Here is a 72089-nt window from a genome sequence, read left to right as displayed (position 1 = left end):
AGACCTCCAGTGAGGAGGAGGACGAGGAGGCGGCTTTAGCCTCAGACCTCCAGTGAGGACGAGGAGGAGGTGGAGGCGGCTTTAGCGTCAGACCACCAGTGAGGAGGAGGACGAGGAGGCGACTTTAGCCTCAGACCTCCAGTGAGGATGAGGAGGACGAGGAGGCGGCTTTAGCCTCCGACCTCCAGTGAGGAGGAGGAGGACGAGGAGGCGGCTTTAGCCTCCTACAAATGTTGTTGACTCAAAACAAGTCTGCTACAAACAATCAGCTGCAGGCTGTCTGCTTTCATCTCGGCGCGAGTTTCACATTACATTTAATAAATGTAACTTAATTAGCTAAATGACATTTGTCGTGTCACACAAGAAAATAAGGTCATGCAATGTAAATGGAACTGCTTTGCGTCTTTGTGACTGTGGAGCTGTTGTTTCCTCTCCTCCTCCTCCTCCACTTCACATTTTTTCTGCCTTCAAAAAAAAACTTAGACGTCGACATTGTACACCAATTGCGACGTGAGCGGTCAAAGTGTAAACTGACCGACTGAGTGAATAATGTTTATTCATGTGAGCAGTAAGAGATAATCGCTGAGGCGCCGAGCTCCCTGAGACCTCCAATCACAACGCATCTCAGGACCCTCAAACCAGAGGAGCTGCACAGCAGAAGGTCAGCCGGCGAGTTCATAAATCTCATTAGCATGTTGAATGTCTCCTGATGTAGAAACACTTTAACAGCCTGTGGAATACAGTGGAACAATGCAAGCAGGCACGTCGCTGTCGACGGCGTCTGACTATGTTCCCCAGGTAAATTATGCTAATGTATGCGCCATCGTGTCCGTGTTGCTACGTCAGGACGTGCCGGCAACCACTTCGTCACTGTTCTGATAATGAGGCGTTTAAGAAGCTGACAACAGCAACAGGCAACAAATCACCCGCCTTAGAACCCTGTAAAACCCCAGAGTATAACCCATATAAGTTAAAAATGCCACAGCGCAAACATTTGTTGTCTTCATCGAGGTAAAGTGACAAATTACCACCGCAAACACAAACCCAAGCGCCCGCGGACGGTGGAGCCTCACAAAATACGACTTAAAAATGAGAAAATGTAAGTGACTAAAAAAAGGAACAGTAAGATCCATGTGTAGGAGCGAGGGGTGTGAACGAGTCTACTGGGGAGGTCAGAGCGTTTGAGTGTGTGTGTGTGAGTGTGTTTCAAAAGCAGCTCTGACAAAACAGTAATAATCAAGTATTTCCTGCTTTTATTTTGAAGGCATGATCGCTGCACTGGACAATAAGGGTTCATTTATAATGATTCGCTCATGTTCCCTTATTCGTTTGCTGTTTTAATTGAACCTCCCTCAACGCTGTAGCGCTCTGTCATTCAGGGTGGTAACTGATCCAGGATCTGACCAGGCAGAAATATTTCCCCTTTCAGTCTCCTAGTTTTTCCTTCCACCAGTATACTGAGGTACCACCGGAGTCTCAGTACACTGACCAGTTAGTACACGCGTGTACTGCACATCCCATTTTCCCACGCTCCAGCCACACGGTACATGCATGTGTCTGCTCTTTATTTTCAAGGCGATTGTGATTGCGTCTGTTCATTTCATTGTCTGGGCGGATTCTCCGTGGAAAAGCAGGCCATTGACCTTGGCGGGTTTGGAAGAAGGCAGTGTGAAGTTCAGACATGAAATCCTGGGGGCTTGCTCGTAAAATATTTATGACAAACATGTCAAAATGCTGTTGGAGATTTTTGTGAGACAGACAAATGAGCAGATTTGCTTGACGTTGCATCATAGATATGACAGTTTGATATTATCAAATCTGTAAAAAAGAAAAAAAAAAAAAGAACTGATGTCGAGGGAGTCGGATGACGTGACCAGGGAGTCAAAAACCTCTCGGAGAGAAAGGCTGTTTGAGGTTCGGTTAATAAAGAAGAGATCAGTTGGAAATACTAAGAAGTACATTTGCTATTCTATTGATGATCCAGAGGCAGGGCTGCAGCGCCAAGGAGACCTGACATGTTTAGTCCCTGTTGATTAAGGTGTCTTGGTATTAACGAGCACCTCCACACACGTGGGACCGTGCATGGGCCTCAGTCTGTACTCCACCTGTACTCGGACACCAAACGACACGATAATAGAAAATCTAGAAACAGAGCAGCAAGTACAGCTTGCTGCGCACCAGCTGGGTGCTCCGGTGGTTCAAGGAGAGCAGCACTGCACGCTGATATTAAACTCAGTGAATTGTAGGAACACACGTTGATCCCGAGGTCGAGTCCCGTCACGATAAACTCCGGTTAAAAACCAGTATGAGGGTCTGGATTGTTGCTACGGTATCAGGTTTACCAGCCTTGTGGTGTATTTTGGTGTTAACCCAGGACAGAACAGTTAACGGAACCTCCCGGGGGGGGTGTGTTGTGTCGTATGTCATCACTTGCGCCAAAGCGCGGACGCTCCGTGACTGATGACGAGTCACTCCAGACTGCTGCAGTCGCCTCCATCCCCGGGCGGGGACTTGGCCCGTCTCCTCGCCTGCGTACTCTGACCCGACACGGCAGCGCCGGCCACTTCACTGCTGAGCCTGACAATAAAATGATGGTTAATATTGGCCGACATCAGCATCCAATTACAATCTCCTTTTGACTTTGATGGTATGGACAGAATGAAATAGATATGTTTGGGTTCTTGATGTTAACTATGACAACAGTCCGGTGTGGATGAAGTGAGATAATTTGTTCATTTATCAATCTGTCACATCGGCTGCTTGGAGAACGTCATGCTCTAATGGCTCTTGAGGGTTTTCTTGTATCTCAGCAAATTTCCCTGATAGCTGCGACACGAGCGCTTGTCCCATGAATACTGATTGGCATTAATGTGGCCTCCCAGTCCAGCACGGACCAGAGGCCATCCTCGGAACTGAATGGACCCAAAATATTTGACCATAGAGGCAAAGAACCGTCATCTTTTTCTGTTGGGTTCTGCTCCTGGGTTCTGGTGGAACCCACAGCCACGACGGTCATGTGGCTTCCATTCCGATGAAGGTTTGACACCTATCAGAGACGCTGATCAACGTGCCGGTGCAGCCCGGCGCCGTCTCGTCTGCAGTATTCAAACCAACAGGCGACGCCCTCAACCACTCAGTGACACAGGGCCCCAGCGGTGAATTAGTCCCCCCCCCCCCCACTGGAACTCCAGTGCGTTCAGGGGGAGACGCGACCAGAGGCCAGTGGCTTCATACTTGGCAGCGACGCGCTTCGGTGTGGACTGATCAAAACCAGAGGGAAAATCTTTGTTTTTTTTAATGGCACAAACTCAGCCAGGCTCATTTGTCATCGTTTTTTTGTTTTGTTTTGTTGGCTAATATTTTATCAGCTGCCAAAAAAAAGCAGGGAAAAATGCTTTAAAATCCTAACATAAAAAAATAAACAGATGTGAATAATGCATACGCAGCATCAGAGGGAGGCTGTTTCTCCTCCTCCTCCACCCGTCCGTCGTTTCTCCAGACTGGAACCAGAGCAGCCATGCTGACGCGTCTTCGGCCAGGACAAGACCTCTTCAGAGCTCGCCGTCATTGTGCATGAAATAAAGAACCAACACTTAACCAGTGCAAACTTGGAGGTACACTCAGTGTTTGCAGCAGATCCACGACTGAAGCTCATCAGACTGATGATGTCACGGCTCCACTTCCTGCATGACGCCCACTGCTCCACCGCTGAGCCCCCGCTGAGCCCCTGGTGACATCAACCCCCCTCCTGCGGTTCAGGCGGCTTTGTCATGGAAATTCTTCATTTTGTGTTTAAAAAAAAACAAAAACCAAACTATCAGTGTTTGCTGAGAATATGAAGCCCCCCCCCCCCCCCCCCCGCCAGCATTTTTTAAAGAACATTTTCACTGTTTATTTTTTGGGAAACCCAAAATATTCTGTGCTACGACAACAAAAACAACTGAATGTATGAGAATAAGCAAAACCTCTTATTCCTGTTTTCATTTTTAAAAAGTTTACTCAAGTTTTTTTTTTATCAACACTTGAATGAAGGTTGGTTTTAAAAAAACATCATTTTCAGACAGGCGGGGGGCAGTGGGGGGTCTCCTATTTTGATAGTAACCTCTAAAGATGGAACAACAGTCTTTATTCATCTGCTTATTTGGATTCACTTCAGCCACTGCGGCGGTAGAAGCTTCTCTTCCTGGGCTCCACACCATAAAAGGGCGTCAATCCTCCCGCTCTGCCTGACTGAAGAGCCCCTGCATGGGCCTGGTGCAGCACCTCGGGCCCTCTGGAGAGCCACAACAGCCGCGCATCTGCTTCAGGAGGGACGCCGCGTGAGGGGAGGTGTCCTGTGTTGCATGACCCTCCTAAAAGAGTGTGATGATGTCATGCCTTCCAGCACCTGCCTGGGCGCCACAGAAACTAAAAGGCGTCAGTTTAATTTGTTTTAGTGCGAAGAGTGAGTGGGAACATTGCCATCTTGTCAGCTGAGTTCCAGAAACCATTGGGAGGCCCCCAGTCGCTCCCTACTGAGGTATTATCAGGGCCCTTTGCTAGTTTTAGATATGAGATGTATTTCAGCAGTCGATCGATGTGGTACGGCCCATCGGGGACGGCGGGCCTGCACTCGGCTTGTCTTCTACGCCTGCCTCCTCCTCTTTCTTGCTCATTTCCAGGGAATAGCCATGATGAGAGCAGCGAAAGGGGGGATTTGTCAATGTATCAAACATGTTGAGAGGCATCTGAGAGTGAAGTGCAATTACCCAGACAGCGAGAGGGGGAATGTCTCCGAAGTTGCAGTGGGAAAACAAGAGCAGAGAAAACTTCTCCCCCAGATTTTTATTCTTTCTGACAGAGCAGGAAAAAGCACAGTAGCGTTATTTCTTTGTCAGTGAATTCCTCATGCGCTTGTCTTCACTCCATATTGGTTGTGTTGCTTAAACCGAGGCGTATGCAGGCCGACACGGGTTATTCAAGCCACGTGTGCTAATTGGAGCTGCTAGTCCAGTCAGTTCTCGTCCACCATTTGTAGTTGTGTCTTAATGGTCCACGGTAGCGTCTGCAGTGTTCAGGTGCAGCGTCCTCAGCACTTGGAGGCGCGTTTACGTCCCGGCCCTCAAACACACACAGACGCGCTTTTTTTAGTTTGTCAAAGTCACCGAGTCAAAAAGGGGTCGGCCACATAAAAGCATCTCCTACCAGCATGTGACTCTTTTGAAACATGCATCGTCGTTACAAGGAGCGTCCAATGGGAAGTGACACTTGCCTGCAGCGCTCTCCGGGCTCCCGACATGGTCCGCATCAATCCAACAACCCGGCCCATCTCCAGAGACTCCTGGCAGGAGCAGCGAGCCAGGCAAACAAATAAACCAAAGAGATTCTGTCCTTGAATGGAGTCACGTCTCCTTTGATCATCACTGCTGTGCAGACACGCCGGTGTGGAGCCGCATCCTCCAAGATTTATCCTCTAATTGTTTCATTGCAGAGCGTCAGCTGTGATTGGGCCGCAATTTGTCTGCGTTCAAGAACGTCGCGGCGAGTTCAGCGCTGCAGCCGAGACCAGCACCTGCCAGTAGACCGAAGAGAAGCAGACAAGAACACAGCATAACGGAACATAATAAGATGTAATATAATATAATATAATTTAATATAATAATATAATATAATAGCCTGTTCCGCACCAATGTGACGACGCGTGTTTCGACGCTCGAGAGCTTCAACTTTTAACTGAATTATCAACTGAAGGACTTTAGCTGCTTTTGATAATTAACAGTCCACATAATACTTACACACATATATATATATATATATATATATATATGGAGAGAGAGAGAGAGAGATAAATATCTCTCTCTCTCTATATATATAGAGAGAGAGAGAGATATATATTTCTCTCTCTCTCTCTATATATATATGGAGAGAGAGAGAGAGAGAGATAAATCTCTCTCTCTATATATATATATCTATATATATACGTAAGTATTATGTGGACAGTTTTGCTGTTGTTAGCCATCAGTCACCGTTAGCTTCAAGCTAAATATATGTGGCTGGCTCTTTCTGCATTGTTTTGTTGTTTTTAGCTTAAGCTTCCTGTTTGTCAGTACTTGTGAAGCGTCACCTTCATCTTACGTGCCCTGCTATACTTGCTCCAGCCACTAGATGGCCACTGTCACCTCGATGCCGACCAGCTTCTCCTGAGGAGCGGAACGTCAAGGCCGGCTCCTCTTTGCGTGAACAGATACTGCAGGATCCACCGGCTCGTAACTAAACATCTCAGAACCACTGATGTCATTTTTGGTTGTTCCTTTTTGTGTGTGTGTCCTACTTTCACTTCAAAAAAACTGACTTCCTTCATCCAAATCCTTTATCTCATCAATCTGTGATAACAGGCAGTGTAATAGCTCAGAAATCAGCCTGTAATTCACTTGGTTCAGTGTTAATCAGTCTGTGCGGCTAATATACAACACGCTGACAATTATCTTATCAATTCTAGATGTCTTGTTGTCGGAGTCGGAGAGGCTGTGACGCCGCGTCTCCACATCGTGCTCATTATATTGCGTATTGTCCCAGCTCATCTGAAAGTATGATTATCCTCTTTGCCCTTGTGTTGTTGGAACCATACAAATTATCTTGATCAGCTTCATCTGATTATCATTGACAGCGGCTTGTGACGTAACCTGCACACCCCGAACATGAATTATTCATGTACATTTATCTGTTTTTAGGTATATAAACCTCCGCTCTGAGTAACGCATGCATATTCACAGACCGTCCGTCTGGGAGTCTGAGGACTCGTATTGATCCCGTGTGCCTGGAGGTGACCGGCCCAGACTGCACAGCACCAAATGCAGAGTACATGTGATCTTTGGTCAACACAGGTTACCTTGGATTTAATTCAATAGGGGGGTAATAAGTGTACGAGTGAAGGGTGCTTGTGCGCACACCACTTGCTCTGTATAATTACAGAGCCTACCCGCTGCAGAGCCCTCAGCTGTGTTGATACTTGACTGCGGTGGAGGCTTGACCGACCACTCTATATGTTGATGAATACCTTGGAACGCCGGGGCCGGTAGAACACTAAGCTTCCATCTCACTCCAGGCCTGCTTTTGAAATATTTTCCAGCTTGCCGTCCTCCCCCTCGTGCCCCCCCCCCCCGCCCCCGCCACAAACGCTCACCTGCTGCACGCGTCCGCCTTCCGAAAAACTGTGGGTATTCTCCTACCTAACGAGTGAGGAGCAGGAGCGAGGGAGGGGGAGGCTGGGGGGGCTTTATGACTTTCAACGCCATTTGCATAATTGTATGCATCTCATGCAGCGAGAGTACACAGTGTCAGCATGGATGAACAGCACTTATCTCCAAACTGCACCATAAAGATAAGAGAAATACACGCCAATATAGCGTAATCGTACTTCCTACTGCCCATGTCAAATTATTCAGGAGGCCTGCAGAGGCTGCAGCTACATGAACGGGCAGATCATTGCATCATGATATCTGGGGGCCAAGTATTTAATTCTTATTGAAGTGGGGGGGGGTTATTGTGGCAAGTTCATCTTTGCGTGTGCAACACTTCTCATTTTTACCGACCTGCTCATTTGCGCCAATAAAGGTTATACATCAGCAACGACTCCACACAATAAAAGATGTGTTCATGCGTAAAAGACTTGATATTCCGACGAGGTGCAGGCTGTGGTGTCTTTATGCTCACACGCAAACTCCAGCTAAAAGCTACGGTGATGTCGGGGGAGCTGAGGATGAACATTTCCACTTGAATCCAATCAAACGGCTCCATTATGGCGTTCAGATGGAGCCGTTTGGCTTCAGAAGCGAGGAACTACAGGAGGAGATGAGGGGCGACACAAACCTGACGGATCAACCACATCACGCCCCAAATTAGCTGTTTGTGACAAAGTCAATTAGTACTGTGCGATGATAGGAGTGGACGGGTTATAAATTCATGCATTTTACTTTGTAGTCAATCGATAAGAAGTGTTTGGCAGAAAGTTGATGCCACCCAAAGTTCACGAGTGATCGGCTGATACTTTCACTGCACGAGTCCTCGAGGTTCCTGGGCAGACCTCTGCACGTTTGCAGACAACCAGCGTTCATGTCCTCAGGACGTTACAGGCTCAACATAAAATGTGTTGTATGTCTGCATGTTAATTTTGCTCCAATTATTCGTGACAACGAATCTAAACAAGCTACACGGCGACTGCATATCCTCCTCCAACTAGCAGCGTCCCCTGGCTTCACCCCCTGTCAGGTCTCGCCAGCCTCCTGCCAGTCTTCTGCCACTCTGACGCTGCCCTCTTGCCTCTCTTCAATCTCTGCCTTTCCACTTTGCTGCTCCAGGCAGAGCCACAGCGGCGTGCTAAGTGCTGCTCGCCATCATCACGACACTGATGACTGTCAGCAGCCTCTGCTTGCTGAACTGCCGGGCCGGTTGTGGTGAGAAGCCTCAAACGCTGAGATACCAGTTTCTCTTCAATAAAACCACAAATAAGCAGACAGTGTTGGACACATCAGAATTCAGAGAGACTCGGGCGCTGTCCCTCATGTCACGCTGTCACATGTCTGTGCGCAGCACCGCCCACTCTTGGAGGACAAAATTAATATTTATTCTATTTTTTTTTCATGAAAAGCTGAAGCCAGTTGTTGCATTAGAAAGTGTTTTACTCTGAAGTGATTCATCACTCAACGATTCCTCCTCTCAAAGACCTGAAGTCTCAAGCTCCCTCCTGTGTTGCTGCTTAGTGCCTCCAGAGTGCAGGAAGAACCAGCCACGTGTGTTTAGCTTGAAGCTAACGGAGACTGACATCATGGCGTTCAGATTTGTCAACTAAATATTAGCGCTGTCCATCAAAGAAGGAGGCCCGGCGAACCTTCACACTAACTTAGCAAACCGCCAGCGGCTGAAACGTCAACGAAGGTGAGAATCGGCTGCCAAAACAGTTTCTCCTTTCACTGGTCAATGTTGGGATTTGGGGCTTTTTTGCTTCCATAAAACGTATTTTTCGTTTCCATACCAACCAGCAAAACACACATCATGTTGTTTATTTCCACCTCCGTCCCTCAGTGGGCTCCGCCGATGCGCTTGTGTGCTGCTGCGTCCGGGCGACAGCTGTTTGCGTAGTCAGATTCATGACTTGTTGTCTCTGGCTGGGAGTCGAGACTTATGATTCTCGAGTCAGCATTTTTAGCTTGATCACATCAACATGTGGTCGTGGAAACGACGTCAGCGTCTCTCTGCCTGCTTGGTCCCTGGTCCTCCGGGCCTGACGATGACGACAACTAAAAACCTGCTTTCTTCCTTCTTCTTCAAGTTTCTATAGACAAAATTGTTAAATCAATAAAAAAAACTACACAATTCCTCCTTGACTCCTGGTCCTTGACCCCAGGTGCAGGTTCAGCGTGTAGGTGGGGAGCAGGAGCAGCCAGTGGGGGGCAGCAACATGCCTTGATGGCATCAAGTCTGCTGGAAATTAGAAGACGAGGCAGAAGCCCCAGGGTCCCAGGCGTCCGTCTGAAAGGAACTTCCTGGTCCAGCAGAGGTTAAATAAGCGGGACAAATGAATTCAACGCACTCTTGAGGTACACTTGGCTTCGTTCCTACACCCAAAATGGACATTTGTGAAAACACATTTTCCAGGTTCGTTTAAATCAGCGTTTTTAAGTTGCTTCTTATCACATCACAATTTGTTTTTTGGGGGAGGTCATTCAGTCAATACAAACATGGTGAAAGTGATTTTTATTATCACTCAAAGTATTTTCATATTGACGGAGGGATAAAAACAAATTGACTGTGACTCCGGTTTGTTAGAAAAATGAAACATTTTGAGCTTTTTTTTGTTCCGTTCTGGAAAAGTCAGGAAGTTTCACCTGTTTACTTTGAAACATGCAAATCAGAATCCATCCTTCAGTAGAAAACCTCGCAAACAGGAAGTCATCAGATGAACTGCAGACCCGCCGTAAATGTTTAGCAGTTGTTTTTTAATATTTTAGCTTTGAAAATAACATTTCATCACATTAAATGACAGGAAGTCGTATCATTACTTTCTTAATTCTTTTCTTTAAAAAAAAAGGGCATCATTTGTGCCGAACTGGTCGGACCGATTGGGTTTCTTCGCTGCTACATAATTAGAGTCTGACATCCTGAGCCCACCAGTCTGGAAGCACGTTCGGGGTTTCGGGGGGGGGGGGGGGGTTCTCATTTCACCGAATCAAATGAGACGCTTGGGTTTCCCAATCATTTCCAGGAAGCCACTCGCAGGTGAACGATCTCTTTGACATTTAATTGGTTTACGCCTCTTTCTAATTCAGCGAGGGCACGCCTCGCCTGCTGCGAGATCGTCCCAGTGCTGCTCCTCAGTGGTTTGTTCTGTGTCTTCACCCCCTGAAGGACCTGAGAGGTGCCTCTGGTGGACCGGGTTGACCGGAGCTGCGTCACAGGCAAAAACCACTTCACCAAAGGTTCCTGGCCTTTTATTGGGCAGGATTTATTAAAACAGCCAGCTTCTGACAATTCAATTCAAAAGCCACTGCTGGGTGTGTTTTCTCTCCAACTGCAGTGACCCTTTCAGAGCGAGATGTGCCGGGGGGGGGGGGGGGCTTTTTAGAGGGCTGGCGGTGACTGGCAGGTAGAACCGGCTGGCTGATAAAAAGAAAGCAGAACAGAAGAGAGTGCTGAGAAATGCCTGCAGTTCAGAGCAACAGTGTCGCATGTTCAGCGAGCGCATCCTCAGACGGTCCAGCAGCTCCGTAAAGCCGCCCGCTCCCCGGTGCGAACCTCCGCCCGTCAGATTTTGCCCTTTCACCGCGTCTGTCGCTGGACCTCGGAGGGTATTTGTGTTCTGGGCCAGTTCTGATTGGCCTCTGCTGCCTCGCTGGCACACTTGGTGCCAAACTCAGCAGCATGTGACATTCATGGAGACGCGCCTGCATTTGAGCACGAAAACCCCTCATTATTCACAGAGTTGAAACCACCGGAAACTAGCAGGTCAGCAAACGTTCCGATCCGCTGGTGTTATGATGGTGATTTCACTGTTCCTCTAAAATCAACATTGCAGACCGAAGGGCAGGGCGGTGCTCGGTGAGCCAGTGAAACGACACCGCCGTCCATGCTGAAGGACTTCGTGGCACCGTATCAATGCTCCAACCTCCAGCAGTCATAGTACATGACCGTGTCTCATGAGCCTGCATGGCAGCTTCGTTTTCTTAGGAGCAGATGTTGTTCTGATAAATTATTTTTGTTACTTTGTTGGTTGAGTCGCCGACGCCGGACCGGCCCAGCGCCACGCAACAAGCTATTGTTTTCAGCTCTGCTCTAAACCTGATTTTGATTGTCAGATATAATTTTAGAGAGTAAAAGCTGCATTCCAAGAGAAAGCAGGTCAGCGCAGAGCGACGATCAGCGCAGTTAGAGGGAGAACAAGTGAGTGAACGTGTCAGTAGGACACCGTGAACGTCACGTGGGCAGAAGCAGCCGCACACGGCAGTGGCGAGGTGACTTTTCGACTGACACGTGTGATCAAATGAACTATTGCAACACTCAGCAACATCATCGGGGACGGATTGTCACAGGCGGTAATTTTGTCATCAGCGAATTCCTGCGTGAATGTTGAGTCTTCATCTCAGCCCTCACGTCTCGGTGAGGATCCTTCGTGGCTCCGGCCGGGGTTGAGTGGCGTCAGACCCGCAAATTAAATCAGTGAGTGAAGGTCAGCTGGTACTGACGTTGTTTCACTGGACTGTATTTTTAAAATCAATAATATAATAATTTAGGCCATTTACACCAAGTTGTTAACGCAGCAAAGCTCATTCATCACCAGGACACTGCGGTTTCTGAATTTCCCTTTTCTTCAAGATTACTAAATAATTATTGCTTTGTGCCGCTGCTTCTGTCTTTGGCTTTTTGCCGCGTCAGTGCTCGAAAGCGTGCAGTGTTTCTCATTTCACTTCCATTTCTAGAGTGACAGAAAACGGCTCACAGCCTCACCTCAAGAGCTAAAAAAGAATCAAATGAGAGCAGCTATTTCTCCCCTGACCTTTTCAGACACCTACAGTACTTAGGGGACAGAAAAACCGCTCGGGCCAATTGGCCTCCAGATTGCTGCGCCACCGAACAAACACTCCACACCAAGACTGCAGCAGCTGATTGCAGGGTTGCGTGAAATCTCACAGAGGAGCTCCTCAACGGCTCCCACGGCATCAGCTGATCTGCCAGAGCAGCGGACCGGCCCAAACAAGCCCGGCACATTCACGACGCCGGGAGGAGAGTCCTGCTGAATAATTACCTGAGCGTAATTAACACTTTATTAACGCGCCTGCTGAACCTGAGGGTGAAGGAACGTGGGTCCCTGGGTAAGACCCCCCCCCATCCAGATGGACTGTATTCCAATTGAGTGCATGTTGGAAATCAATAATACAGTTATTGATCATGAGGCCACATTGTTAGTGTACAAACACACACATGACCTCCTGCAGTTGTTCCATCCATCTTTGCTGTCACCTTGGACACTGACGCGAAACACCGTGGTGAGTCAGTGGTTACCGGACTGGTCAGTTAGGGTTTACTAGGCAGGAACTGTCCGTGAAAACGTCTCGCATGTCAAAAGAAGGTGTGGCAGGACGGCGGCGGCGGCGCCCGAGTCCGACCGCAGAGAGAAGAGTGAAACTAGAGGGCCGCACTTACAGGTCGGGAGATTGCTGAGTGCACGAGTGGCCGCCGTCCTCAAAGGCTGCGTTCTTCCTGCTTCCTGGCTGGTTATCAGAGGTGTGGGGGACACGCGGTGCTGGACTATCAGGGCTCTGCTCAGTTTCAAACATGTGAGCGCTGATTTCTGCAGCGTCAGCTTTTTGAAGACAAGAGGACATTTACGTTTGTTTCCTCCAGCAGGGAGTTCGTGCGTCACTGGGAAATGACACAGACGTCCCCCCCCCCCCCCCCCCCCCGGTGGTTCAGAAGCACTTTAAACCTCAGGAACACTTCAGAGCGGCAGGTTGCCGTGTGGTTCAGCTCCTTCGGACTAGAAACACGTCGTCTCACTGCTTTTCAGATTTCTGCCCTTTATGTTTCTTTAAATATCAAATTCAGTCAATGGGGACGGATTTTTATCTTTTTTCATCTCCAAAACCTCGCATTCGTTGGTGTGACATCACTAGAAGAAGAGCCCCGGAAATTTAAACCACCCAAAAAAAGTCTCCCGTCGTCTCCGTCCGTTTGTAACTTTCACAGAGAAATTTAAACATCGACAAACTGTCCCTGTGTCGACTCGCGTTCTGCTCAACGTCGCTGGTGTTTTTTGAGCGAGCGGCGTCTGAGTGCAGGCTGCGCTCACCTGACGCCTCATTCACCGCCGTGTTGATCTGAGCTGCTTCCGACTGTCCTGCCTCCTGAAATATTCACTCTGCCTCCCGCGGCCCTCAGTGTGTTTCGTCCGCTTGGCTTTCACACGCGTCTCCCGCAGGAGCGTTGCTGTCGTTAGAGACTCTCACACGATCACATGATCATGATGATGTCATGCATCAGTTCGGGGGGGGGGGGTCCTTTTTCCTTCCTGTTTATTTCCACTTGGCGTTACAGAGGGAGAAACAGTAATTGAGCCATGAGGTACGGGGAGGGGAGCCGTATCAGCTCCCCGCAGACGTCACGTGCTGCTGTTGACAACGCTGCATCGGGACGATGGGAATCTACATTTCAATTCACAGCTCATAATTACTCTGCCATTATGCTGCCTTCACACTGGTGTTGGTAATAAATGCAGAGCCACGATAATCTGTTTTAGTGTGATAGATAGCTTCATTAATATGGGGGGGGGGGGGGGGGCGCTAGCAGCCCCAGCACAAACACCGTCTTCATGGAAATCGAACTCGCCTGCAATTTGCATCGTGAGCTGGTTGATATGTGGCTCTGAAAGGACGTGGATGAGTTTTTACTACCCCCCCACCAGCCCCCCCACCCATGTTGAACCATTATCAGCTTGTTCCTGATCAAAGATCATCCTCCTGAGTTCTACCAACTACAACACACGCATGCATGAAAACGCAGAGAAGGAGCTGGTGCAGGACTTGATGGTTGGAGAGGTGGAGGGAAGTCTTCAAACGCCATCAGGGTCCCTCCTCGCCTCCTCCCTCAGGTCCAGAGGAGCCTAATTAACCCTCTGGAGTCTCGCGCTGTTTTACTTTTCTAATACGTTTCACTTTTCCTTCGTGTCCTCACATTTACGTTTGTTATCCAACGAGGAGGTCACGTGATCGCAGGCGCCGGTCGGTCTGTCAGCCGGAAGGATTTGAAGTTGTTTTGGCAGGAACGTGCTGCTGTATGGTTCAGCAGGTTAAAAAAACAAAAACAAAACCTCGCTCGCCATGACGGTAAACCTGCCGTGTCACGCTGCATTCAGGTACACCTTGTAAACTCAGAAATCCACGAATGTTGTTTAAGATGACGAGTTGAGAGATTTACTTCCTTTACTTGTCAACCCTGCAGTTTGTTTTCACCTTTTTTTTTATATGAAAACGAAGTTAAGATTTGAAACTCTTTTTCTGCGCCATGACTGTAATAAATACAACATGATTATTGGATCGTTGTAACTAGCAATCTACTCTAGTCATGCTTAGTTTGTGACTCCTCAGGATTAAATTAATTATTCGCCAGAGGTGAAGATGTTGTTGCCGCTTTCGTGTCAAGAAAAGACGGAAGCCTTTTTGGTCAAACTAAATGATGGATGTCATAGAAGTTTGAAAGGCAAAGAAGAGGTTTTCTCTTTGAAAGATAATTTCCTTTAAAGCTCTTTTAACATTTAAAGAGCACCAACATGAACCGGCACAATGCTACTGAGCGTCGCTGCATCTCCCCCCAAACGCCATCCTCCGATTTGATCCTTTCTTTCTCAAAGTTGACTAAACATGAGCGTGGATGTGAGGCCGGCGGCGCTGCAGCTGTAATCAGCCGCGCCGTAATGATGACAGAGTGCGGCGGCACACAGACGGCAGTGACAGTGGATGTAATGGTGCCAAAGCGCTGATGTTTGAGCTGTGGGAGAAGAGCGAGGAGTCAGATGAATACGCCTTCCTCTGCTGCCGCCGTGTTACGACCAGGCTAATGAGATCTGTGGAGACTTGGGCCTCTCATTTCGCCGTGCGGCCCATCCGCTCGCCCGCACGGGAAACCCACCGCGGGATTGTCCACAGACGCATCACGGATGGATGGATGCGTTGGCTGATGTTCCCGACAACAGCGCATCATTCAGTGGCTCTTTTGTGGTTTTACATATCAACACAGGATCTGTGTGTGATGAAAGTGGCGGCTCTCAATCCCCACACGCTGGAGGGAGAGAACAATGCACGTTTTCAGAAGGCTGCTTTTACTCTCCTCCAGGAATATGAATTATTATGTTTTCCCCCTTTCATGTAATGTAATAAATCATATCCCCAGACGGGTTTTTTTGCTTTTTTTTTTTTAAATTTTTTCGTGAGAAACTCATCAAAGTAGGGATGAACTCCTTCCTGATCTCCCGCCTCCTACATCCCGGGCAGGTGCACACTTCTCCCACAATGCCTCGGCTCCGCGGCGCCGAAGCCATGGCTCATCACTCCAAGGCAACAGAACAATAGAGAACTCCAAAAACTGAGGTCACATCCACAACGCTAGCTGCATATTTGCTAGCGGTTTTAATTTTAGCAGTGCCAGGCCATCTGCTCGGCATTTGTAGACAGCGGGCGGGCGAGCGAGCAGTGATTAATCAGTCCGACTATCGCCTCCGTTGCTCCTCGTCTCCACTTTCTAAAAAAGAAAAGTAGCAGGCAACTGAATCTGCTGCTCCTCCCTCCGTCAGTCAGAGATTATTCTGGATCTTTCTGTCACCTTTCAGAGGAAATGAGAGCTCAGTGTATCAGTTAAACACTTGACCTGGCACGTGGCGTGACCTCGGGATGACATCGTGGCCATCGGCGTCATCCCGAACCGCCTTCGGTCCACCGGCTGCCATTACTATCAGCCCAGTTTGACTCGTCCTCCTCCGCCCACCGTCGCTGCTGTGACCAGTAAAGACAACATGGATTCCGAACACGTGGTTTTTAGTTCCCACCGAGCAGAGAATGCCAGTGTTGTGGTTTCCTCATCACTTCTTTCATCCTAAATTCATTCCCTCAGCTTTTGCCTGAAAACACAATCAAGTGTTGATTAAGTGAGAGTGGTGTTGTTATTTCTTCTGATACGTTCAGGGTTTGTTCTGCTTTTTTACATAATCAGCACAACATTTTCTGGAGGTCTTTAAAGTTTTTATTTTTATGTGTGGCGACTTCCTAAAAAGCGGTGGTGGCGTGTTAACCCTTGACGGCATTGGTGTTTAGGTTCCTCAGCTGTTGTTAGCATCAGTCTCCGTTAGCTTCAAGCTAAATCTATACGTGGCTGCTCCTTCCGCTTTCTGGAGTCAGAAGAAGTGATGGGGGGGGGGGCATCTTTGTGGTCTCCAGACTCAAATCTTTATTGACAACTGGCAAGTATCCCTCTCAGGAAAGCTACCAACTATAACTATAAGAAGCAAAATTGCATTATTGCATTATATATATATATATATATATATATATATATATATATATATATATATATTATACATATATATTATACATATATATACATATACATATATATACATATATATACATATATATACATATATATGTATATACATATACATATATATACATATATATACATATATATGTGTATATATATACATATATATACATATATATACATATATATACATATATATACATATACATATATATATTATACATATATATACATATATATGTGTATATATATACATATATATACATATATATACATATATATATATATACATATACACACATATATATATATATATATATATATATATATATATATATATATATATATATATATACATATACATATATATATATATATATATATGAATCTGACGACTTCACGTCAGGAGGCAGAAGTCAATCAACTCTCAGGCCTGATTGTGAACTTTCCCTCCAGAACTTCCATTCTCTACATTTTAATCAGCCCATTCTTCAGATGAAAAGAGGTGTGTGTGTGTGTGCGTGTGTGTGTGTGTGGGTGTGTGTGTGTGGAGGGGGGGGGGACCCTTTCATATTCTTTTCCAAAAAGGAACTCAATTAAGAGGTCCCAAAAGGGCCCTTTAATGGCTTGTGAGGAAAGCAGTGATGAAAGAGACAGAGGTTATTAATATTTCAGGTAATTTTGTTATCTATTCATCTCTTCCTTCCATATGTAGTCAGCGATCCGTCTCATTATCTTGCAGCCTTCTGTTGTTCGGTGGCACAATGTGTTTTTAGATCATGTTTTCATCCCTTCTTTTTTTCAATTCTCTCATGTTCTGTGTCTTCTATACTTTCATAAATAAATGCCAGTTTTGCCTGTGCGTGCCACACCCCTGAACCGCTCGCCATGTCCAGGCTCTGGCATCTCAGACAGCAGGGCAGAGATCCACAACTGAGCAAATACTGGAGCCTGCTTGTAGTTGGTTTTTATTCCATGAAGTAGTGTGTGTGTGTGTGTGTGTGTGTGTGTGTGTGTGTGTAAAATCCTGCTTTCCACCATCATCGGCAGCTGGATGTTGACACATCCATCATCGGCTCCGTCGTTCTCCAAAACAACTGCAGAGCAAAAGAGAAACCCTCGCTATAATCAGCTGCATCTTCATGGCTCTCAGACACCCGTGAGTCACATGCATTCAGACGTTTGACGCGACGCGTACCAACGATCCGACGCCTCAATTATCACTGGCAACACAGAAACAAGGTCAATGGAAATCTACAAGGTTAGATGATAAAAATGTGTGGTGCTTTGAAGAGGAGAGGAACTCCGGCTCAAGAGATCCTGCAGGTACACCTCGACCTCCGTTCAGAGTTGTTTCCCACCACCTGATGAATATTACTGCAGTATTTACTCTGCTGCCAGCTCTCTGTGGGAAAACCGTCTCTTCAGCTGCTGGTCAGTGAGTAACCTTCACCGTCAGAGAGCACAAATGCTAACATTCACATGAACGAGCTGGAACACACACAGCAGCTCCTGGACTCCAGGAAGGCACAGAGGAACCTGGCGCGCTCTCGTCCTACACACGGTTCCACATTTGAGCCCGGACAGGAAAAAAGAACCCAGCAGCACAACGTCTGAGCTACACGTGGGAACCCTGGTCTGAACCAGTTCTACTGATAAAGAAGAAGATAAGATGAAGTACAAATACCCAGATAAAATAGTACTCTGGTAAAGTCTCTGTCAAACATTCTCCTGAGTAGAAACATATCTGATATTGAGTTTACTCGGGTATAAAAGTGCTGTTTGTGTATTCCTGTTCTCCAGCACGTTTGACCCTTAGGAGGAGAAAAGGAGTGCAAAGTCCCCTGATATTGAAATACTCAAGTGCAGATACTTCAGCTTTGTACTTTCGTTGAGTAGTTGGCTTAAACTGAGCGTGTGATGAGCGTTGACGGGCCTCCTGATGTGTCTCTGTCCAGTGCGACAACCTCGCAGGCTATCTAATGCTACTGTGGCTACAATGCTAGCTAACAAGCTATCAGTACACTCCGAGCTCAAACCGCCGCGTTGGACTAAAAAAACACGCCCAGGAAAGTTGGAGGTGATAAAACTGGTATGAACGTAAATACGGGACACAATAAACACGATTGTTCTTCATTCTGTTAGAATTAGAAGTTACAAGAATTCGGTTTGGGACGAATGAGTGAATGTGCCGACGTCAGGCACAAGTGGATCCCAGCGTGATCCGAAAAGTCGTCTGTTCAAGAAATGAGCACTTTCAAATAAAGTACTCTGAAATGGATCGTTCTCGCTGGAGGCGAAAATGCCCCCGTAATTACGGAGAGAAATATGATGGGCGACGGCGCTCTGATGCTTTGGGGCCTTTTCTGAATTAGTTACACAGAGGAACGGGAGCGTAATCACTGCTCACCGTGGCGGGCTGCGGCCAAGGTTCATCGGTACCTCTCCTCATTATTGCAAAGCATGTATTTATATTATATATGAATAGTGAGAGTTGACCGCTGGTGTCCTTCTAGTCTCACTTGCCCTAGCGCCACCTACTGCTTGACTGAGAAAACTCCCAACATTCAGGAAACAGCGGTGGATGGAGACGTGCATTAACTTCACGTTTTCTTTTTATATTCCTGAAAGTTCGGTTCCACTTAGCGATGCAGTCACAGGCCCAGTGCTGGTCCGGTGGGAGGAGCGAGCAGGAGCAGGAGTCCGTGTTTGACAGGCGAGGTTGCGTCTCCCTACCACGAAGGCCTTCGTCCCTCGGCCAACTCTTGCTTTAATTCGAGCGGCTCCTCTGCTCGTCTGGTTTCTGCTTCTGGTGGCGTGAGGAGGCTCAGAGCGCATGTGCAGAGTAAATCATCTCTATCTGGAGGACGGGCACGTTCCTCCTGTCGTAGCCTCGCCAGGAAACGTATGAGGGACGTTCCGTGTCTGAATGTCACACGCGTGTGATGATGAGGCTCAATTTGATAAACAAGCAGCTGGAGGAGTCCCAGTGCTGGTTATTACCACAGAGCGGCTACGGCGCACCACAGCAGGTTTGCTCTCCCATTTAATAGCCACATCGCCATCGCTCAAGCTGTCTCTGGCGGATCTTTATGTCTGCCTCTGCATACCGCATGCTACAGAACTGTATTTACTGGTTAATAAAATCACAATGTCTTCATAAAAACTGTGTGGAAGAAATAGAAAGTAATCTACAAAGGCCATGGTGTGTAAAATTGGATTTTCTATAGGAGGCACAGAGAGGAACAGTTGTCGATGGAGGTGGATGCACATTGGTGTGTTTATCATTTTTGCCTTTTTAAAAGAGTAACTAACCCCCCCAGTCAGAGCCCAACTCCACCTACCACGTTATCTTCAACTATGCTAACCAGTGGGTTTGTGTGAGAGGTTCAAGGTCACGATCCGGCCTGGGAAAAAGGACGACTGAACGCACACTGGCAGGAGGACTTGCAGCATCCTGTCGTTCACATTCAGCTGCAGGAACGTGTTTCTGTTGCTGTGAGGGGTATCTCTCCTTGCACGACCACGCTCCTGGGGTTGTCATGGCAATGAGATGGCATTCAGACAGCGGTGGTGTCTCCGTTCGGATCCAACAACAACAGCCAGCAACGCGTTCAGAAATAAACCGCTGCCGCACGCAGGAAGTGTCTTAGCATCCTGGCATCGATTGGCTGCTTTGGTTGCTCAGTTTTATTCATTATTAAATACAAAATCACGTCCATTTTAATGTTGAACAGAGAAACAACGTTGCTCTGCTGCTGCTCGCTGCCTTGATTACGTTTAGGTATCCCGTCCCGTACCCATGCCCCCCCCCTCCCCAAGGAGGTCATGTGATCCCTGTGCTGGTTTGTCTGTCAGCAGGATGATTCTGAGACTCGGAGGGATTTCATGTAGTTCGGCAGGGTGAATTGAATTTAGGGGTTGACGTGGATCTGATGACGTCTGGCGGGTCCCTCGCGACGCTCAGGGTCGGTAGCAGCTCTGCCGGATTTAACGGGAGCAAAGGAAGGAATCACAAAACGGTAAAAGAAGTTCTTTTTTGAGATGACAAAAGATAAATGATAAAAAATGCACTTTCACCCCCTCTCTCTCTCTCCCTCTGTTTCTCTCTTTTTTCTAAGCGCTACTTCGACCAAAACGCCTTCTCCCATCCAGACATCGCCCTCAGCCTGTTAGGAGGCTGAAGCCTCCTGATGTTGAGAGTGATGGGAGCTTCTTATCTGCAGGGTATTAGACACAAATCCCTGCTCAATCCAATGTGGATTTAGCAACTTTTATCTTGGGGTCAAAGGTCAATACCCCTGGTTTTAACTGTTTTTCGTGTGTTAATATATAACATATATTTCCGGGAGAAAACGACTGAACGATCATAACTCAGGCGCCAATCATCTCCACCCGCTGTATCTAATAAATTCCCTCTCGCCGGCCTTCTCTGTCAGCCCGGCCTCATCGAAGGCGTGGGAAGAACGCGGCAATTTCACGGCCATTTAACGTGTTATCAAAACACATATTTTGCTTTTCACGTGTCATTTCACGCTGTGGCGTCTTCGTGGACTTCTGCTGTACACATCATTTTACTGACACCTAGCAGAGAGAAGAAACTCCGTATCCCGTTGATGCCGCATTCACAGACTCTAAACCAGACGGGACGTTCTCAGAACAACTGTTTATGTTGACAGAGTCACGTGCTCTTAAGGAGACACCGCAGCGTTTTCAGCTCCTGCTAATTCTTTATTTCAAATTTCGGTGTTGTACTGCTTGGACGTCCAACATCAGCGTTAAAGAGCTTTATTGGTCCCTGAGGGAAACTTAGGAAGGGGGCAGCATGGCTCGGTGGTAGAGTGGTCGTCTAGCAGCAGAGGGGTCGCTGGTTCTATCCCCAGTTCCCCCGGTGACCATGTCCAAGTGTCCTTGAGCAAGACACTGAACCCCTAACTGCTCCTGATGGCCCTGCGATGGCCTGGCGTCCCGTCCACTGTGGTCAACGCAGAGTTCAAATTGAGGGTAGAACCGAAGTTTCTGTCGCATGTTTATCACAAACATTGTACGCCTCTGATTTGCCGGCATGTTGGAAATGACCCCGACCACTGATGTTGCTACACAGTCCCCACAGCATCTGTCTCTTCACGGTGAAGGTCCGTGGAGTGTTCAGTGACTTAAAAAACACACACACACACACACAAACATGGACATGACACGTGACATCTGCTGGCACCCCGTGAGAGCGTGTCACCTCCAGGTCCTCCACCAGGGCAGCGCATGTGCCGGCCATCCAATTTGTGTGTTGCCGTCTTCGTCCCTCAGTTTATGGAAAATAGAATCTGGTGAGAGGTGGGACGAGGAGCCCTCTCTCCCTCTCAGGTGCAACTCATCAGTCACGGTGATAATTTGCACTCCAGCCTCTGGGATCCCTGATTGGGTCACGCCAACACAATAACGAAAGCTTATGAAATGTGAGACGTGCGGCAGCGCCGTCTCTACCTGTGCAGACAGATGCAGCCTCATCAGCTTGTAATTGGCATGACAAAATATCGTCCCCTCTGTCCCCGACCAAGTGTGATGTCTCATTTTGTTGCAAGTGCTGATGCAAAATGAGCTGGATGGTACAAAGGAATGAAATTCAGTTTTAATAGGGCATATGTGGAAATACAGGGGTCCAGCTGGTGCAGGACCATCTGTCTTGGTTCTCCTTCTAGCGCGAGTCATTTCGCCGGACTGCTCCGCACACAGTTCCCATAAAATGAGTTTGATATAAAGATTCATTTTGTCAAGCCTACATTTTCACGGCCCTCACTTTTATCCAGCCAGTTATAATTAAACCCCAGGCAGATTTTGAGAAAAGTAAAGACTAATTTAACATCAGAGCTATTTTAGACTTTTTTTCTTTTCCGTCCACAAAAAAGGCGATGTGCAGTGGCATTGACTGACAGGGTCCTTTCATGATCACAAAGCCGTATTCCCTTAACTTGTGGCCTAATTACCCTGTAATCTTTCTTCTTTGTGCCAGGGCAAAGGATCAAGCACGTCCCTTTAAACAGACCTTGGTGAGGCGGGTCTCCACTTAACCCTGAAAGGCTCAAGTGTAGGAAAAAAAATCAGCAAATCTCATATTTCAGATGTTTCTGACGGAGCCGTCTAATACAGAAGTTCGATGGACTGATTGGGAGATGTGGCATTGCAGAGTCAGAAGCTGGCTCTGTGCACGCGCACCTCCAGTGACGGAGCTCATCTTCTCAACCACTCCGAGGGGCTGCCTGACCGTTTGGGTGTCAGGTGTCGGTGGCGCCTGCTGAAACTCACTCAAACTTTGCAGCATCACCGGCTGACTGATGCCTTCACATTCTGGTGCCTGCAGGAATCCACACTGCTGTTTGCACAACGAATGAGTTTAGATGGGTACCGTGCTGGAGACGCTAGTCATCTGCTGATGCAAACTCCTGTAAGATCGTAAGCCTCTGCACCAGCAGGACAAGTGGGTTCTCACCACATTTTCCTGAGACGCTTCAGTCAGAAACATCCTTGAAGTTGAGCCAACTTTTAACAAGTTGGGTTTTTGTGACAACATTATTCGTAAGTATCCATGTTGCGCGTCTCTGTTGCCAGTAAGGGACGTTTCAGTCGCGCTCAATTCTCCACTAGCAGCTGGGCCCCAGTGTCACGTCTGTGACATTCATTATTCCGGCTATAATTACGGCCATTACTCCTCCATTCTCGCCTCACTCAACTCACCTCGTCGCCTGCTACTTGTCAGATTTTTTTGTGGTGTGATTCAAGATGGCCGCTCCCATGGGGCTTCCTGGGGAAAAGTGTGAGAGAAAAGTGGGGAAATGTTTGTTCATTCAGACGAGGACCAGCGGTAGAGAACACGTCCCCGCTAGCAGGTTAGCGTCAAGATGAAACCCTGCAGAAAGGTGTCAAGGTGCAGTCCCAACAATCAATCCCCCTGCTGGACTGACATGAACTTGATAGTCCATTTAGTGAAGGTGACATTAAGGCATCTTGCCTGTGATTCCCCAACGGCGCCGCAGGGACGATGGTCTTGTTACACCAGCAAAGGTCTTGAGGATCCATTCCAGTGAAAACAATCATTTTAACTTCATTAATCCAACACATTATGAGACCATTAATACAAACCTCAAGCTGTTTTTCAACTCAGACAGGAACTAATTTGATGAAGAGAACATTACAAATATAATCACAAACTTTCAGGCTCTTTACTTGCTAGAATCTTTACGTCTCCAAAGAAACAAACAGAGGAGCTCGAGGAGTTGAAGGGGTTTATGGCGCAGCTTTCCTCTCATTCTGGTGTCGGTTTAATTTTGGATCTATGTTAGTCATAGCAGCATTATTAAACAGTGTGTCGGAGGCTGTTGCTTGGGGCTCATATGATAAATGATAATCAAATTATCATCTTTAACAGATAAAAATAAAACTGAGTATGCAGAAGTCTGCCAAAGCCAGCTAGATGTCTGAATTTATTTGGTATTTATGATGTGTACATCCTTTTATACAACTGTACTTCCGCACGCGGAGTTCCTTCAGAGTCACTAAGCAATCAGGATGCTCCTTCAGAAATGACAATAGAGGAAAGTTTATGTTCTGTCTCGCCCCTGGTGTCATCAAAGATGTCACCACGCTGGTGATGGGGGGGGGGGGGGGTGGTCTGTGGCCATCAGAGCTGCACCAAATACTCTTGATGAGTAAAACACTCTCCTGCGCTTCAGGATCATCTCTGAATTGACCTGCATGGCCTTTTACGCTAATTAGCATTTGTTAGCAGCATAATGTTAGCTGATGTTTCTGATACTCAGAGACAGAGAAGAAGCTGATTCACTCTGTAAATATAAAAAAACCAACCCTTCCATTGATAACAAGACAAAAAAACTGCTGGCAAAAAGCGTGGACAGAAGCAAGATAGCGCAAGGACATTTAGGAAAAGGTCAGCTGACATAATGAAGGGCTGTGGGTGTGTTAATGTTATGTTCAGTGTTGCTTTCAGGAAGAATGAGCTGTCTGTCTGGACCAAAGCAAGAGAACTGTGGCTGTTATTTGACATTTAAGCCACTTGTCTCAAGCACAGCCTGTCAGCAGAACACAGGAGCAAACGTCTGATCTCTGTGTCCGGAGCTGCACGGGGAACCACGATCGCCGTCGTGACTCCTGGTATCAGACACGGTGACGTGAAAGAGATGCAGTGATAATGTAGTTCAGATTAATAACGAAGAGTAAAATCCAGACTACCCACTAACGAAGAGCAAAATCCAGACTACCCACTAACGAAGAGCAAAATCCAGACTACCCACTAACGAAGAGTAAAATCCAGACTATCCACTAACGAAGAGCAAAATCCAGACTATCCACTAACGAAGAGCAAAATCCAGACTATCCACTAACGAAGAGCAAAATCCAGACTATCCACTAACGAAGAGCAAAATCCAGACTATCCACTAACGAAGAGTAAAATCCAGACTACCCACTAACGAAGAGCAAAATCCAGACTATCCACTAACGAAGAGCAAAAAACAGACTATCCACTAACGAAGAGCAAAATCCAGACTATCCACTAACGAAGAGCAAAATCCAGACTACCCACTAACGAAGAGTAAAATCCAGACTACCCACTAACGAAGAGTAAAATCCAGACTACCCACTCACGAAGAGCAAAATCCAGACTATCCACTAACGAAGAGTAAAATCCAGACTATCAAGGAATGAAAGCCAGATCAAAATCTCATTTTGCCAAAAAAAAAAAAAAGAAAAGAATCGTAAGACTAAAAATTCTAAAATCTGCCAAGAAATGCACTGAAATGAGGACAAAGGGTCCAAATGCAGGCTTGAGGCTGGAACTCAGAAACTCCAAGTCAAACAAACTCAGCAAACTGACGCGCTCAAAATCAGTGGTGCGTTGAGATGTGAGCAGTGAGTGAGGGCGGGAGGGGGTGAGTCTCTGGAGGAGTCCATGCTTATCCTTGCTGTGACAGGGGGACAGAAGCCGTGTTCTTGTTGGTTCCGTATTCTTGGAACGTTCTCAGGTGTTTTCAGAACGTCAATCCATATGTTTCCAACTGTGCTGCTGGTGACAGAACCACATTTCAGTCCGAGCTAATTGGAACGTCATTAGCCCTGATTTCAAACCTGGACCTTAGAAACAGCACTGTGTTTTCTGCTGAAAAAAAAAAAAAAAAGTAACTTCCAGTGATTCTCATTGCAGAGCATTCCTGGGCACAATGGAACCCTGGGACATGTAGTCAGGCTCCAACCTCCAGTCCTGCTCACTAGCGTTTCCTATCAACTGCTCGTGTGAGCTCCATGCGTAGAACCGTCGAGGCACCTTCCTACATGTCACGCTCTCATGGGGAAACTCCAGACACTGACGCCTCTCTGCTGCAACCACCGTATCTGAGTCATTTGATGTGACGTTCAGGGTTCAGCGGGCTGTGCTGAAAGTGTGTTTAGGGGCCGTTATAAAACATTCCAGTCTTTGACCGGCGTTTCTTCTGATTCCAAACAGGGGAGCAGCAGCAGCAGCAGCTCTTGTCATGCTTAGTTGTTTAGCCAGGAAAGAATTAAGCTAACATCGCAAGAAGGTTATTTATCTTGGCTAGCCGCCGCCTCAGGCTGCAAATGGCAAAGCACTTAATAGCAAACAAGTGACATCTTATTTCAAATGATTCAACAGTCATCTAAAAACGGAGCTGACCACTGGCCTGTGGCTATTGTTAGTGTCTGGTGTGACTTATAGCATTATGTCACCGCATCCGCAGAGGGGCAAATACGAGCTTAGCATAAATTAAGGCCTCCCAAAAATAACTGTGGAGAACTTCCTGAACAAATAAGCAGGCCAAGCCGGGCGAGCTCAGCCGGCGCCGGCACCTGCGTGAGGCCGTCGACATCTACTCTCTCTGCTGATATTAATGAACACATCAGTGTAAAACAATGCAAATGGCTGCAGTTTTAAATGAGAGGAATTAATGAGTTGGAAGTTTTCCTCTTCCTGGCTTCGACTATAATGAGCAATAAGTAGTTCAAATGTTTGATTTGGAATGTAGGGTGATAAATGAAACCCGCAGCACTGTAAGTGCACATCAGTTACATTTGTACAGTATGAACACTTCTCTGCTGTTTTCCAAGTGGAGCGGGAGCCTAGTGGCGTGTGTCTAGGGCCACCACGACTGGGGTCTGAGCGAGCGGCTCACCACTAGGCTCGTTACTGAGGGAGCAGACACAGTGGTGACGAGGAATCAGGATCTTTGTGGCCAGTTGGTGCAGTGCCTGCTGACTCAATCTGCCACTGGGAAGAGGAGCAGCCCAGGACCTCCTTAAGGTTTTAGATCAGAACCAGGAACCACCGCAGGGCGCCAACGGATCTGGGACCAGAGCAACAACCGGATCTTCACTCTGAGGATGTCATCAAAATCTCTTTGCAAAGCACATGAAGCTACACGACTCAGCCCGCCAGCAGGAAGTGGCACACTCAGGCCAGAGCTGAGGTGCGTTCACACCTGCAGGTGGGAGCTGTGAGTTCAGGTGTGAACCGTCCTGTGTGACGGCAGAGCCGCTGCACTCGTGTACACTGGACATGACGCACAACACCGGATCAGTCTAGGATGCTGCCTGCTACCCACCCGGACCTTCCAAGATGGCTGCCGTGTGGCGTTCTTTTATTTGACAGAAGATTTGGGGCCCGTTGGCACCTGACAATGAAAAACACCACGTCAATAACCGGTGTCAAGAGGGTTCCTGTACTGGTGCGGCTCCTGTACTGGTGAGGTTCCTGTACTGGTGCGGCTCCTGTACTGGTGCGGCTCCTGTACTGGTGAGGTTCCTGTACTGGTGCGGCTCCTGTACTGGTGCGGCTCCTGTACTGGTGAGTTTCTTGTATTGGTGCGGCTCCTGTACTGTTGAGGTTCCTGTACTGGTGAGGTTCCTGTACTGGTGAGGTTCCTGTACTGGTGCGGCTCCTGTACTGGTGAGGTTCCTGTACTGGTGCGGCTCCTGTACTGGTGCGGCTCCTGTACTGGTGAGGTTCCTGTACTGGTGCGGCTCCTGTACTGGTGCGGCTCCTGTACTGGTGCGGCTCCTGTACTGGTGAGTTTCTTGTATTGGTGCGGTTCCTGTACTGGTGAGGTTCCTGTACTGGTGAGGTTCCTGTACTGGTGCGGCTCCTGTACTGGTGAGGTTCCTGTACTGGTGCGGCTCCTGTACTGGTGCGGCTCCTGTACTGGTGAGGTTCCTGTATTGGTGCGGCTCCTGTACTGGTGAGGTTCCTGTACTGGTGCGGCTCCTGGACTGGTGATGTTCCTGGACTGGTGCGGCTCCTGTACTGGTGCGGCTCCTGTACTGGTGCGGCTCCTGTACTGGTGAGGTTCCTGTACTGGTGCGGCTCCTGTACTGTTGAGGTTCCTGTACTGGTGAGGTTCCTGTACTGGTGCGGCTCCTGTACTGGTGAGGTTCCTGTACTGGTGCGGCTCCTGTACTGGTGAGGTTCCTGTACTGGTGCGGCTCCTGTACTGGTGAGGTTCCTGTACTGGTGCGGCTCCTGTACTGGTGAGGTTCCTGTACTGGTGCGGCTCCTGTACTGGTGCGGCTCCTGTACTGGTGAGGTTCCTGTACTGGTGCGGCTCCTGTACTGGTGCGGCTCCTGTACTGGTGCGGCTCCTGTACTGGTGAGGTTCCTGTACTGGTGCGGCTCCTGTACTGGTGAGGTTCCTGTACTGGTGAGGTTCCTGTACTGGTGAGGCTCCTGTACTGGTGCGGCTCCTGTACTGGTGAGGTTCCTGTACTGGTGAGGTTCCTGTACTGGTGCGGCTCCTGTACTGGTGAGATCTTCACCTCTTGGTAGAGCAGCCATGTGAGCGTAACTCTTTCAATCCACCAAAAGTGTTTTGAAGAGGAACATCTTGTTGACAGCGACTTGTTGTCAGAGGCCTCATTTCCAATGTTTCTGGTGACATTTTTGTGGGTTTCAGGAGTGCACGCCTGTTAGGAGCTAATTTATTCTTCATGAAGTCACGCTGGCTGCACATGAATGTTTCTGTATGAATATCTCTTGTTTGTATGTGTGTAGGGAGAGCGTAGCCATCCCTCTGCTTCAGGCTTGTGAGAAGTCGTGACATAAACAGACATGAAACGATCGTTCCTCTGTATGAATGTAAATGTTGTGTTAATTGACATTAGTCACGTAACATGAGAACACTACGCTTCAGGGGCTAAGCTGGTCTGGGTAAAGGAAAATAGACCCAACTTGTAAATGTAGTGACACTGAAATGAAAATCATCAGCTAAGAGAGGGAGGAGCCGGAAACTGAAACTAAGAACATAGAAAGTAGAATTATGTTTTCATGTCCAATCAGTCCATCTCTGAAATCAGCGCAGTTTCATGACTTTTACATGTAATAACACAGTTTTTTTTTAAATTTTCAGTGTTAATTATAATAAATTCCCAAATAAAATCAACTTTCCTCTAAATTTAAAAATAGCAAAGCCGAGAGTTTGTTCACAGATAATGCGCAGAGGTTCATAAAGGTAAAGCAGAGGGAGGCCCTCACATGAACTGAGGGAAAAAGTGTAATGAAGCTTCTCCGGCGTGGTAGCTGCTCTCATCCTGTGCCAAAGTGCCATGTCGTAGCAGTAAAGGAGGCGCAGTTTTCTTGGCAAGGATTCATGAAGGCAGATTTTTGTTGAAGCCTGTTGAATCCAAAAACCCTCCACTGCGGAGATAAGAGACCTCCTGTCACAGCGAGGTGGACCAGCGAGTGAGTCTCACACGGCGCTACTGAAGGAATTATGCATGGGAGCCTGGAGAGATTGGAAATTTAAAAGATCCATGCATGCAGCCGACCTACACGGTGGAAATAGACTATTCTGCTTCATCTGATTGTCTTCCATGATGTTTCTCTCAACCATCTTTGGTTGGCATCTATAGGGGTCTTTCTCGGGTGTGTGTGTGTGTGTGTGTGTGTGTGTGTGTGTGTGTGTGTTTTTTTCTGGGCATGGTTGGTTAGATGCCTGGGGTGAGCTGGTGCTGTGTGTGTGTGTGTGTGTGTGTGTCTGGTATTGTAATTACTACAATTAATGATGTATTGTAATGAAACTACATTGCAGGGCTTTGCAGGAGGGCATGTTGTTGTAGTTCAGATGAAGGAGTAGCTTCCGTTTTGTCACTCCGCCTTGTCTTGTTTATCCTGCGTGACACCAAACAGCGAAGCAGCAGTTTGTCCTTCCGACTCTTTGCTCCAGAGCCCAAATCTCAAGAACCAGCAGCCAGATTGTCTCAGTATCGACATTCTTGGTCCCTGTAGCTTGATTAATCAATGAGCCTCTGACCTTCTGTCTAATGACACAATAGTATCAATAATGTCCCTTCAACCCTTCATCTGCACTTTGGTCATTTGTGGTAGTTGGTGTTCTTTCTGCGACCAAAGAGTTTCAGGTGTTATCACAAAATATAGAAAGGTTTGCTGACTGAGGCTGGGCGATGAAACCCAGACAGAACAACAGTTGATCAGCATTCAAGCATGAAGCAGAAGCGAATCCTCCGGTCCTGCAGATGTCGCTGCACAGCTCAAGATCAGACCAGCCAGGCCTGACATTGTCAGAACTATTTTGAACTTTTCAGTTTCATGTATTATCCGAGTATCAGATACAGAAGTTGCGCTCGTACCCAGAGCTGCTGCTGAAATGTGTAACCCTTAAATATAGTAGGTGTTATATTGAAAATATTAGGTGTTATTAATCCCTCTGGCTGTGTACCAATTATTAAAGTTGAGTTATTACAGCCTTTTGCAAGAATATTGCCATTTTAGATGATTGCAAATAGACTAAAAAAGCATGTGGACACGCTGCAAGATTACATTTCATCCGTGTGTGTGTGTGTGTGTGTGTGTATCTACAAACGTGTGTGTGTGTATCTACAAACGTGTGTGTGTGTGTGTATCTACAAAAGTGTGTGTGTGTGTGTGTATCTACAAAAGTGTGTGTGTGTGTATCTACAAACGTGTGTGTGTGTGTGTGTGTGTGTGTGTGTGTGTGTGTATCTACAAACGTGTGTGTGTGTGTGTATCTACAAAAGTGTGTGTGTGTGTGTATCTACGTGTGTGGGGGTGTGTGCCGCCTAGTTTGTTCTCCAAATTGACAGTTTACTTGCGGGACATACTCCCCCGACTGAAAACGGAACCCAAGAGGCTTCTCAGCCCCTGAATCTTGTCCTTTCCAATCAGACAGCGATGGTGAGATTCCACTCTTTCATCTAGAGCTTCGTTCTGGCACTTTCACTCCTCCATCTTCCTCCTCCGTCTCCTCTCTCTTTTGCATTTGGCCAGGACAGATTGTCTGATGTTGCACCTGATTTACACCACTGAGGGGCGAAGTGAGCAGAGAGCCTCATACCAAAAGCCATGAAACACAGGGGCCGTTTCATGTGTCCCTTTTATCTTCACTGCAGCACAAAATGTACTCCATTAGACCGCCATCAGATCCCTGCACCGTCCACTGAAGTCCGACCATGTAGACTATAAGGTAGAGAAGACCCTTACAAACTGTCTCTGGACGATGGGACAATGCCAACCCCAAAATCCCTGGTATCAGATAAGTATACAGAGACATTTCTCTCTCACTCAAGTGACACACACACACACACACACACACACACACACACACACACACACACACACACTTCTGGAATCAAGCATTTAATTATACCCATCTACTCTGCTACAGCAGAGCAAGGTAACCAAGCGGTGTCGTCTCACCCCCTCTGGGGGAGCCCAAGATGTCCCCAGGCTAGATGAGATATTTAATCCCTCTAGAGAGCTCGGTGTCGGGGCTGGAGTCTCCTTCTAGATGGACGTGCCCTGAAAGCCTGCAGATGCACCCAGGAGGCATCCTAATCAGATGTGAACCCACCTCAGCTGCCTCCTTTCAACACTAAAGAGCAGCAGCTCCAGCCTGTGCTCCCAACGGACGCCTGAGCTCCTCACCTTATCTCTACCACAGAGCTCAGTCACCCTCAAAGAAATTCGCTTTGGCTGCTGGGATTCTTGATCTATATTTTTATTTGGTCATGACACTAAGCTCGTGACCACTAGTTTGTGCTGGAATGTGACTTTTTCACCGTAATCATTCATTGCCTAGATGCTTGTCGAGAGACATTAGCATCTTTAATTTGGACAGCAACTCACCACCAGTTCAGTCGGCCGTGTTTCCCCCTGATTTCTATCATGTCTGTCTCCCAATGGTTTGGTTCCTGTAAAGCCTTTGATTTGAATGCATCTGCCTTTAAAAAGCAATTTTTTGTGAACAGTTTTAAACTTCTGACTGTCCTACTGTGCTCGCATTTTTAGGTCATCGTTAACTCAACAGCTACTCGTCTGTGTGGCTGCAGCGTGAGCATTAGCTCGTTAGCTCTCTGGCTACTCAAGTCTGTGGGGCTGAAGCGTTAGCATTAGCTCGTTAGCTCTCTGGCTACTCAAGTCTGTGTGGCTGCAGCGTTAGCATTAGCTCGTTAGCTCTCTGGCTACTCAAGCCTGTGTGGCTGAAGTGTTAGCATTAGCTCGTTAGCTCTCTGGCTACTCAAGCCTGTGTGGCTGAAGTGTTAGCATTAGCTGAAATGGCAACACGCCAAGTCCTGGCACAACCTGGGCTTTAAAGGGAATGACAAGAGGCTTTCTGATTGGTTTGGGTGATGTCACACCTGTTAATAATCACGTGTCAAAAGACGGCCTCTGTGCCATGGGCAACCTGTCTGAGCTGAAACCAACGCGAACACACGACGCACGCATTGCGCTGTCGCTTAAGTACGGCCCCTGACAACTCCGCCGTCTCTAAGATGTTGAGACATGCAGACATGCGGTTGGGATGCGCAGGAACATCTTTCTATTTTATTTTCTACACACGTGACTCGGTGCACTTCATTTTTCGAAGACACACTGACATTTATTTGATCTTTTTCTGTACTTCTTTTACTGATAATTGAAGCATGGACAGGGACTTTGCCACTAGATGTAGCTGAAGCACCAAGGTAGCAGGCACAGGGCTCAGAAACCTGCTCGTCTTGATGCTGATGCTGGTCTGCTGATATTTTTATTTCAAAACACAATAAATTGGTAAAACCCTGATACCTTGTCTTTAGGACTGTTGTTTATACTTTCAGTTTGAAAAAAAACATTTTAAAATTCTGGATTCATTCTGATTAAACTGAGATTTTCATTGAGAAATAGCTGGTCAATAGCCATTAAAAGCAATTTTCCCCATGTTTTTTAGGGGAAGAAACAGGCCATGAATGATAGATGAACAAACCTCTTTGTAAACAAGCCTTCAGAATATAGATGGGAGCAACTGGGAAGGTTCGTGTCTCTTTGTGCTGCTTAGGTGGAGATTTCTGGTTCAGATTCTGAGAAGTTTTGAGAGTTTTTCCACATTTGACTAAATAAACACACACAGCATTCCGATGCAAAAGAATTCTAGATGTAGAGACATGAAATATTCATTAACCCTCCATAGGTTTGAAAGATGTACCTTTTTTGTTTTTGGGATGCGCTCATTTTTGGGAGCAGAGTGTAACAGCCTGCAGGCTCGACAGACGCTGACACCTCCTGATACCACTGTGCATCATCATCATGTTTTGCACCGCACACGCAACAAGACAAAAGCCTTGGATTTCAGCAACAAACAAGAATGAACCACTCCAGCTATTACTGCTTTTATTTTAGATTGATATTAACAGGATTATGCAAACAACAACCTCCACTGTGTGAGCAGCTCACCTGCCGAGAGCCGGCCCGACACCCACAGCGGCCTCCACCGTGATGGGGATTTTAGACTTAGCCTGACAGAATTTTCTTTGTAGAATCACTTTGGTATCAATCAGACCAGAGTGTGAAAACACGTATTTTCACGCCATTTAACACCTTGGTGCAGCAAGGTGTTCCTTGACAGTTTGTTTTTAAATACTGGACTCTGTTTCTGAGGGAAATATTCACCTGATTCAAGTGTCACAGCTCCTACGTCACAGCCAGTCGTTTTACTTCACGAAGACTCTGGTCCTTGCAGCACACAACCAACGGCAAACACTTCCCCCGGCAGAACTTTGCCTTCCCCGTAGCTCTGCATCCTGTGTGACGTCTGCTTTTATATCTTCGGCTGATTGTAAAGAGGCAGTGGGTGCAGAAGGCTGGAAGCTGGTGAACTGATTATGATCTCCTTTCTTCCTTTCCAATCACCGGCTTCTGCTATCCCGATGTAACAATCACCAAGAGGGTGGTATAGAAATGCTGACATCTGACCTGATTTAGCATAGATCTATGACCGTTAGCGCAGCGCCTGGTTTCTACGTACCACAAGTAACTTAAAGTGACACTTGCCTGAAGCTCCCTCGGAGGCACAGAGCTACGTTGGCACTCTGAAACCACATATGACAAGCAGGGGAAGGGAGCAAGAGAGGAGGCTTGCCAGGGTAAGAGGTGTTTGTCAGAACTAGCAAGGAAAGGGTAGGCGGACGGGGGGGGGGGGGGGGGGGGTTAAAAAAACTGAAGGAAATAACAAGAATTTGTCTCACTTTCACTTTTCCTGTTGGTTGACTGTCTGCCTCTCGTGCCCTGGCTCTGGTTTCTTCACCTAAATAATGTCCTTGTAGTGTTAACAATTTCAAAGAGAGGGGGAGAGAGAAGGACAGGGTGAGTTGGACTGCAGTGAGACAAAAGCAAGACAAAAGAGAAAGGACACAAGACAGGACAGGTCAGGTCAGGCCAGACGAGCAGCAGGAGAGGTGTCTGACTTCCAGGATCCATAACAAATCATAATAAACCCTGCGTCGTTGCTGGAGTTTGGCCTTCAGATTTGATTTGTCTGGTTCAGACCGAGATAACAATCGTGTTGAGTGAGGCTATTTGCTTCAATCTCAAAACCTCTTAGTAGATTAGACAAAGGTAATTTATGTCAAATTTACTAAACACATTTCGCTGCAACTGAATGGGAAGTGGTCGAACAGCAAAGATTAATGTCCTAACACGTTCCATAAAACCCCACCATGACTTCCGAGGAGCACCGATCCGTCACATTGAGTGGGAATATAGGTTGTGTTGACTTCCCGTTTTTATTACAGTTACTGATTTCATTGAGTTTAGGAGAATACATCACGGTTCAGTTAAAAAACAAACACCTCACTCAGTACTGGTTCTACCTCCTAAAACAGGACTTTCAAATTAAGACAATAGTACTTTAGTATTTGTAATTTGTAGTGTTTTAAGTTAACTTGCAAAGCCACAAAAGTACCAGAAAAACAAGTTGTTTTATCGGCTTAACTCAGTCCTGTCACTTCAAATGCTCCCACAGAAATAAAACTGTTTCCTGACTCAAATGTCTTCGAAACTGTTAACCTTGACTCTTGCTAGCATTGTGTTAGCTTTCCTGCTCGGAGCTGAGCCACAGATCTGCAAGGTTTCACGGATGAGAATCACGTCCTGGTGCCAACTCGTATCTATGGTTTGTTCTGTTTACTGGAGCGGTAAACAACATTTTCATTCCTTGAAGTCCATGGAACACTGGGGTTTTACCCTAAAGATTACGTTTTGGCTCGTGAAAAACTTTGAATTTTGACCGCAAAATGCACAAAAGTCGTATGATTTGGTCTCATGGTGTATTTACTTTATGAATGGGAAATGTCTTTCTATGAGCGCACAAACAGGAATTAATTAACTGCTGAGGCAACCAGGTACCAGCCCCGTAGTTCCTGGTGTGTGTTATGTAGCCGATCGTAGCTGCGAGCACAGCACGACACGATGAACTGCTAATTGTAACCACAAGGCGAAGGTTTGTGAGCTGTCACGGTGACTGGCAGCACCGCGCGCAAGAAACTACCACCTGGCTTCACTCACATGAACAAACGTTTCAAACTGACTCAGTTCTCAGGACATATTAAGTGTGAATAATGTACAGATCGAAGTCAAAGTGGTCATCAAGAGAAAAAGTTTCTTCAGTGCTGCAGCTGTTGATTCTGTGGGGGAACTAATTGAAAACACGAATCTGCAGAATCGCACAACTTACAGACACTGAAGAACGCAGTAATTACTGCCGTTAATCATCATTTGGGAGGATTTTGCGTGGTTCAGTAGGTGTTGAGCGCGTGAGAGCAAAGATGAATATTGTACGCTTTGAGAGGAGGAGAGAGGAGGCTCTTCTCAACACACACACACACACACACACCCACGCGCGCCTACTCAAGTTTACATAAGTCCCTATTGTGATACTTACAGACACTTGCGTTCATTTCCAGGACACGTGCTGTTACCATGGCTCACCTGAGCCTAACCTGAGCCCCCTGGGCTGTGGTTGGTGTCCCTGGAACTGGTTCAAGTAAAACACGCGGCTCATATCACGACCAAACAAAAAGATCGCCTCTGCTTGAGTGCGTGTGTGTTCAAATAAGTGCTCGTGTCTGACTCTGGCCCTTCTACATCCACACATGTTGATTTAAGCTGTGGATCGACACTGTTTCATCACTCCCTTTATTGGACACGGCCGCATGTCGGCCCTGGAGATGCGTTCAGGGAAGATCTCCTTCTGACTGAGTGACAAACCACAGCAAGGCTGAGAAAACAGCGAGCTACATAGTTGCCCTCAGGCTGCTACCTGCTAACAACCTGCAAACTATCCTCTCACAGGCTCGACGCAAACGGCGGAATTAGAACTGCGGAGGTAATACAGCCTTAGTGGGAATTCACTGTCTGCTGCACAGGAAGTGATGCATGTAGTAGAGAGGCAGACATCCTGAATACTGAGCACCGTGGAGGGAGGTGGAGTAAAGTCAGAGGACAGCGTGATTACAGGAATATTGAGAGTCATTCTCAGTCTGTGTTCTGGTCATCAGTCACGGCCCCACTTTGGTTCCAGTTAACATCAAGCTAACGACGGTGCAAATGACAGGAAGTGCTCATGTTCCGCTGTTTCGTGAAGTAACCTTCAGGAGCAAATTTGTGTGTGTGTCCTAATCTTGGCTGCACAGCTGTTTGCACATCGGCAGAAGTTTTAATGTATGGAATGAATCATTGTGCGTCTGAGTGGGTGGTTCTTCTCTCAGAGCAGCAGATACCATCAAGTCTCCATGGTATTTACTTAACTCCACACCAAATTAAATAGTAAACTAACACGGCGCCGCTTGAAAGTTATTAATACTCAAAAAAAAAAAAGCAGTACTTAACAAAAATTAGCAGTAAAGATGCAGCAGCAACACAATAGAAGGTGAAGACGTGCGGCTTCGTGTGTGTGTTGCATGGTGGACAGTTAAGATTCTTCAGGCCGTGTGTGTGTGTGGGGGGGGGGTAGTGTGTGTGGTTAGGTTGTCACTGATTCAGCAGATCACAATGTTTCCATCTACTCTTTTTTTTGCCCTCATCCTGCAATGACACACGGCAGAAGGAAACGGCGTCAGACTCGGTGGTTGGGACAGGTGGCATCTAAGCTCCGCCCTCTACTGCTGATTGGCTAGAACAGCTACTTGGCAGACATCTACTAACTGTGTATTGGTTTTAATTTCTTACTTTACCCTCCAGTTGTCGGTTTGTTTTTTTGTAATTTCATGAATAATTTCGCAACAAAATGCTGCACAGCGCGTGCAGTGCATTTCGACGGTTTTGAACCTGAACCAACACAAGGGGCCAGAACATCCCTTGAATCTATAATCCACCAAGAGAAATGCTTACTGAGGTGATGTGTATGTTATGTTTGAATTACCTGCCACTGCAAATACAGTCAGTATTGCTCAAGGCGAGTCAGGGTCTACTGCAAGCTGTCGGCGGCTGCGGAGATTTTCAGCCCCGTTAATGGACTGTTAATATGCTGATCTGCTGGTATCCAGCAGGCGATCCCCCACCAGAACAAACAGGCATGAAATAGAGACGCTGATTGAACACCCAAATAACAAACCCTCGGACACATTTTGCTGTAGTTATTTGTTCAATAATAATGAGTGTTTTAATGCTGAAATGCTCAATAGGGGATAAAAGCAACATGGTGTACAAGGTTTCAGTCATTTCTGTGTCTTCCATATCAATAGAGAAGAAATGTTTGAAGCTTGTCATGAAAACGGGCATTGGATTGGAGAATTTCATTTGTACCAACGTATGCATGTATCTATCTATGTATATCATATGGATATAAATACATATATGGATAAAAAATGACAATTGAAATCAGTGGAAGAATGAATGTGGTGAAACCACATGTGAGGTATTCAGGCCAAGGACGCGGCTGTCAGTCCAGGGCTTCCCAGACCGTTGCAGCTTTTCTTAATTCGGTATCTGGTGACACTAGTTGGTGTTCTCTGACACTCGGGGGAACAAAGACAATGAAAATTCATCTTAATCTGGAGAATTCTCGCTGGCAGCCTCCCAACTCTCAGCCCCGCGGGGGACAATAATTAATCAAGCTAGCATTAAGTAGGTGGGGTGCAGGGGTAATAGATCAATTGACAAGCTGATGATAAGAATCGATGGAGGAGATAACCTTGGTTGAAGTGTCGAGTCTGGAAGCTCAGAGGAGAGAGAAGGTGGGAGAGAGAGAGTGAGAGAGAGAGAGAGAGAGAGAAAGCTGAGGCTGATGATTTCCCTCTGAAAAATGTGAAAAACAAAATGAGTCAGCTGGATACTTTTCTAAAGATAACGCCACTGCCCCACACCGGGAAATAGCAACCTCACTCACAGGCGCGCTTATTCAAAGGTTTAGACTGGACGGCACCACCGCCGGTCCACACCGACCCTGACGCCAATCCTGACACCCCCCCCGATGTACAAAGGCACCAGGGACCTCAGACTCTAACCCTGGTGACTTGTTTTTTTTAATCTCGTAAGTTCACTAAAGTACGTTTGTGTCTGCAGCGGCGCTTCCAGTGGAGCGCTACCAGGGACGAGTGCGAGCAAGCGAGTTGGTTCCCCTGAATGCACCAGCTGGTCACGCTCACGGTAGCGTGAACCAAGTTTTTTGTGTTTGAAGATGTAGGGATCAAACGACTGGATAAAGACATAGATTACATCAGACGACAACCTTCAGTTTGTAAACTGACATTTTTGTACAGTTTTGTGTTGGCTAGCCGTCAGCCACCGTTAGCTTCAAGCTAAATATACATGGCTAGCTCTTCTGTAGCCTGGAATAACAAAAGATACAGGAGGGGGGGAAAGCCCTCACCTCCGTGTGAGTACTGGAAATGGAAAGCACATTTTTTGCAGAGGCCCATCATCGTAGATTTATAGTTTCTTCTGGTTATTGAGGATCTTTTTTTGAAGATATTTGTGAGAACACAATAAAAAGGCAATCATACTTGCATATAATACCACACATACATCTTTGTTTGCACGGAGAAGTTAAACAGTGAGAGAGCAATAGAAGTGACATGAATATGGACTCGCGCACCAGGTCGTTCTGCCTTTATTGGACCGTTTCAGTCTCCCCAGAGTCTTGACGGCTGATGCTGATGGACTGATTATCCTTCCAAACACTTAAATTGGCGATACACCACCTCCATAAAAGCTCAGAATGGAGACCAGATCATATTAAGTCTGCAGAATACACCACAAAAATGTTTTAATGCCTTCTTTATCCCTGTATATACTGTGTGTGTATACAGTATGTATATATATATATATATATATATATATATATATATATATATATATATATATAATATGATATGAAGTGATCTTGACCAGCTTGCCTTTCCTCCACAGCTCTACCTCTGTGCTCTGGATGTCACACACATTCTAATGCGTCCACAAATATTGCGAGGTGACTTGCAGGTTCCTCCCTCCGGAGAGTTCGTCTCTCTGCTGTTCCTCCTGACCACAATATCTCAAGAACGTAAATTAGATGAGCAAATTAAACGATACGGGTTCTTCATTTGCTGCCGCTGATATTAGGAGAGGAGTGAGGGAGAAGGAAGATGCATATTACATATACTTATTAAAAAGTAAACACCTCACAGTTATTGGCTCTTAATTCGTCGGAGGCATCCGTGGCTCCCTGGCGACGCCAGTGACGCTCTCCCTCGTACCACAACAGCTATCAGACACGTTGGTCTGATATTTGCTACAAACCTATGTTCATTCGTTCATTCCCCTCAGGATGATTTGTAATAATTTTTGTGATTCATTAACTTTCCATATAACATCATTATCATGCCATTACTTTCCCATTACTTAGGTTTATTATAAAATGCCAGTAAAAAGTAATGGCATTCCCATCTGCCCCGGCTCGGCTGTGTCTCCTGTTAATTAGAACTCAACCAAGATGGTGAATATTGTTCACCATCAGCAAGTTTAGCACGCCATTGTGAACGTGACAGCACGCTAATGCTAGCGTCTTGGTCAATAGTTGATAGCTTAGCTTTTAGCTTATTTAACCAGTATAAAGAGACACATTAATGAATGCGAGAAGAGAAACTTAGCATTCTGTGCTCCCATGTCAGCAGCATGCAGGTCCCGCAGCGCCCGTAGAAGAGGAATTATCTACTTTGTGGCCTCAAGATACAACTCATTCCCTAAATGAAATGAATTTCTAAACATAAATGGAACTTGTTCCCGTCGATTAAGAAAAAAATGAGGGAATGAGTTGTCCTGAAGCCTCAGAATTGAAAGGACAACCTCTACCATGTGGGCTCAAAAAAGAAAAACAATCTCTATCGAGACACCACCAGACATTGAATGAGAACAGAAACTGATAACAACGGCTGAATTTCTGATTTGATTTTTTGGGATGAATTGCTGATTGGCTGTTTTACAGCATCAGAGGTTCCCTCGCTGGCTGATTCTTCAGTGCGAGAGAAATAAAATGCTGAAAGAAGAGCTGGGTTTTGAATTGGAGGCACATCTGTCAGTTTACCCTGAAAGGAAGCGCACTTATAATAGCATCCCAGTCAATATCAGCACGACTCTGTAATCCTGACTTTACCAACATTTGTCCAAATGTAGGAAATCTCTCACTGAGGCAACAAGAGTTCCCGCAAAAAAGAAAGAAACAACTTGATTCTGCACCTCAAGCGCTGCATTTCTGATGTGTTACCAAAGGAAATAGGTGCATTTCAACACTGATGCGATAACATGAAGCACAACCTCACACATCTCCTCCCTTGGTGAATTATCATATCTGGGTTTTCATGATTTATCCCAGATCAAAGACGCACAACAGCCAGTCACCAACGAAGAAGAAAGTTAAGGATCAAAAAAAGAAGAGGAAGAAGAAGAAGGGAGAAGTGAGAGCTGCTCTTTGACGGCTGATAAGAGGACGGTGATGGGCTCTATAAGCTGGATGACAAACCGCGTCACTTTGCTGTTGACTCCCCAGTCCTACGAACAGGCATTTAAACTATAAAATCAACATAGACAAGCCTTGAGGGATGGAAATGTAAATATGCCAGGATGTGTGGAGGGAGCTGACGGAGGGAGATGGATACGGCTGTTACGGTGGACCGATTCTTCATTAGTTTTGACACCGGCGCCCCCCCCCCCCTTCCCCCGCCGCCCTTCCTCACCTCAACTCAACCACACCAGATGGATCTCAGCACCTGCCTTCCTTTGCTCCCTGCCCTCCGTTGGCCTCTTGCTGGCCCGTGGGGTCCATTTCCACCTGGCTGGACCTGATAGAAATCACAGGTTTGACTCCAAACGCTCTTTAGTGCCATCCAGCCTGCCGCGCTGGCGTCAGCCGCGTCCGACCTGTTCACACCAAACATGGATCACACAGTCCAGCATTCACAGTACTTGTATACTGCACCTCTTTCCCACAGAAAATACACACACTAGTCTCAGTAATTAACGCAGTATTCTCAGTCATACATGCAGTATTCTCCTGAGAGGAAGGGAAAATCTAATTGCAATTATGTTGTCAGTTATTGCGATATGATGTGCGATGTTGGAGCGAGTCTTTATTTTTACGTCATTATTTTCATTCCTGGTGAAAATTCCATTCAAATATTTATGGCTTGATTTTTTTGGGGGGGGGGGGGGGGTGTATGAATCAAAGACTGGTCTGTAGAGGATGATGTGTGGGCAGGCCGCCTCCGCAGCAGCACCAGATTGAATTGGAAATGGTATTTTAACACTTAATATGCCTTCATAGACACTGCATTGGTAGCCCGTTAGCTTGACTTTGCTAGAGCACAGTTCAGCGTCTATCCAACATAATTCATGAACATTAACATCAGACGGAAGTATAGAGAGCAGGTGGGGCTTCACGGGCAAGTCTGAGGTTTCCATCGGAGGTAAACGGTGTGTGATGATGTCAGGGATTACGGATTAAATCGAGCCCCTGGGTTGATTCTGGCATATTTACAGCAGCATTCATTAATATGCAGCGTCCCCAAGAAATACTGCAAACAAAAAAATTACCAATATTGCGAGTGAGGTTCCTACCCTTTTCCAATAATACTGTCCAATCAGAGGCAACCGGATTATCTCAATCAGAATTTACTAGTTTAATATCAAAGTGCAATATCATCAATTTCTGCTGCACAGTAAATTCTCTCTGGGGTCGTTTGACGACTGAGCAGAAACTGTACATCAAATTAATTTTTGATTTTCTCCGGAGGCAAGATTGCAACTCTCAGGGAGGCGTGGCTTAGCCGAAAGGTACGTGACGGCAGGGCGGCGAACTATCCACTCAAAGTAAAATCTGATTTAAACAGTTTACACTTTCACAAATGACACAGCAGCTAGATTGAACAGCCGTGGTGAATAATTAGATTAGTTACGTATTTTCATAGTTGATTTCAAGTTTTAACTGTTTCAACGTCTTAGGGCTCCATGAGAAGGAACTGGGAAATTCCATCCTGGTATTCTAGAGACGTTTGAGTGAAGGACAGTGACCACCAACATCTTCTCAGCTCTTCTTTTAGTCCCAGTGGACGTTTGAGCCAAATCTGAGCTTCCTGGAGGCGCCAAAGAGGTCCTGAGGAAACCTGAAGACACGACGCCTCCAGCGCTGGCGCAGAGGCGTTAGAAAGCAGTAACTCTATTTGAGTGTTGCTGTACTACTACAGGATTAGTTGAAATCACATCCATCCTACATTACTGCTCTCTGAATACTTTATTCCAACAGTAAAATTTTCAGTACATTAAACATTTCTTCTGGGTTTCATCAGGGCTGGGTCCTCTGGGCCTCCTTCCTGCTTCCCCTCATCCTGACAATTATTGTACAGCAACACTAAACACTCCAAATTAAAGTTTGCTTGGCAAGAAGCTCACATTCATCAACAAAGCTTGCTGAAACACGTTACGCTTTCAAGAGTGAATAATGCCAAGGCAGTGGTGCCGTAAGTGGATTTTCTGCCTGCTCTCCCATCACAGAACCGGGGTGAAGGCTTTAGAGGGGGAAACATTAAGCCTCGTAATTTCAGTTTCGGTGTGCCGTCTTCTGTCGGCTCCAAGAGGGCAGCGTAGGAGACCCTGACAGAAGTAAGGGAGGCCGGCGGCGTCATTCTCCAGTAATTAGAATGTCATGTGTTCATGAGACCAACTGTGACCAGCCTGACTGAACCGGAGCGGATTCACCCGGGACAGAGACAGACAAGCTGGAGCCACTGACTGACACGCACCATTGTTCAAGCGGCGGTAAAATGGACCTGGCTTCTGTGTGTTTGCGTAATTATCTCCACCGGGGAGGCTGTGCTCTCAGTTCATTTTTTCCCTACTTGATGGTTAGTAAAAGACTACAGATTTTAATTGAATTTGTAGGAACGGTTGGCCACGAGCCAGAGACGGAGCAGGTGATTAGTTTTTGGTGTGGATCAATTCAAAGTGCCGCCCGAGCCCACTAGAAATCACCGGCAGACACTTTTTAGCAGCAGCTAACGTTTTACCTGGATTTCCTTTTCTGCGCCTTCATGAAGAGGATGTTGTTGATCAGTCAAACATCGAAGCTGTAGCCAAACAAACGCCGCTCAGATTACAGCGTTCCCTTTGAGACAAAGCAGGAAAGGTGTTTACGACGATGCAACACATTTACATTTTCTGACTGTTTTGTACTGAATTCAATTTTCCAGGTGCGTGTAATAAACTGGCGTGCAACACATCCTGCATTAGAAGGTGTGTAAGTGTTGGGTGTGCAGTTACACGAACAAATGTTAAACCAGGTCAAACCCACCGTTACTCAGGTTCACATGAGCTGTGAGAGCGAAGACTCGTCTGATGTTGAGTAAGAACCTTTATTTGCATGATGTCAGTAGTGAGGAGGGGAAAGAAAACACACTTGGCAACTCAAAGTAGAACATCAATAGCTGGTTTCAGTGCTGCAAGTCTTTTAGAGTGAGTGTGTTCCTGAGTCATATACAGTTGCACTGTGCTGGTTTTGGATTGACTCCAAGTCTTGTTTCAACATGGATTAATGAGTCCTCCTCCGCCTGTGTGCGCACTCGCCAAACAAAGCTCTGTTTTCCAGCACAGCCCAAAGATCCTTCGGCAGGCCACTAAAGAGACTCGGCGCTCTAATAAAGATGGGGTTAAGGTCTGAAGAGTGAAGGATTGTAATGGGGCTGCTCGACAGCGTGAATGTCTTCATTCTCCATATATTGTAGTTTTAAAAATGGAAGCTATCCTTGCCACCTGGGTTTACCTTGAGCTGTCTGAGAAGAAGCGATTACCTGCCCGCAGTGTGGAGGAAGGGCCTTGAGGGGTTCTGATCATCAATTAATCACAAAGTCCCCCCAAAAGTATTATTCATCACAGCCTTACGGTTCTTTTGATGAAGAACATCGCTGAATGAAAAATAAAAATAGACACGTGTGACCAGTCCTAAGTTTCTACCACATTCAAGTAACAGAATGAAAAGATTATTTCCGTCAGGAACAATGGCTGAGTGCAGCTGACCACGAGCAGGTGGAGAACTTGGAGCAGTTAAACCGGGTGTCAAAACAACTTGAACATCTCCTGAGGCTTCTTATCACCGGCTAACGGCTGTAGCCTGCTAATTAACAGAGCGAAGTGAGGGGAAGAGCAGGCAACACAACACTCAGAGGTACAAACAGAATGTCATCGCTAATGACCTGCGCAGGTCCGTGTGAGGACAGCAGGCGATGCCCAGGGTCCAGTCTCAGCTGCCCCAGTTCCCCTCCAGGCTTCCCGCAGAGCTGCCTGTCTGATGGCCACAGCACCAGTCGGATCAGCGTCAGCCAGAGATGGACGCCGCGGGGCTCCACCTTGAGTCACCGGCAGGTTTGATGACGATTGGGATGAACAGTTGAGATGATTCACTGACAGACAAACAGGGACAAGATCCAAGACTGTGGACCCAGACACCATCTTCTTTTCTGGTCCTGGACGACACCGTAACGAGACGCTTCTGTAACCTGAACAGACTGTTGTGGTTTTGCCCTTCAAATGCAGGTCAACTCCGTCATTAATTCCAAAAATGACGATATTTAAGATTTTTCACTTTACTGAAAATTCAAAGATGATACCAGTATTTGAAATAACTCCGATTACCTTTCAGTTTTTTTTTTGTTGGTTATTTAGTTCCCTTTTCATTTCAAGAAAAGAAAGAACTCCCTCGTGAGAAATAACTGCTATTTATAAGTAATTCAGCCTTTTATGATACAATCAGTGAATGAGCACAAACTCAATCATACACACTCATGCAACAACCTTTAACAGGTGACATAACCTTCTCTCACATAAGAAAAAGATTTGTTCTTTAGGAAAGAACTTCTTCAGCTAGACAACAAACTAGTCAGCAGGGCGGGGCAGCGCCGCACGTCCACCGCTGCAACTTTTTTTTTTTTTTGGACCTGTCCTGTTCAGCAGCAGCATCCATGTTCCTGGTGCCTTGTTGTACTGAAGCAGTTTTACTCTGCATAGGAGGAATCTGATAAACTCCTCCCACTGCTGTTTATGCTTAATTTTATTAGGAATGGTGTTGGTTCGTTGATGAAGCTACCGGACTGAGGCTCAGGAGTGGATAGGAAGAGAGAACAGAGACAGGATAGGGAAGACCGGGGGGACACAACAACAACAATAGCAGAAAAAAACAAAAACCAAACAAACAAACAAAGAAAAAGTAACAACAACAACAAAGAGGAGAAAAGAAAAAAAAGGAAAAAACATTGGTTGCAGAATTTCCAGTGCAGGCTTACCATTTGGTTTAACATCATTTTTAGATAAATGTCTGAGTGTGTGATTATGGGTCAGTTGTGCGCCGCATGCGTGTATGTGTGTATACGCGTGTGTACGTGTATGTGTGTGTGCTACGGTTTGTCTTGGATGCTGTGCGTAGCTGGCTGTAGCTGATGTGGGGGGGGGGGGGGGCAGGACATCACACCCCCAGTCCAGGATAGCAGGCAGGTCAGGACCAGGCCACCAGAGCATCCAGAAACCCCCAGGACACAGGGACCCCCAGGCCACCCCTCCCCCCAGGAAACAGCCACAGGCCCAACCCATGCCAGGACCCGTAGGAAAGCATAGGGTGGGTGCAGGGTGCGTGTTGTGCATGGGAATGTAGATGTGATGATGTGGATGACTAGAATGTAGTTAAAATTGGCGGAGGCACCCAGGGCATGGGAGCCCCACCGGTTGCAGACGGCAGAGTCTCCCAGTACAACCCCATGCACTCCCCCAAGCTCTAAATGGCTACGATGTGATTAAAATTGGGGGGTCCAGACCCTCAAGGCCTAGTGTCACATGAGATGTGATGTGATGGGACAGAGAGGTGATGAGAGGGGCTGAGGAATGGGCCAGTCCTGCAGGGGGCCAACTTCCAGACTGGCACAGCTGAACACCCCGTCACTACTGCAACCAGTGGACAGGGAGTCTAGCCTCCCTGGTCCAGGGGTCAAATTGGAGCACCAAGGGGCACTGTCCGGAGATCCAGGCAGAGGGTCCACCACCGCTGCAACCTTAATGACACACGACGGACGAGCGGGTATTAGTGGACCGATGGCGGCCCATCGCCTGCACACCGGCCGATGCTGCTGCTTTCCTCTCTGGTAACAGACAGATGCTGCTCGCCCTCCGTCGCTGCTCCATGCTGACTGGCATCAAACCGGTCACATGTCCCGTGTTGTGACGGCAGCGGTGACGTTCCTCCGACATCTTTAACATTCTTTGTCATCATGTGTGTCCTCCAGCAGCATTGGACGGTCACATTTTCTTTCTCCTGAGACGTGCGACTTCGTCAGGTTTTCTTGCGCTGTTGCGGTGGGAGTGTGTATTGTGATGCAACAGCAAGCTGCAGGGAAACAATGCAGCTCTTCCTTCCCTTCTGCTCATCCCACGTGATCAGATTCATTCTTCAGGCCAGACTTATCGCAGCTCTCCTCTGCCGGTGGCCCCTGGGCCTAAATCCGTCAGGCCTGCAGCCACAGTGCACCTGATTCCTCCTCATACCCCCAGAAGACCAGAGTCCTCCATTTGTCATTGGTAAACATGCAGAAGCTTCGCATGACAAAGAAGGAGGGGTGGGGTGGGGGAACGAGTGAAGACAGGAACAGAGGACACAAAAATCTGCATATTTCCCAGATGTGAGGGAGTCTGAACACAACCAGGCACTCGTCTGCAGAGGAAATTGCAGGTTAGCGAAAGGTTCTTGTATATTTTAGTGGTTGTCAAACTATTTTCAGCGATTTACACCCTGTGTTTGATTTATTGGATTCGCGCGGCTAAGAGAATAAGCTATCATGTAGCAAGGAGGGGTGGAGTGATATTTATGACACTGGAGTCATTATAAATCCATTGACCACCATTGTGTCACACGCTCCTCCAGGAGTCCTCGCCAATGCCTTCTAAAAACACATTTTAAATACCGTGCCCAACGGGAGTGTTGATGAATGGCCCATGTCACGCTTTGGGGGGGGTGGTGTGGGCGGGGCAGGAGGGGATCTATAGGTGTGGAGGAGCGGAGTGAGATCCTGATGAAATTACAGAATGGATTGATTGATCTCTGTGAATGCATGTTGCAATGGAGCCGTGCAGCTAAAGCGGATGCATCTAGATTAGCGTCAGAGGAGCCGCTGAAGGACAATGAAAGCTATCGCCAGGAGACGTGACCTTCTCAGCATACGAAACCCCCAGCACACCAGACCCTCCTCCGTGGCAGCGGACCAGGAGCTGGAGGAAACCTTGTCACTGCTCCGAGGGAGGGGAAAAAAGGCAACGTTAGACAGGAATGAAACTGCAGATGTTTCATATTCATTAGCATGGCTTTCTGTAATGGCCTGGAAATGAATGGTTACAAGACAACGAGAGGAGGACGGTGCAGCGCGCGCACACACACACACACACACACACACAATGTTGGGTGGCAATTAGAATTCCAGTCTTTGGCACAGGACGCCCCCGTTGCAGGCCAGTAAATGGGGAATTTTTCCTTACCACCAGCGCGACGACGGTGTCCTGGTTGTCTCCACGGTGCGCATCTGTCACAGTGACCTTGAACTTTAACCAACAGAAATCTTTCCGGGTCACCCTTTGATATCAGGCTGATGCGACTGTCCAGACAGGTTTACCTGAGGAATCATGAGCTGCAGGTTTCTGGAGCAGAGAGAAGTTTTCAGTCCGTCTCACTCTCGTCCCTAAACAAGTGCAAACGGTAGATTATCGGATAGTCAGGTTTTGTTCAGCTCTTCACTTTGACTCAACAGTGTGACGCCTCTCCCAAAATGGCTGTTACGAAACGTACAAACACAACACACGTACACAACCTTGTAGAAGAACAGAATGTTCCACTACATGTTCATGTTTATACTGATGTAGTACATGTAGTATTTCTGCTCTGGTACTTGAACCGGCCTGTGTAGCAGCAGCAACAGGAAGCAGTGAAGTTCATACTGGAGGTGCAGGGGTGTGTTGGGTTTATTTTTTTGTATTCCATTGTATTTTGCCATTAACATGGACATTTTCACTAAACTACAACTTTTGTTTGTCTGAGTGACGCCACGTGGAGCCATCATTTATTCCAGCTGACGTCTCAGATCTTTTACGATTGTAAAAACAGTATAAATTCAATTCTGGAAGATGAAGATGTTGCTGAAATCTTTTCCTTTTTTCCAGCTCCGCTGGGGCTGCTTGAATATGTATGCTGCTGTAATGACATTATATTAACAGGAGTTATGGCACCATAAAGCCTCAAGAAAAAGTAAAATGGAGTTTGAAATTAGTAAGTTTTATTCATTTTTCAATACAACAAAGTAAGTCCCTCTCAATCTGTTACAGAAATATTGATCCAAGCATCAAAAGAGTGCTTTTCTGTTCATTGAGGACTGAAAATATTCCAGATGATTATATAAATGTAACTCTGTCAGTGTAAGAAAGCTGGGTTCTCTCTCTCTCTCTCTCTCTCTCTCTCTCTCTCTCTCTCGCGCGTCTCGGGTTCCTGCGGCAGAATGAGAAACAGGAATTGATGAAATCTCTTCATCTGGAGCACGAGTGCGTCCGTCTTGAGCGTTCTGGTTGTGTTCCTCCTGCAGGAGCTGGGGACTACCGCCACGCTCATCTCTTGATCTGAAGACACATTTTAATGTCTTCATGCAGGACTGAACCATTACAAAATCAAAAATAAATCGCTAACCTCAGATATTTTTGCTAAATACTGCAAGTGTGACATAATTCACGTTACCGGGGGGAATCATAACTGATAACGGTGTGGATTTTGTTCCAAATATGCATGCTGGGAAATCTCGTGTATTTTTCCTTTAGGAAATATTGCTCCTCCTATGGTCGGATGTCGAGCGATGCCGCCCTGCCGTTTTGAGAAGCGTTGTTGTATCGTGCAGTGCTTCAGGGTCGCTGGTTCAAGGTGAAGTCATGCTTGGGTGTGTAGGTGGATTCTGTGCGCCGGCATCTTCAGCGCTTGGCTTGATGGGTTGCATTCAGCTATTGTTGAATGCACTGATTCCTTTTCCCATTGTGAACAAGCATCACAAGCGTTCCTGAAGGGCCTTGTAATATACCTGATTTATAAGATAGTGAATGGAAAGGCATCTGAGGGAAAAGATGACATCAAAACCCCACTGTGGAAGTGCCGGTTGAACCTGAACGAGTGGGTGGTTCTCAGCAGAGGAGGACCTGCCTGGCTCCCTTCAGGAGGGCACACCATTTTCTTCCTCCATCTCTGCCTGAGGAACGTCAGCCTGGGAAGAGTCATCGTCTGCTAGCTTGGATGAAAGGAAGTATTTTAATTACAGCGAGGCACTCAGAAAGCAGCAGGCCTTGTCGTGGCATGGACGGGTTTCTCCTCACCTAGGACGTCTGGAGAGTTTGGACGTTTTCTACTTTGATGAATTTCCAGCCTCCTCACCTCCCGGTCTCCCTCAGGCCCTCCGCTAGCCCAGAGAAGATGATGTTCACTCACACACTCTTGGACCGCTGCAAACCGTTCCAGCAGCCCCGCGGTTCTGCACTCTTACGAGAGAACAGTGATTAGTGAGACCGCCGACAATCTGCTGATTTGGCGCTTTGTAAAGGTTTTCTAGTGGAATCCGTCGCCACCCCTTCACTCGCCTGCTTCCACAGCCAATTAGTCCAGAGGAATTTACGCTGGGTGATGAAAGCAACAAATGCGGCGTGACTAATTATGAGCTTTGTTACTGTATTTTGCAATTTATCACGCTGATGTACAATCACACTTGATCACTTGATAAGCATCGCCTTCAGCGCGTATGAGGAGTGGTGCCATTTTAAATCATTTGGTATTATTATGAAGAATCACTCAGATGTACTTTGCATTTGAATATCTTCCTCGTGTGATCCTTTGATCCACTCTATCTTATCAACTCTAAAATGGAAATAGAAGCATGTGGACAACCCTTAGCTTCCCATCAAAGCAGTGCTTCTGAGGAACCCAACAGATAAGGAGCCGTGGGCTACCCAGCCTCCCGTTATTTCTCAGGGCTTACCTATCTGCTCTCTTTGAAGCATGATGTTTGACTTACACCTGATAATCCCTCATTCAACATTAGCCGGTGATTTTTTTATATTTTTTTTTCCAAGAGTGCGCTCTCCGCCCTCTTTCGCCTGCCTTGAACATTTCTTTGCTCACTTTTGCTGAGATCCCGAGCCTGATGTCTGCTGCTGATAACGCCTGATCCTCAGTAATTATGGGGGGTGAGGGAATTGGATCTGTCTCTGGCTCTAAAGTGATTTCTACCTCGCCTCGTCCCCCATGCTGCGACTTCAGTGGTGATGAGGCTCATTACAATGTCTGATGCAGATCCGCTTTTGTCCTAAGCAGCACTGTAATCAGGCGGAACGCTGTTACATTTCAACTTACATTCAAGTGTCGGGGCTTCATCAGAGTGAGCGAGTCAGGGGCTGCGGCTCAGAGACGCGCCGGTGGACGGCGGCAGGAGAGCTCAGATGGAGCCGAGACCGTCCCTCAGAAATGACACTCATCTACGGCTACTGCATCGGGCTCAGGGCAGCTTGAAGAAAATACCCCAAGTCTTCATACGAGTTAATCAGTTTGATTTATGTGTCTGGCAAACATTCGGGATTTTGACTTTTGAGATTATTAGGGTGGGCTCTGGACTCTGCATCTCTCCGTGTACATAGCCCGTCTGGCTTTGACCCGATTAACTGAGCAAGCACACAGCCAATCAATTTTCAAATGTGACGTGTGATTGACTGGCACCGCCGGGAAGCGCAGTTACAAGTTTGAGGGAGGGTCAGAAATCACAGATCAAAGTAAGATCAAAGCCAGAGATTAAAGTAGGACCTCCTGAGATCAAAGCAGAACCGTTCTGACCTATACTGGCCTCGAACATTACATTTTGTTTGTGTCATTCCTAGGGCTGTAATCTCCCAGTCGACTGTTTGATTTATTAGTCAATACGTTCTGGCTCGACCAAAATTCTGATTGGTCAATTTTTTGCCGCGTCAGTTTCATCAGGAGGAAAGTACCAACTGCTAATGGGGGTGTTTTCAAAGCACCCCTGATTCACAGATAAGAATCTATCTTTGAACATTCCCTTGTTTTGCTATTTTGGACTCGCCCGACCCGCCAGAGACAGACAGACTGAAGAGTGCCAGAAGGCCAACGTCTGGTGGTTTGATGAATGTCTACTTAATTTTGAGGGTTTCATTCCAAGTCAGTCCTCGTCCACCACGTCAAAGACGTCTGCAGCGTGGCAGCATTTCATGAAAACAGATCATGGAAAAAAAAGTCGAATGCAAAGTTTGCGAACACCAGTTTTCATGTCACAGCTCCACTACAAACACGGCGTGTCACCTAGAAACGGTGAGCTAACGTGTCCACCTTAGGCTGCCCCGTCAGTTTTGAGTGCATGAACACATCAGAATGGACATTTCAACCTGCTTTACTTTTCAGTTATGCACTTTATTTCGTTATCTGTTTTGTTAAATAAAAAATTCTTACAGTGGACTTGCCTTTTGTGTTTAAGAGTAAAGTTTTAAGCTAAAAGTCTGTTAGTGTCTCAGTCGCGATGCTGAGCTCCTCTGTTCAGTCTGGCTCTGTCAGGACCAACGATGGCGTCGGTCAGTTATTATAACCTGACACAAACAACTGTCTAATATTCCTCAACAGGTTTTGTGCTGATGGTTGACACAGTAGAGTTTTCATATATAAAATTACCCTTAAAAACGACCCCTGCAGAAGACAGAGTCCTTCAAAAAAACACGTCCAATAAAAAATGAGAACCCTAATCCTGGTGGGGGGGTGGGGGGGTGTTGTATTACAGTCAAACCTGTCAGTGGTGGCGATGCTTTGGCTGTGCTCACAACTTTGGTGTGACAGTGAAATCTGCACTACTCAATTCCTCTGCCCTCATGATGCCGACATTGACGGTGTCCCACATCTCGGACTCTCAAGGACTTTTAAGTGTGATGAATGAGAGCATTTAATAAAACTCCCAAAAAAATATATGTATTTGTCTTGCGGTCGGTCGTGGCTCAAACTGTCTTTAGCCTGGGCCATAATTGACCCAGTTTACCTGATGCGGAAGCATCTGTATTTATTATGTTTGTCCATGCCTTTATCCAGTTTTATATTAGAGGAAAACTAAGACTGATGAATGAAACTGCAGTTGCTTGGCAATAGCAGACAAATCTTCTTGTAATTACATCTTGGCTACACACTCACACCAACACGCTGCCATCTGGAGTCATGACTTTTTAAGATATAGTGGTTACAAGTGGTTTTTTTTAAGGTATAGTCGATACAAAAGCAAACATCATTCTGGCCGTAATTGCAACCACAACACTGAACACACAACAGTGAGGTGAACACCCCCAAAATAAGCCTTATTTACACCAGCAGCAGTTCTCTGGAGGGGAGATGAGCCTCTGAGATATCATTTGACATCCGCTGCAGCGCTGAATCCAAAGTCATTATAATTGGAAAGGCAGGAGGAAGTTTGTCAGAAAGTGCACCCGTGAGAGATGTTCTCGTACCCATTGTGTCAATCTTTTAGCACGGTGACGCCACCACAAATTTGTCTTTGTATCGAAAGGTTTATTTGTTCATGAATTATACATTAATTCTCCTGTTTCTAAGTCACACAGGCATTGGAGGTGTGCAGCGCTAAGTGACAAGTCACACCGTAATTGCCTTGATAGCATCCGAGCTGTTGTTTATACAGCTTGAGTCATTTAGTAGGTGTGAAATTGTATGTTAGATTCCTATTGTTTGAACAGACATTCACCTTTTCCCACATTTCTGTGAGCCATGCAGGCAGTTGGCATTAAAATCCATTATTGCTTATGTGTGTGTAAGTGATTTGCATTGAAATAAGTAAAGTTCACCATAGAAAAGCGTCAATATACACATCAGAACTCCTTCAAGGCCTGAGGGACGGCGTAAGGAGGGTCTCCAGTGACAAATCAACCTGACGTGGATAACGTCTCTCGTTTCTCCCTTAATGACAGAGCCATTAGCATGAGCTAACTTATGTAATGACTGCCTTGAATGTGGGAGAATGAAAGATGTCCGATGAAGGCAGGAGAGGAGGGAAAGACAACCTTCTCTTTAATCTTCTTCTTTTCGCTGCCTTGTTTTGGGTATTGATTAAAGCGCTGCCAGGTGACCTGAGGTGTGGGTGACCCGCGCAGTGCTGCAGCTGCCGCTTTCATGCAAAAGACCCCCGGTGTAGACGTCGATCCTGTGATATTAGTACACAGATTTCCTCCCCCATTCGTTGCCTCGACCTCACCCATGTTTCAGGACAACCTGGACAGCTCTGGACCCCAGATCTCCTTCTGACATCATTAGGGGGAGCGTCAACTCAGTGGCTTCATCTCCAGTAGTGTGTGCCTGTCGATGAGGGGTCCAGCTGTGAACGGGATTGTTTCTCTGGGTAACACGCGTTCACTCATCTCAAGCGCAGTGTGAACCAGGTTCGCTGGTCTAGTTGGCAGCTGAGGGAACGCAGAGATGCTCCTCCCTTCCCTCCATGCACATGCCAGCATAACTTGCAAAAGATGTTGGGCGTAAAATTGAAAATATACTCACGTTTCAGTAAAAACAACTTGTTTTTGTCGGCAGATAGACCGGCTAAAATTGTCCCCACGGCCCCCGTCTATGTTCTCTCTGTGTGTCTCAATTTCGTGGGTGATCATACGAATTATACTTTATTATTTTTTGTCACAATTTTGGGTATATCTTTAAAGCTTTCCACTCAAAAGAAAAAAAGGCATAAATCATAAACTGCCATATTATAAAATCCAAATTACTCTCGCCATTTCCAGCGTCTCCTAGCTTGCTAGCTTGTAGTTTGGGGCAAACGGTGGAAGCACGGAAAAAGACGGAGAACGTTGATTGACTTAATCCTCCATTGACAAGCTCATACCTGCGGTGTTGCTCCGGTAAGCTGGACTACCAATGGTGTTCCATATGCACGAGTTTTCTTTTCACCTCCCAACAATTAAATAAATCACATGGAGAGTTTTGAGAGTCTTCACAGCCTCCGGTGCAGGAGAGGAAGAATCCACGGATGCACTGGGACACAGCCTGAGCAGTTTTACTGACGGATAACCTGCCCTTCCAAGTTGGAAGAGACAATGACTGACCTTGTGAAACGTACACTGCTAACTCCTTTATTAAGCCTAATTTAATTAAGATCCCCCTTCACACTTTATTAAAGGAAGCCAATAAACAAATGTGAGGTATAAGAGATTTGGCACGGGAGCGTGATCATAAACACGTCTTTAATTTCACTGCAACGCTGCAGTGTTGATGGCCGCCATGCTGCCGGCCATACGCCCTTGAAAAACAGGCCGTAACTGAATCATTATTAGTTTTAAATTCAATGCATTAAATCAATGATTTACAGGTGGTTTTGCCAATAAGGGCTCTTAATATCAGTGTTATACTGAGCATCACCCACAACAGACTGCTGTCAATGCCGCCACCCCCACCCCACCCCCCGCACACTCACCCAGGCGTTCCGTCACCACACTCCAGCCCTGTCTTTAGAGGAGGGTCTCCCCGATGATGCCTCCAGATTGCAACTGTAACGGTGTGACTGGGCCCTCATGCAGGGATCCACATTTTCATATCTGAGGCCAATGATAGATGAGGCAATCTGTAAAAGTTGTGCTGAGAGATACATCAGGAGGCAGACAGGCCCAGATAAAGGGAAAAGAAGGCTGGGCCTCCATCGTCACCCATCCGCTGCTCCGTGGATATATAGTGGCTCCCCCGGGACCAATAACTCACATCCATATTCAAAAGGTACAACAACAGCGTGCCACTCTGGGGAAAGATGCTGCAGCAGCCAAACCAAGGCGCCATCCGGGACGCCTCTGCCTCCCGACACTGGACGGCAGGTTTACTGACGGAACTCAAGCCTGCAGGCGGTAACACGCCTGTTTGTCCGGCCACGCCAGCCGAAAACATGCAGTTTTATCAGACAGTTGACATTGTCATCCTCCAGTGCAATTAAAATCCTGAATGCGAGTGATGAATATGAATAATATAGCCCAAAGAGACTCACATTTAATGAAGCTATTAGTGATCTGACCTAACAAATTAATCAATGTCTCATCTAATTTATTAAGCGCACAGCAGGGTCAAACGCCTCTCACCCTGTTATCTTTACCAGAAACTGTAAGTGCACAGAGAAAAGTCACTGTTAAGCTCTTTGATGTTCTCTCCTGTGGTTTTGGAGGAATTTTCTTTTCTTTGGGAAATGTACTCGGCTCCAGGGTGCTGTACTCTGGAAGTGTTCTCCGGGTTCGACCCTTGGCACACGTTGATATCGCATCTGTTCCAAACGTGCGTGCGAGCGGCAAGAGTGGCGGTAACCTCCCCCTCCACCACCTCTAGTCAAGCATCCCTGGACGCATTCCAATTTTTAACATGATTCTGACTTAAAATATTATGTGAACAATTATAATTATTTTGTAAAAATATATCATGCTCTTGTCATTATCTTGCTTCCCCCCTTTTTGTAATTTATATAAACCTGTCCAACCTCTGCAACCTGCTAACTGCTAAATGTTAGATTTGACAAAAAAATGGTATATGTCTGGCTAAACTCCACCCACTTTTTCTTTGGTCCAATCAAATCTATAGATTTGGATTCAAACCGTCCCACTGATTGTACACAACTGAAATGTTTCACACAGAGAATTCCATCCCAGTTTAGAAGCAAAAGACACTCGAACGTCCATTCACTGCTCCAACTTTCCCAATGTACCTGGAGGGGCGTGCCGGCGCGGCGAGTACCTGCATGGTTCTCCTGACAGATGACGGCTAACAGACAAGAAGAAGCCATCAAATTATACAATGACAAAGCCACTGAACTTCAGCTCTTCCCCACTACCTTTTATCGTAATTACAAAACATACAATTGAGTCGCAGCAATCAAATTATTTTTCTGCCACCATGGAATGATATTCCAATTTTATGCTCCGTTACCCAGAAAGACATCAACAAATAGAAAGACGGCTTATAAAATTCTCTATATGATTACGACATTGTTTGAGTTGACACTTAAATCACATCAGATGGAAACAATAATGATAATTACGATCTTTTTAAACTGAACATTTCTACATAGAATGAAAATGTAATTATTATGTCTGGAAAGTGTTTTTAGACAGGAGGTGGAGTGCAGGGTTCATTAAAACATCTGCTTTTATTTGTGTGCCATCGGCTTTTTCTGCCCGTTTTAATAAACAGAACAGAAAAACGGCAACCTTTTGTGGCTGATTCCTTTAAAATAGTCATCTGTTTATTTTCTTCTGTGAAAGACAAAAGTGAATCAGTGTCCTTTCTTTTCCTCTGCTGTGATTCTGCGGCTGTAAAATCTGCCCTGTGTTGCTGACTTTGCTTTGTCCCTCTCCTCGCCATTTTGAAGGATTAGTTTAACAATCTGGGAGCAAAAAGAAAAACCTTTGTTGCAGAAAGTCAGACAAAAAGAAAATCAATACTCCTCTTTGTTCAGTCCATTAAATATGAGGATAATATCAGGAGAAAGTTAGCTTAGCACCAAGACTTGAAGTTGGCGGACACCACTCGCCGGGCCGGGGAGATAAAATGACATCGGTGAAAATGATAAATAAGGCCACACGCACCAGGTGGACAAGTTATTGTGAACTGTTACTGTTGTCATGAAGCAAAGGCAGGAATATTCCTCAGACCAGCCTCATTACAGCCACTTTGGCCGCAGAGGAGTTGCTCTAAGAGGTCTTTGCTGAGGCTAAAGGGGTTTGATGCAGCACAGTCACAGCTCCCGTCCTCACAGAGGACTCGCTTGTCACTCTCTTCTTTTACTTTGAAGTTCTACTTTCAGGTGTGACTTCCTGTCTTTTTCTTTTGACCATCATAATGACCTTCACCTGTGTCTGGTCACTCACACCTGTGTGTAGTTTGTCACTGGCTCAGTTTAGTTCACCCTAAACCTGTTGGTTAGTTGGTTAACATTGGTGTCTGGGCCAGTTTGTAGGCTTTATGGTTCAGTCTGATGACTAAATCATGAAGTTGCTCATCTCTTGCCTCCACAACCTCGCCCAAACCTGACGCACATATCTGTCTGTGTCCTCGCTGTCTGTTGAGATTATTAGAACAGTTAAAAAAAAATAATCCACACATTGTTCTGACCCAAGTCACTCCGAGCAGCCATGTTAACCAGTTTTTGTTTTTTCTGTCCTATTAGGAATGTGCTAGCATCAGCTGCTAGCTGGCTTGGGTTCGGGTTCCACCTGGGTATGATTGTCATTTGAGTTAAAATAAAAAATAAATGGCAGAAAATTTCCAGGAAATATTGTGTAACCACGACCGGGTAGCTGGTTGCATTCTGTCTACTGCTGGAACCTGTTGTTAGAACACTTTAAAACAAACCATTCTGGCACTGCAACAGCTGTATCCTGACGAGCGCCTGCTACTCTAGCATTAGCCTGTGGTGGTATTTACATCGCCATGGTAACACCGATTTCTGTGAGGCATCTGTGACTATTTGAGGCCGCGATAGCTGCATTAAGCTTTGTGATATTCATGTATTTGTTTTGTTTTATTTTTGTTTTTTGGTAAACGCAGTTACAATCAGGACACTGCTCAGTTTATTGCTTTTATCATACCATTAGTCACAAAAATGAGGAAATTCTTCACTGTGATTTCAAGTAGACAAATGAAAAGAAAACATTTTCCAGGTTTCTACACCGTCTGTCCTTGAGTTTTTTTAGCTCAGTTCCTCATGGACACATTCATTTGCTATAAAACTCCACTTTTCCTTTGTTCCTTTATTGAAATGAAAACTGTCAGCTGTGGTGTCATTTATGAACTACCACAGCTCCAGGTTGTGTCAATAATGTATTTAAAACATATAATGATTCAGAACAAATTATGTGAACACAGAAAGTGCGTCCCTGTAAGACTCTATTCAAATTTAAATGTGTTGATTTTTTTTCTCCGGCTTCATAGCTGCAGAGAGGTATCACAAAGACAGCAGGTTCAAACGAGGGAGAAAAACACTCAGGAAGGGAACAGTACAGGGGAGAAGGGACAACCGTTAGCTGTGGTTCCGGTCCAGTCCGAGAGGCTGCTAATGTGGAGAGACGTGGCTGTGAATCCCCACTGAGATGGGCTCAGTCCAGAGGGACTGCAAGCCAATCTCCAGCCTGCTCTCCAGCTGCAGCCTCCATCTGCCAGCTCTTCATAGCGGCTACCTGAGGGAGGCACACACCTCCCCTCAGTAGCAGGATAAGACTCCTTCATTGAGCCAGGAAGGAATCTGAGGCATGTTAGCAAGTTTCTCTTTGGTGAGATGAAATCTAACACAGCAAAACACACAGTCAGTACATTTGTTAGCGTACACCAGTATAATTGGAGTTGATTTTAGCTAAATAGTTTGTTTTTGGGGGCACGTGAGCGCCTTCTTTCTAGAATTTTAGTTGGCCTCAGGGTGAAGGAAACCCAACATCTGAGTAATTTTTTTCTCCTTCAGTTGAAGAGGTCTGCCAGTTCCCCCACATGTGACTTTCTCTCTTTAGCCAGCAGGTGGTGGCACGGTAGTGTGGTTGACTTATCATTATGGTAAAGACGGCACCGTAAAACACTTTTAAAATATTCTCCTAACTATTGTCATCAAGGTAATGACCCAGAAAGCTGGTGGCAAGCTAACGAGATGAAACTGAGCTAACGTTACACATGCTCGCTAACGTAACCTAGTGACAGACCAATTCAGACATGTTCGCAGGTGCCTGGTGGAGCTTAAGATGATCAGTCTAGTGTCCTTTGATGTCCCAAATGAGGATTCATTTGTTTGCACAAAGGTTTAATATCCAAAAGTTACGACAAATGGCTGTAGTTACCAGTATCTACCAAGGATACGCAACACAGCAAGAAACAAGTTTAGCAGGTCCAATAGTGCCAAGTAAAGATTGAGGACATATGATGTCTACACACCAACTTTTAACTGGTGTCCTTTTTTGTCTGAAATTGTTAATAGTTTTTTCAGGGAGAAATGGATTTGTCCAGGCAGTCGAATAAGAGTCAAGCGAAAGAAAAATACATTCAAAGCTTGCACAAAATTTTGTGTTACAACTCATAAATTCAAACAGTTTGGGGTCCAATGAACCCAAACCAGACCAATATATCAGAAATTTTCTCAAGCCTACAGCCTTTTACACTTATAAAGGAATACCTCTTGTTATTGCTGTTATGAGAGAAGTCATTTTAATTGTTTAAGCTGAAGTGTTAACTATATTCTGCAAATAAATGACTGTGCCATGGCAGCATCACCTTCCATTCATAATGAAAGCATTCCAAGCTGGCAAGGATACCACTCTGAAGGTCTAACTTTTATCTGGATTATTTCGAGTCGGGTGCCTTGAACAAAACTTTGAAATGACAAGGTGATTCTAAATATCCCAAGTGTCTAAAATGTCACACGCTTTGTTGTCCCTTTCTTTCTGAATATCAATTGCCCGTTCCCCTCAGACAAAGGAAACTCGAGTCATGTCTTTGACTGGATTGCTGTTCATCAGGGGTTGTGGTGACATTACTTAGCTAAATGAGTCACCGCTAATTGCAATGAATTACCCCTGTGTTTGATACATTAGTGCAGCCTCGGTGCACACAGACGCTCTCGCATTCTGTCAAGCTGACCACCCCTGGGATCCAAGAACAAAGTTAAGTGTGTTTTTATTGCTGTGGTGTTACATTCAGATTTGACAATTAGGGTTTGGTGCACACGCGTGCGCACACACATACACACACGAGTTTGACAACATGCAAAGGAATTTTTCATAAAGTATGTATCATCAGTTGGAGTTGCATCTCTTGATCAGATCGCTACGTTTTCAACTCCTAGTCATGAAAACAAAGGGCAGAAATTGCATCAAAAATAATCTGTCAAAATAAAGGGGTCGTGCACATAAATAATACAACAAAATCCCAATGCTGCAGTGACGTGGTATTAATAATAATAATAGTCGTATAAAAGTGGTGCTTTTGCCCTTGAGTGGAACCCGTCCTGGTTGGTTCAGTGTCTGAGTGACTCACCTGCTTGACGCAGCAGCATCATGGGAGGTTTCGGCCGTATATAGAACTGAAATCACAGTTTTCTCATTTTAACTTGTGTTTCACCTCCTGACTCACACTGTACAAACATAGGTTATCAGATACTGCGACAGAATCTGTTTTCATTATTCATTCCCATTATTAGTAGTATTCTGTCTTTGCTGTACTATGTTAAACTAGAAATATCGTATTGCGCTCGCACACCTTTGCGATTTGTGCTGGTAGTTGGTACCTTCGACCACCGAAGTGATTTCAGGTCATTCTTGAGTCCCAGAGGATGCTTGTACTGGTAGAAACTCCCTAAAGGCGTTCCTGACATATTCAGTTCATGTCAGGTGATACTGACCCTTTACCACCAAAATGTGTCCAGTTCATCCTTTGGATGTTTGTGGCAAATTTGGAGAAAAATCATGACGGAGTTCTAGAGATCCACTGTTTGTGTGAGGTGAATCTTTCCGCTTCATACCTGAGACCTGGGAAGCAAACCTGAAATAATTATATGACTGTCACTGATGCAGAGGCATAATAATATTAATAATAATGTACTATTTTATAGGACACTTGAGAAAATGGAGGATCAGCTGGGACGCATGTGTGATGCACATCTGCATTCTTATATGGCAATTTTTCTTTCTTCAACTCATAAAATTGATTTTAACACCCAGTTCACTTCCTGTATCCATGTAGGTACGGCTCCAATTATTGAACATTTCACTTGCCTTGCAGTGTAAAACCAGTAGAACAACAGTACAAATACCATCAAGCCCCTAAAAGCGGAATTTATAGAAGCAGCATTGGGGCAGTGAGGCAGCTGGCCTTCGCTCCACATGTCCTCAGACACTCAGGAACTCCCGATCAACAGGGTGTCATAGATTAATCATTTAATAGCACAAGCTGCAGGGATGAGCAACATGACGGCTAATCAAACTCTGACCAGCCCACCGGGGGGGCAACTTCCTGTCACACCTCCAGTATAAGCTGATGTGCCGGAATAAACCGCCAGGGAGAGGATGGCGTCTCGGTGGGGCTCGAGCAGTAAGAGGTAACGCAAAATTGGCGGTAAACAATTCCACAGTTTAGCTCCGTGATGAAAGCCAAATTATACACAAGTTAAAGGTCAGTTTGTTTCAAGTGTTTAGCACCACGGTCCAGTCCACTGGAAAATGGCTGCACGAACGACTGCTGGTCCAGTGAGTCCAGGTCCTGAGGTTGTCAACTCTCACTGCTGGCTACTCACAGCAAACAGCAGGACACCTCAGCCAGGCCTGAGCATGGAACTGGACCCCCCCCAGTCACCGCTCATGTGGGAGGTGAGGGAACATTGGTTTTCCGTCCCTCAACATACAATAGCTGAAGTGCTCTAAAAGGAGACGTTTCATGCTGTTTGAGAGGAGTACATGAGTGCTATGACTAAAATTTAATTACCAGTTTATTGAACCTGAGAGGCAAAACTGCTACAGTAATTTACCTTTCACTTCTCAAGCGGCACTAAAAGATACCCTCTGGATCCGTCTTACTGCGACGACTAAGCGTTACTTTCTTTCCAAAGCAAGTACCAACAATTACAGAGACCAAAAGTAAGCACACAAACGTTGTTTTAACAAAGAGCTGAACACGTGTGAACCAGTTAATGAGCTGAGGCTTTTTAAAAGGTCCCAAACCACAAGCAGTAAAGGAAAATGGTCGAAAGAGTCAGAGCCATCCTTCACTAAATACCGCGGCCTCCCTCCGTCTCTATCTCAACCTTCACAGCGGAGGCCAGGGAGCTGTACTTCCCGCTGAAACATTCTTTTAATTTACGTCTGCCAGCGCCAGGAAATTGAAGTCAAAGGTTCATTGCATCTTGTGCCACAAAAAAATGATCTGCTCAGGACCGATGTGTAAAGGAGAGAGGACAAATTAACCTGGACACTTATAAATGGGACACAAAGGGCTGAGAGCATTAATAAGAAATCATGACACACTGGTTATGGGAAGTTGCTAAAGCTTAAAGTTTCACACGGCAACTTTTAACCCAATGATTTTGTGTAATGTGGTGTGTTCAAGTGCGAGCTCCTCTTCTTCAGCCTCTTCATTCGATGCACCTGTTAAATAGAATCCAGCATCTTTGTATTCATGTTTCACAAAGAGAATAAAGTTGTGTTATTAACAGCCGTGTCAAGAACTACTCAGGTTGTAGCTCGTTGTACAGGACTGCACTACATTGACGGGTAGACACTTAAACCTTTACTTAGGAGCCTACAATCCACTCCAAAACACCACCACCCACCAAGACATCGATAAGAAACAAACTTTGTAAAAGTAGAATTTGTTGCAGGGCTGTTTACTTTCCACCTGTGTTTCGGTAGATATTGTGTGACGTGGCCTTTACCGGGCTTCATCTTCTCTCTCCTCAGTCGGCCTCTTCAGCCTGGCCACTGGCCCACAGAGTCGTGTAATCCTTGATCTCTGAGGTTCAGTGAATTACCACACACCTGAAGACAGCCGACTCAATAACGGGGAGATTATCGGGACTTCTGACAATGTCAGCAGCAGCTGGGATGGAGGCTGTTCAGTGAATGCAGCAGGGCTGGAGTGTGACAAACCGACATGCCCTGGCCGGGCCACCACAATTGCTCGCACCACCCATCTCCACACCCAGAAAAATGAGCATTTCCCTAAAAACACTAAGGCTGTGTGATAAATAAAACATTCAGAGAGTTAATGAGTCAGCAACTTGGACAGCCAGTCTAGGTTCAGCTCCTCTCGACTGTCCCAGGGATCCCCTCGGGCCAAAACTGGATTTTGGAGCACCTGAAGTTTCTATTCAGGTATGTTTGTCGGTTATCGCTACATGAAATCAGAGGAAACAACACGAGCCCTAGTGAAGTGATCAGAGGAGCAAGGTCAAGGGCCTGTGGGACGTGTGGACTCCATTGGTAATCTGTGTGGCACAAAGGGGTCGTGATCAGTCCTCAATCATCCAAGGGCTCTGGGTGTAAAATAATCACAATGTCTGCCATTACCTTGAAATTGCAACTTGGCATGTTGCTATTTTACCGGCTGATTGCTGTGTAGGTGTCTGATCTGGCTGGATGGAGTTAAGTCTTGTGCTGAGGGAAAAGCTTGTTTCTCTCATCTGTCCTCCAAATATTTCAGAAGCTAAATCCTGATATCTCTTCCTGGAGAGTTTCCTCTGTGCTCAAGGTTCCACTGAGCTGCCTCTTGATATTCCGTTACGGAGGGATGTTACTGCTCACGTGAAAAGGTTACAAACACCAAACAACAAAGAAATTACCCTGAAAGCTCCCAACATGCCAATCCTACCTCATACATAGCGTGTTAGCACGTTAGCTCTTAAGGCTAAGATGCATTTCTCATACGTGCTGCTGGGCGACTGCAGACCTGAAAAAATCCAGGGGAGCTGCAGGGATCAATCAGTCGCGTTGAGTGTCTCTCAACATAGTCTGATATACTTACAAGGATTTTTAAAGAGACTGATGGAAACAGCGAAATAGTGAAAGAAGATTAAAGACTAAAGCTTCTATGCCTGTTGGAGGTGGTTCCTGTCTTCTTAGGGAGAGAGTAAATGCTCAAAATGGATGAAGACTAAACTCACGGTTTCTTTACAGATATTCTCACACTTCACTTTTGTCCCTGGACAGCAGCAGCATGTCCAACAGTAGGACTACAGTAGGGTAAGTCCTCACCAACATGGCGCCCTACCCATCCTGTCTGGGATCAACACACGAGTGGGTCCACAGATCGGCGCCATGTCAACAGTCGGTTACACCAACAAACGCGGCGCCCTTTGGCGTCAGTGTAAGGTGCAGCAGTGCTTCAACTTCAACGTGAGCCTTTTTACGTAGATGCAGTCTGCTGTTGACGCCAGCGTACAGCTTGACAGTCTGCATGAGTCTGCGGTGGTGCATGGGTCCCAAGAACAAACATCCCCAACTGTAGCGGATGGCTGCTCCAGTCCTTCCTGCGACCACAAATTTACAGCAACTGGGACCATTAATGGTGTGCAAACACCTTCCCCAGACCTTTGTGTTGCCGTGTATCAACATGACGCTTCACGTCTGGTAACATTCAAGCACAAAGTACAAATGGGATTGTGGTTAAAACACAAACGTGTCAAAGTGAAACACTCCAACTCAGCGCTGCGGAGGTTTGTTTGTTTTATCTTTGATCTTTAACCACCCAAGATGTGATTGACAGACGCTCTCCTTCCTGGAAGCAGCAGTCGGAAACCTTCCTGCACCTGACTGCTTGAACTCGTGACTCTGCTGTGCCGTCTCGGGTTTCGCTTCAGGTTTTCAGGTTTGACTGCTACTTTTGAAGTACTGTCATATTTCACTGGTTTGCTTTTGAGGAAAGAACTGAAACGTACCGGTTTGTCTTTAAGACCTGGAATCTGCCTGACTGTCTTTAATAATCAATTTACAAACAGGTGCTTGAAATCCTAGTTGAAAAACTCTAATTTTCTGACCAGCGTCTTGTCAGTCGGTTCAGTGGAAAATAACTCAGCTGGCAAGAGGAGTGTCTATTGCTTTCTAGGATTTATTCCTCCATCAACCTGCTTCTGTTTGGAAAGCAACAAATAAGCTGCAGCTGGGCTGAATTTGTTCCACATCGGATCGCCGTCAGGTTGTAGATTGAAAGAAAGACAGACCAGGTGCTTTTTCTGGTGCTCCCCTGGTCCTCCGAGTGGGAGGAGCGGTTCTCCGTTACACGTCCAGCTGGCTCCTCCAAGGATAAGGATGCTCAACGCCCCTCATCCACCCCGAGGTTATCTCCAGTTGCATGAAGCGTTTCCTCAAACCAACGAGAAACGCCACTGAGCAAATGGCCGTGTCAACACATCGTGACTGAAAGACGGACCCGGCGTGGGGAGGAGGCAGTGCCCCATCAAAAGTAGAACATTTATTTCTCTGTCATTTACTATATTTCATGTATTTACACACTGAAATTGCATCATGCTAAACTATTGAATATTAATTAAGTTAGCAAATGTTTGCTGTCATTTCATAATTGGTATATTGTTGTAGTAGAGAAACAAAATGTCACAGACACGAATAGTTGCGTGTGTTCGTTTTAGCTCCCAGTTATTGCCCAACGCAGAAATGACAGACTCGAAGAAACACTTGCATTAATAATCTGAAGCGAAAGGTATTTTTATAACCTGTATTGTAGGTAATACTTGTGTTTGTGCATTCCACGCACATGGACAACCGCTATAAATAAAATTAATCAAGCCAGTGAACACAGCACAGCTGCTCACAGGAGAGAATACAGCTTGTAAAGAATTGTTTTTGTTGCAAAACAGCTCGCTGATGATTGTCAGTTGATGTGTCCGTGTCAGTTTTTTTTAAACAGCCCCACGTCTCCATCTTATTGTTCATGTTTGTGTGTTCGTTCCTCAACCAGGAGCTTGACAACGTTGTCTCTTCTTATTACCTCAGAGGGTGCTGGTTCTGCACGCTTGAAGAATCGCCTTACGCACTGAAAACAGGAACCTGGGTGAACTTGGCTGTCAGTCAGAGAAATAGACTCTTAGGAGATGCTGTGCGTCTGCAGCTGGCTGTTCACGGGCTCGGAGCTGTCAGTCTGGGTCCAGCTGCTTTGCGTAGCGTTCCACTTTACCAGAGAAGAGCTCGCCGGCCTCTGCCTCCGAGCCGGCTGTTCATCCTCTCTGACCCACGGATGACGATTCTATCTGGGTGTTCACCACGAGACTTGCATGACCAAATTTTGCGTAAATGCCCGGCTTTAATAAGCTCCTTGGTGGAAAGAGGTTGTGTTACTTTTCCATCCACATTGTTGTGCTCTGAGCTTTGGAGGTATCGGCCATTTTGAGCACACAGCGACTGTTCCCTGCGCCATCGTGGCTCCTGCAATGAATTTCAAATGCTGAAATTAAGGTTACCAAACCGTTAAAAGTCACAAAGTCCCAGCTTGTGTTTGATGCCCCCTGTGGTTTGAGCAGAGCCTCTTTATAGATTTATGTTTGATAAATGATTGTGTTTTCATTAGCAGTGTCCTGATGGACCTATCGACTCTTTATTGATCGCTTCGGCCTGTCGCAGCTTTATATCTGAAAACAAATACTCGTGGAAGCTCTACAGGAATTGCAGTCTGTTAATCCGCGTGTATCGGCAGAACAGCATGAGTCGCGTGACTGTCACGGAGGAAAAGATTTAACGGGAACGGCACGATGGTTCATGCTGGTTACGCATGAATTAGCTTAGCTGAGCATAGCTTGTTCATTAGCCTTGAAATTCCATGTTTTGACTTGAGTGCATAAACTCCGCCCCCTTCTTTCACGCGTGTGACAAGACTGTTGAACATCTCATGGATGCGTTTAGCAACGTCACGCGGGGGTCGCGGTGGTTACACTCCCGGCAGGTCAACCTTTAGTTCCTCATCACGTGACGACGCGATTGTCAAGGCATTTAAAATCACAACATCGCCACAGAAACGGGATGAGAGGCTACCAGGAGGCTTCTGCTCCTACGTACTGATAAAATCAAGTTTTCGGAACCACAAAACACCATCAGCTGCTGAGCCAGAGATTTAGTTCAGACTTTACCATGTCAAGAGAGGGAGAAGTTACTTTTAATTGACTTTAACTGATTAAAAGTGACTTTGTTGTCTAAATAATGCGGAGAATATCGTGATTGTGGTTCAGCTATGAAAATGGAAGAGAAGCCGAGCTGGTGGCATCGGTTCTAAACTCATCATTAACATTTCTCGGAGGTCTGCCCTTTGCTGGGGGGGACCAGAAAATCATGGGGTCGAAAGCAACAGAGGGGGTGGGGTACAGGTAACGAGGGGTCAGGGGAGGGTCAAGTAAAAGGCAACAACACCTGAAGGGCACTGTGTTCTCCTTTTAATAAGGGGGCGGGTTTGATTGGGCCGACTGCAGGCTGGGCCTCTGCTCCCTGAGAGCCTGATGATGCACAAAGGTGGCCGGTGTCACTGGAAGCTGTTTTAGCAGTGATGTACAACACCGCCCACTCACTAGTGATTATCCGTGCCTGACCGCCTGCAGCCATCCAGCACACAGAGAAGGCCAGAAATGACACGGATCCAATGGGTAGCTGAGGCAGATATTTCGTTCTGCAGATCTCTGCTGCACAGAAGTGTGGCTGCTTTTAGGATGCACAAACAAACAGAACTCCCTCGCTCCGACTTTGAATGCAGCGGCGGAGCGTTTGGAATCGAGGACAATCCTAGTATGCACCATGAAAGAGAGGCGAGAAGAAACGGGCAAACAGACAAAACTAAACTGTGCGCGGTAGTAAAACCCAGAGGACTAAGAGGCGTGTAGATCACCTTTATAAATGTGTAGCTTTCTTCTATCATATTTCTAGTACTTCTAAAAATACAGCCGCTGTGTGCTTTTACTGTGAAAACCCAAACACTTCTCTTGTGGGAAGGATACAATTATCCTCCTCCTTTCTTCCAGAAGCGCATCCTCAGATCAAATGACGGCACGTCCAAGTGTCGAAGGAAACATGACGACCCTCGTAAACACTACTTTCAGGGTAACGTGGAGGCTTGGTTGTCATGGTTACAGTAATAATCCTAAACAGAGAGCTTCTCCAGTCAGCTGAAGCTCGTCTGGGACTTGTTTTTTTTTTAATATTTTGAAAGTTGTGTGCCAGAGGGTTTAGCTCTCGTCTGCTGACGCGTTCACGTCATGTCGCAAAGTCGATCTGAGGACTCGTGTTGCATTCAGGAGTTTTTATATGGTCACGCAGTTACAGCGTGACCTGGCGTGTCAGGATTGATGCTAATAAATAACTGAGCTAAAGCTAATTTAGCTCACTGCAGACAACCAGCAGTTCAAACCAACACCATAGTACTCATTATTATACTCGTTATTGTATGATCACAAACTGGTAATCAGGACATGAGTACTGTTGAGGGTGAGATGAGTGACACAAAGTTTGTCCTCTGTTCGATGACAAAAGGCGTTTGTCTCGGGTCGGGTGACACGACGGCCACTCAGACCTGAACAGAGGACGTCCGGAGACGTGGCATTCATCAGCCCGTCAGCTCATTTTTCATTTGCCGGGACAGATTGATGCAGTTTTGTCATTTTCCACTTTGTCCTCTTTGGCTTTACTTCTCTACTCCACCAGGAAAGTTTGTTGGGCCGGGGGGGGGGGGGGGGGGGGGGGGGTCGTCAATTAAACAGTGATGTCATCTCCCTGCCATTTGGATTGTGATGGAGATGAGACCGTTCCTCAGTATCGCGTTTAAGTTTGCGCTGTATTGTATCGTTTACATGATGAATCAATATTACAGTTTTGGTAAAAACTTTAAATTGGACGGCTGTTGTGGTGTGTGTGTGTGCGTGTGTGCGTGTGTGCGTGTGTGTGTGCGTGTGTGCGTGCGTGTGAGCTGTAAACATGCAGCCTTACGGCTGTACACTGTCAGTATTACATTAACTTTGGGGTTCGTTTACTGTGAGTCACGAGATATCGGTGAGCTGCTGTTGGTTGTCTTTAATGAATTGACATTTCAGAGCTCATTTCTCAGAACTGCCAACAAACATGAGGATAATAACGGCTAAAATGTGATAATTCATATGTTCTCCCTGTGCAATGCTGCTGTTGGCCTTAATAAAGTTGAGTTCCCCCTCCGGAGAGAGGAAGTGCTCCTGATAGTGAAAAGGCTGCATGCGCCGGATCAATACGCCGGCTCTTAGGGGACTAATATTACCTAACTGTGAGAACGGAGTAATATTACCAGCTCAGCTATAGGAAAGCTCTATCGACTGTGTGGTCAATATCAAAGGCTGCACGTGATGATGGACTGTCCTGTTTTTACCAACCATTTAGAAGGAGAGACAGTTCAATAGCAATCAGAGGCCGGTATCATTTTCCTGGAGTGGATGTGTTTGGTGCAGAAAAGAGAAACAGGTCCTTGCTTAAGTATTAAGTTCCTGCTGCACTTAAGGGTTCAGAAATAGACGGTCGTTGGTCGTGTAGTTCTGCTGCTTTGCTTCCCAAAGACTTGATGGTGCATTCAAGGAACTCCGTCTTCATGAGGGGGCTCCTGGATGTTTGACCTTGTTTGGGGGTGGGCACTTGTCACCTGACTTGCTACCTCCGATGATTGGTGTTTTCGCTGTCATGTGTTAGCGGGACTGAAAACTACACGTCCAGGTCCAAAAATAAGAGAACAAGAGGCTCCAGAACGTGTAAAACTCAGTCGACGGACAGGTGTTGTGGTTCTCCAGAGGCCCTGTGGTGCTACAGCAGGCCCACGAAGGAGCCCTGTAGTGGTGCAGAGGAGCAGCATGGATGCCCTGTTTGTCTGGGGTCACGACGATGCCTTTTGTTTTTAATATCATGAAACTAACGTAACCAAATGGGATTGAGATATACATACATACATACATATATTATAGGCCTCAGTGTTAACTAGTTCATCCAACGTCCCTTTATCGCCGATCATCTTTTTATTGTGATTAACGCGCACGGTGCTTTTTGACCCTTTGGCCATGCCGTAGTTCTTGGAAATGGAAAGTAAAACTTCAAAGCCCTGCCAGATGTCAGTCTCAACAGGAAAAAAGGGACATGCGTTCACCGTAAAGCTGAATTTAGTTTCCACCGGCGTACGAGCAGTCTGACGTGTCACTTGTCCGCGAAGCACACAGCTGACGCAGAGAGCCCTCCGCTCCCTTCTGGCGTAGAACAAACCACGCTGGATTGTTTGGCACGACGGAGCCCACTGGAGGCGTCCACCACCCGCAATGTCCCCACCACATCATTTGAGTCCTGTTCTGTGTTGCTCTGCCCCCTGTTTAATGCGCACTTTATTCATTGTTTTTATTTAATTTAATTTATTCTGTGTCCCAGTTTGATGCAATGCATAAGGGTCATCCTTTTGTGTTAATGGCTTAATAGTTCAAGTACTTCATTTAGTACTAGTAATCATTGCTATTATATTTGTTGAGTTTATAAATTTTTTTTTTTACCCTGTGCATCTTTTGTTTTGTTCATACTTCTGGACAGTACTTTGCTCCAACACTTATAAACATGCTGCATTTGCAGAAAGCAACTATTTGCCTCCTGCCATGTTGACATGGTTCATGAATGAAAAGTATCAGTTTAAGGTCGATTTAGAGCAGATAAAAAATGTGATTCATCGTGAGTTAACTTGTTAACTTTGGACAACCATGCGATTAATTGGATTAATTTTTTAATCGACTGACAGGTGTAATGTGTGTGTGTGTGTATATATATATATAAAGACAAAACAAATAGCTACAGATATTAAATCAATGTTATGCCTGAAAATATTTTCTACTTCAGAAATGTATTTTTCTCAGGTTTTTGTTAGAAAATGATCGTTTTTCATGATTCCCCCACTTGAGTGTTGATTACAGGCCAAAAGGATGCATTTGCAAGGAACATTAAAAATACGATCATAGACGCTTCCATCTTTACTCTGATTTGTGCTGTTTTTTTTCCCCCTTAATGATAATAATATTTCTGGAGGGCTTGAAAGTTTGGTGAATTCACAAAATGCTGACGGGGGGAAAAGAGTAAAACGTCACCACCCTGGAAACCTCCGCGAGTGCGAGTTTAGCTGTCAAGTCGACGTTTGGGGGCAGCAGGACGAGGAACAGCAGGTAGAAGGAGGAAACCTCCCCGCGCTCAGGAAGGAGTTAGAGGTTTGGCTGTGAGCAGCACTATACTATACTACCGCTGCTGTAGTACTACTACAGTTTATGTACATATTTAATACGTATAACACGACTGAATTTCCCTCTGTGGGTCAGCAGTCCCTTGAAGGGTTCTCTGGCTTCGTGAGGGTGTTTCAGTGTTGACTCCTCCTGGTAGGAGAAGGCCGGCGCTGGATCTTTGGATCTGGGTTGAGTAAAGTCTGGAGCCCGGCCCAGAACCAGCCAGGCAGCAGCAGAGGTCCAGATACCTGTGTCGGTGCTCCTCACACCACACACGCTCTACTTCCTGCTCATTAAATTATCTGAACTTTAAGGACACGAGACTGGAATTGTTCATGAAATAAACATGCTGAGACAGAGCCACATCAGTACTTGTGTTGTGAGGCTGCGAGCCAGCCCCCCCGCCCCCACCCCCAGAACGACTGCAGTGTCCAGTCACCTGTGAATCTGACAGTCCATTTACACATAGAGTGGCTGATTTCATGCCGCTCTGGCTTCGCAGTGCACCGGCGTGTTGAGATGCTCTCCAGGGTTGGATGATGTGTTGTTTCCTGGCCCACGAGGGGCTGGAAATGACAGTGCAGGGCTGCTTTAAAAAATGATATTCCAATAACCTTTGACATATCCTAGTGTCTGTTTTGCAGTTTCATCCTATCATGCAGGATGTCTTATTTTGACATGTTATCTCCTCTCGATAGCTGCTCAAAGAAACGTTTTGGCAGCAGTTCGCATATTTATTTCGATGGAGGTGCAACCTTCAAGTCTCAGTTATCCGTGGATGATTGCTCTCCCGGAGGTGGATGAGGCTTTTCAGTCTTGCTTGGAAGTCTTCAGTAAACAGTAGAGTTCATTGTGTTCACCTGACTCCTACGACGGGCCCAGCACTCGCTCGCTGTGCACAA

The sequence above is a fragment of the Aulostomus chinensis genome, chromosome 2 (genome assembly GCF_037954235.1).
Source record: "Aulostomus chinensis isolate RoL2024-O1b breed Wild chromosome 2, RoL_Achi_v1.0, whole genome shotgun sequence".
Lineage (NCBI taxonomy): Eukaryota > Metazoa > Chordata > Actinopteri > Syngnathiformes > Aulostomidae > Aulostomus > Aulostomus chinensis.
The sequence above is the reverse complement of the archived record's forward strand: the minus strand, read 5'-3'. Positions refer to the sequence as shown.